The following is a 72,089-nucleotide window of genomic DNA, read 5'->3' on the forward strand; positions in this document are numbered from 1 at the left end:
ATGGTAAAAGAGAAAATTCAAAAAAATTTAAAACTGAGGAAGTCAGTGTAAGAGCACTAGGTCCACAAAGACCGAGAAAGTTGACTCAATAACACATTTCATTTTCATTAGGAGTTCCACTATAGAATTCAGGCCTAATCATTAATTGCGAAGCGATGATTCCAATATGTAAGGTCTCTAAGCGATCTTATAAAGGATAGCGTAACAAAGCATCAATACTAATTTGATTGATCTATAATTTGAAGAATTTGTTCATAGAACAAAAAATTTAAGAAAGATGAGTTGCTTATTCCATACTAGAAGGAAGGTAAGTGTAATGGATTAGACTAAGCATATTAAATTTGTGAGTTGTTTTAAGCAGTCTAGTTTTTTTACAGTTTACTATTACTATACCACGTTAGATTTTTGTAAATATAAAAATAAAACTAATAATGCACACAAATGCACAATCACACTTTTATTAAAATTCTATAAAATTAATATAATCAACAATTAAACATCATATAGTTAGAAATTTAAAACTCAAACTTGTCGTACAAATTAAAAGTTAAAACCAAATAAACTTAAAGATGTTGCAAGAGACACTGATAATAGCTTAATTTTGCATATTTATATCATTATTAGAAAGCATTATTATATTTATTTTAAGTTAATTCATGCATTTTATATTTGGTTTTGGAATAATGTTAAATAATTAATTTTGTGCTTAATTGAATTTTAATGCGTGAATTTGTCTTTTGTAAGATAATAAAATTAAATAAATAGATTTATGCAAAGAAGAAAGCTAATGGACTTTACTTTTACAAGGGCCATGATGAAGTTAAAGAAGACCAATCCAATTAAATTCGAGTCCAATTGGAATAAGGAATCAAAGAAAATTTGCACCAAATCTAAGTCTAATTCGAATTAAGATTCTAACCTGGACACCAGTTAGTATTTTAGGCATAACTTTCGGCTCAGATATCCAATCAAGATGATTTAAGTTGGGCTGGAAGTTAACTTAAAGGGCTACAACTTTGTAGCTACCATAAGTCTGAATTCTAACGTTAAATAGGCCAAAAATGTCAATTAAGTGAAGCCTGAAAACCTAGGATTTTCCTCAAACGGGAATTCAATTTGTAATAGGATTTCTTGACCTATTTAAAGGTTCTTTAGGGCAAAATTCAAAGGGGAGCTGCTATAAAATATAATTTAGGTTTTCTTAAAGTTTTTTTTATAGTTTTTAGAGTTTTATTTGTCTTATAACTTGCTAGAAGTTTTGCTAAGGTAAGGGGTGAAACCCAATCGTATATTGGTATATTCTTAACAATTATTTTATGGTTTTAATGCTTATGTTATTATGTTTTTAATTGATTCACTCATCTAGAAAAATGTTTAATTCTATATAATTCTTTGATTTATTGTAAACTGCGAGCACGTTAAATGCTTAGTATTCCCTGCGAATTAATTCATTAGTTTTGTTTTGCCTAAAATCAATCAATTTCCTGAAACTACCTTAAACAATTAATTCTTAAGTTCTTATTGCTAAATCATCTGACTAAGATCATCCTTCGTATGAATTTTATTTGAGTTATAAAATAAATATTGTTAAGACTACCAATAGATGTGTTGTGTGAATCACTAAACCTTAGTGCTTTAATATATTGTTATTTTCTTTTAATTTAAATTACCTTTACTAAACCATCAAAATCTCTTCAATTAAACTTTATTATTTTAGTTTTATTCTCTTTTGATTTGCTAATCAATTCCCTTTTTCCTGTGGATTCGACCTCAGACTTACCGAGATTATTATTTCGCGACAATCCTGCACTTGGGTGCATTATTTAAGTCGTAGCAAACACCACTAAAGTATCAAAAATTTTACCAGTTAAGTTAACTAAAACTCATTATGTTTTATTTTTTTTGCTTATATAATTTTGCGCAATAATTGATTGTGAATCGAAAATTGTTATTAGTATGAATCTTGAATGTACTATTTCCTATTGCACAAAATGACTATAAAAATTTTTAAATCAATGAAAAGACAAAAGTTTTGGGGGTTTACTTATTTCCAATTGATTGTTCTAAGCATGTGAAATTTGGAAGTTGATTTGAGTAATCAATAATTGTGGGATGTTTAAATGAGAAAGCAGGGACAAAGTTCCCATATTAATTATTGGCATCATAACCCATGTTCGAGTTGCAGGAATGGAGATAATTGCCTAAGTGCACAGTTTCTCTGAAGTTTGTGATTTCACTCCATTTTCTATGCAAAAATTTTTTGTTTGTGGCTAAATATATGAACAATTTTATTAGAGAAGACAAAAGAGAACAGCCTTTGGATCCTTCCATTGCCATTTGCCAATTGCCTTGCAAGGATAAGCAATAATTGCTGCAAAAGGGTTCATTACTGAGCATTCTTTAAATTGGGTTGAGACATAAGGGGTCCCATCCCAAGCAGCTTCATAATAAGGTTCTTCTTTTTCTTTTCTTTTTCTTTTTTAAGTGTCCTTCAACAATGAAGCATAATATTAAGTGCACTTCAAGCCTACGTAATCCAGTGACTTAGACCACTTTCAAAATGGAGCAATTAAGCCTCATGACATCTTGAGGTGGTTTTACCTTTAGCACCGGATTGCTCTCGAAGAAATTTGCTGGCCTCAGCTCAAAACCACTGCTCAGCGTAGGCATCAATGGAAAATCTTCTTGGTAAGGTGCATGATGAAACCCCAACGTGTACCATACCACAATGTCCTTATTTTCTATCTCCCTATTCCTGCATTCACAATATATAACAATAAGAATTTTTAGGATAAATAGAGGATGATTAACGCATAAATCCCTACTATCAATATGATTAGTTGGCTAAGTTTCCAATTAGCTCAAATGGTCATAATAAGATATTTTCTATCTCCCTATTCCTGCATTCACAATATATAACAATAAGAATTTTTAGGATAAATAGAGGATGATTAACGCATAAATCCCTACTATCAATATGATTAGTTGGCTAAGTTTCCAATTAGCTCAAATGGTCATAATAAGATATTTGAATTTGAATCTTACTTACATCAAAAATCAATTAGTATCTTGACATGATGATAAAAAACAATCACCATAGAACAGATACTATAAATTCAAATCTTATTGTATCTATATATATATATATATATATATATAAATGATCAGTGGAATGATCACAATTATAACTTATTGAAGGGTACCTTTGGCTCCACGTGGCTAAAGTGTCATCCCCTCGGCTTTGATCAACATAGAGTCCCCCAGCCCATTTTTCTGACTTGTTATACGGAGTGACCCACACATTGTACTTAGTGAAGGCTGCTCTGGTTTGGGAATAATCATCGTCTGATAGAAGTGAACCTGCCCCTGATTTGGGGATCAGACGATAGCCAACATGATTGCCCATCTTAGTCATCTTGTTCGGATTCACAACTAGTAACTCAGTTGCCTTTGAGCCGAGTTTTATTTTTGCATCTGATTCAGTTTTAGCTGTCTCACTAACAACCCTCCAATAACTCTTCCTAGGTGAGCCGTGGTCAGGCACTTGGGTTGTTTTCAAATTGGACTTGACAAAAGAATTGGAATCACCATCCACATCAAGATCAAGGTGGTAAATTAGGAAGTGATCATGGTTTACACCTATGGTATTTTGTGCTAATAGTGTACCATAGACTTCCTCCTCTATTTGGTCTTTGTGAGTGTACTTTGATCCCCTCACTTCTAGCAAACCAGTTAGCCCAACCTGTAATAAAAGAGTATTGATTTTTAATAATGGAGTTTTTACCCTAAGATGTTACGAATTTCACAATCAAAGTAATAAATTCTAATTAATACGATATCACTTGTACATAGAACCATCATTAAATCATTGTTATTACTTTTATTATACATTAATCCACATTTACCACCTTAGTAATTGTGAAATTTGTTATAGTATTAGACTTAATAAACAAAGAATTAATGTCCTCTAATTTATAGATGTGGTTCTCTATTGGAAGAGTGTAAATTACCTTCAACAATGCATTTTGGCTAGAGACTTTGTTAGATGATTGAATAGCAAATTCTATTTCAAACTAAATATTCGAGTGTGTTGTATTATAAGCATGTGACTTTGGATATAATAAAATGACAGAAAAAATTATATGTTATTTGTGTCGATTAATTTGTTGAGAATGAATCTAACATATTGGAATTAAGCTTAATTATTGTTATATTGTAAAGATACAAAGGATCTTATATATTTCAATACAATATCACTTGTACATGGAACCATCATTGAATCATTAATATTACTTTTATTATACATTAATCCACAAAGAATTATACAACCTTAATTAGTAATTGTGAAATTTGTTATAGTATTAGACTTAATAAACAAAGAATTAATGACCTCTAATTTATAAGGTGTGGTTCTCTGTTGGAAGAGTGTAAATTCCCTTCAACAATGCATTTTGGCTAGAGACTTTGTTAGATGATTGAATAGCAAATTCTATTTCAAACTAAATATTCGAGGGTGTTGTATTATAAGCATGTGACTTTGGATATAATAAAATGAAAGAAAAAATATATGTTACTAGTGTCAATTAATAATCTGTTGAGAATGAATCTAAAATTTTGGGATTAAGCTTAATTATTATTATATTGTAAAGATATAAAGGACCTTATATATTTCAATACAATATCACTTATACATGGGACCATCATTGATATTATTTTTATTATACATTAATCCACAAAGAATTATACGACCTTAGTAATTGTGAAATTTGTTATAGTATTAGACTTAATAAACAAAGAATTAATGACCTCTAATTCATAAGGTGTGGTTCTCTGTTGGAAGAGTGTAAATTCGCTTCAACAATGCCTTTTGGTTAGAGACTTTGTTAGATGATTGAATAGCAAATTCTATTTCAAACTAAATATTCAAGTGTGTCGTACTATAAGCATGTGACTTTGGATATAATAAAATGATGGGAAAAATATATATTACTAGTGTCAATTAATTTGTTGAGAATAAATCTAAAATTTTGGAACTAAGCTTAATTATTGTTATATTGTAAAGATATAAAGGACCTGATATGGTTCAATAACACTAGAACTTAATTGAATCAAGGGAATAAAAATGATGATTTACCGTAGCAATAATTGAGCCACTTTGCTTGAATTCCCAATCTATTATGTAGTCATAGTTGCCCACAGTTGACACCATCCTGACCACTAAACTCACCTCTGGCCTAACCTCCCTTACCTGCAATCCATTTAGCTAAGCATGAGGTTTAAAATTTCAACTTTACCCAACAAAGAACCTTAAAATAAAAAATGAAAAAACTGTATTTGGAAAAATAATAATAATAATAATAAAATTTGACGTACTTTTTAAAAAGTGCAGTTTCAAAACGGGTACTTGTCATCAACCCAATCTTCTTTTTTTTTTTTTTTTTTTTTTTGATGAACATCATCAACCTAATCTCATTATCACATAAACCACCAGAAATATCATCGGCAAACATTTAAAACCTATTAAAGTTTTACTTAGTTTTTTTTTTTAATTTGAGAAACAAATAAACCCACATAGTTTTACAAAATTTTACTTACTATTGTTCTTGGAATAGCAGTCTCTGTGTGACGCCACATTATATCTCCAGCATGTCGTTCAAATATGCAAAAAATTTGTGACATCTTTACTGGTTTCCCATTTTGGCCAACAACATAGGCATCCATGAACACTGCATTTTCTGGGCAATCTCTCATTGGTTCGAGTGACACTGCACACAAACCTAACCCATATTCACCAGCATCAAAAAATGTCCTATAGTACCATTCCTCGTCTAGATCCATATATGGAACGAAGAGCTCTGACACAAACCCTTTATACAACACAGGTCTAAATATTTGCTTCTCCAAGTCGTAAATTGATGCCAAAGAAATTATTGGACCTGCTCGCATGTCAAAACTTAAGTGAAAATCCCAGTTCGCCCACCTAATTTAAGAATGACATATGTGAATTATTTGGTCATAAAAACTACATAAATTTTAAGTTAAGCGTTGACTACAACGTAATGCATGTTATAAATTGATATCTTATACAAGGAAAAACAATAGCAACTGTATAAAATGTCTAATATATTTTTGGTGAAGTTTAATTGGTCCTTTAACTATTAGTTATATCAATTTGATCCATCAATTATTACTTGTGTCAATTTAATCTTCTAAATTTCAAAATAAGTAAAATTCATCATCAAATTTCCTCTCCAATTAAATTTTAAATTTAACGAAGTTAGCTAACATGTCAAATGGAGAACACATTATAAGTTTATTATGGAAGTGTAAAGATTTTAAAATCAAATCAATTTCAATTATAAATTAAGCTAAAATTAATTTAAACGAAAAGAGGAAAATCATGAATTACATTGAAATTTGAAGGTTTTAATTGACATAATTAATTAATAATTTACTATGTATTTTTCTTTCATTCCCATCTTACAAAATATTCATCTTTTGTTAATTATAAGTCTACGTATCCATTTTAGATGTCTTTAAAATATGTCCTCATTTAAAAATACAAAAAAAAAAAAAAAAAATCAATTTCTCCATGTTTTTGTGTAAGTTTACAAAATCTTTTCTTTTATATAAATGGATAGTAGGAGATGAGGACGTGGAGTTCCTACCACAAATATAAAGCATCACAAAATATGTCATTACTCATTACCACCTAGCTAACGATCATTTGAAACACAAACATCTAAAATACTTACCAAATGCCTTTATTTCATCTTTACAAGTTTGGAGCATTAAATAGGAGTTAATATTACTCTAACTACCATTACAATGTAATCAATATTTATGTTATTAAAAATAAATTTTGGTTCACTTTTCAACTTAAAACAAAAACAAGTGAGTTTCTTAAAGTTCTGTTTTTGGACAATGCTAAGCCACAACTGCTTCCCTTTTTTTTGTCAATTTATTAAAGATTGTAATTAAGTCGGTAAATTAATTATGATTGGTGCAGTGTCATTTCACATTAACCTATCATAACTCTATTTTTATATTATAAACTCACTGCCAGATGACATATTAAGCTATCATAAGTCATAACTCTACTTTTATACTGCATTAATTACAAGATGTCACACTAACAATTGTGAAATAAATTATATAAAAAAAAAATGGGTCAATAAAGTTATTCTTATCGTTAATGTTTAGGGGATAATCTCTTCTTATCTCACATGTTAATTACATTAAGTCATTAAAGGTGTTGTGGTTATCACTATCAGCCGGCAACTACAACGCAAATTTCCAATTACAAAATTAACACCTTTGCCAACAACCAGAGATCAACGTCTTAAAAGGGAAAACATAAAGTAAGACATTTGTGAGCGAACCTAATCCATGTAGGCCCAAAAATTTTGTGGATCATCACCCGAATCCTTTCTTTTATATAAATACTAGTCAAGGCAGCACGTGCTAGCCATGGAAAAAAAAAAGTAGTGATTAGGATCAATTTTAGATTTTATTTGTATCACAAAATAAAGATATAAATCATTTGATTTTTAAAATACATAGAGATTTACATTAATCAAAAGAGACATTAATTTTAAGAATTTTGATAATTATGTCATAAAAAGTTAATCTCAATCGTATAAGACCGTGACAAATCTCAATCCAATATTTTATTATTTTATTTTGATCCACAACTTACACTTCAATAGTTGTAAATATATTGTAATAACAACAAAATGTCACGACATTTTTAGTTGTACTAGATTTTGGTTATAATATTTTATTATTTTATTTTATTTTGACCCATAAGGAATTGACACGTGCGTCACAACATTTCATAATATCTCTATGTATACATTGTACTTAATTACAATGTAAATTTATATTGTAGACACAAAAAAATTGGCAAATTTTGTACACATTTACAAAATGTGTACAATATTTACTATTTTTTGTGCAAATGTGTATAATATTAACCACTTTTATGTATTTACAATGTAAACTTGCATTGCAAGTACAAAGTAAACATATAAAAATCTTAAAAAAACAAAAAACAAAAACAAAGTTCAAACCAATTGGCATACTTGAAGGGAAAAAAAAAAAAAAAAAAAAAAAAAAGAGAAAGTGCACCTCACTAATTGAATAAACCAAAAAAACACTATTCATAAGCCTTTGGCTCTTTTTATAGTTAACAGATATGCTAGCTTACATAAATATTAAAAATAAAACGCAAATCGATAACTGAAAAAAAAAAAACAAAAACAAAAAAACAAAAACAAAAACAAAAACAAAAAAAAAACAAAAAACAAAAAAAAAAAAAAAAAAAAAAAAAAAAAGCAAAAAACTTTAGGCACCGTATAAATTAATGTTAAAATGTTATGAACTTAGCATTTTTTTTATTTGATCTATAAGAAACTAAGATCTCAACAATTGTGAAAATATTGTAATAACAATAAGTGTTGTAACATTTTCTTAAAACATTTATTTTTAGTTGTGATTGGTCACAATCCCATATTTTATTATTTTATTTTGACTGGTAAGAAATTTACATGTCAATAATTGTGAAAATATTGTGAAATTTATTGTATCAGTATAACAATATATATACCAGTTTACATAAATATTTAAAAGAAAAAAAAAACTTTAGGCACTGTAGCTACAGTGCTAGTTGAATAAACCAAAAACACTACACAATAAGTGTTGTAACATTTTCTCAAAACATTTATTTTTAGTTGTGGTTGGTCACAGTCTCATATTTTATTATTTTATTTCGGCTTGTAAGAAATCGACACGTCAATAATTGTGAAATTTGTTGTGTCAGTATAACAATATATATACCAACTTACATAAATATTTAAAAGAAAAAAAAAAAAAAAAAAAAAAAAACACACACACACACACACACACACACACACACAAACACAAACACAAACCGATTACTAAAAAAAAAAACTTTAGGCACTGTAGCTACCGTGCCAATTGAATAAACCAAAAGTACTACACAATAAGTGTTGTAACATTTTCTCAAAACATTTATTTTTAGTTATGGCTGGTCACAGTCTCATATTTTATTATTTTATTTCGACTTGTAAGAAATTAACACGTCAATAATTATGAAAATATTGTGAAATTTGTTGTGTCAGTATAACAATATATATACCAGCTTACATAAATATTAAAAAAAGAAGACATAAAGTGGCTCACCAAAATGACACTGTAGATGAACAACGCAAAAACACTTAATGAACATTGCTAAAATACTGTAGTGGCATTGCCGCTTTTCACAAAACATTTTTTTTGTTGGGTAAGTATAACAATATATAGAAAAAAAAAAAAAAAAATAGAAGAAGAAGTTGTAGCTACAGTGCCGCTTGGAACTGTAACTACTGTTTGAAACTTAAAAATAAAAAAAGCCTTGAGAAAATTTCACTGTAGATGAACAGTGAAAACCACTGAATAAACAGTACCGAATTACTGTAGCGGCATTAATTGCCGCTTTTATATATATAAAAGATATATATAGTATTTACTATTTAGCGAGAAATACAAAAACCAAAAACAAACAAATTTATAATAATTTCATTATTGTAATAAATTAAACTTCATACTCTCGTGTCATTACTTTGGAATCCAAACTTTCATTATTGCACCGAACAAAATATGATCTCTCATTATTATTATTATTATTATTATTATTATTATTATTATTATTATTTTGAACTTGATCTCTCATTATTTTCAAATAATTAGTACAATAATATAAGTCTACAATAAGCTAGCTAGTCACTAAAGATATAAATAAATCACAACTTTCAGCTATAACATGTTATCAATAAGTAAATTGTGATTTAAGAAATAGACCAAATGAGAACAAATTATTAAAAAATTTTATCTCAATTCACGTGAAAATTGTCATGCTTGTGATTTGACTCATCACAAACGTGGGGATTGAAGTGAAATTTAACAAGAAAAGAGTAGGTTTTTTTCATGGCTCTCTTGTTATAAATTGTAGGATCCCTGTCAACCAAATTCTTGTAACGAGGATGAAACATTACTATTGTGAACCTAACAAATGTGCAGAAGTTCTAACAAGGATGAGAGCCAATTCAAACCAAAAATTTTTGTTATTTGATGGCCCACCTGTGAACCTTTATGTGTTATTGTTTTATGACACTACTGGCATGTATCATGAGAGGCCACTGTCTCTCTATGTTGACTCTATTTAGTTTTCTTTAATGAATGTCATTTTCTACCAAAAATAAAATATAAAAAAGTAGGTTCTTTTCAGACTTTCCTCGTGTGTGTTATTAATTTCAGCTATAACATATAGAACTCATAAACGTTCTTACCTAACTCTGTGTCCATCTATCATGAAGCTTGGTCCGTCCAGTTGCACAACAGTGATCTTCTTCAACGGCGGCAAAAATGGTGGTTTCTGCTCCGATTCTCTATAGTCTGTCCCCTCGGCTTTCGGCATTGGAACCGTTAATCTATCCCAAAACCCAATGATCTTCATCTCTTCAAGATCAACGGTCACCGTTACTCCCTCCAACGGTCTCATGTACATATTAACAGTCCCGTCTAAGTAAAAACACGTAACCTTCACAACCCTCTTATTGTTCCTAGTCTCACCGTACCATCCCACAGCGAAACTACCACAGACAACCTCGTTGATCTTCAAGCCTCGCTTACTAACTGAAGCAACAAAGGGAGCGTAGGCTAAGGTCAAAGCGTTTGCGGCTATTTGTTCATCGAAAGTGAGTAAAGGGAAGCCATGGCCTTTGTAAATTTGGTTGGAAATGATGAAGTGGTTGGACAAATCTACGATAAGTTCGTGTGTTTGATGGTTTATACGGGCTATGATAAAGGCTCTGCGTTGTGGGATTTTTGTGGTGGAGTGGCTGCTGAGCCATGAGAGGAGGGTTGGTTTATCTGGGTCGTCTAGGCCTACGTATTGGAAGGTTAAGTTGTTGTTGGAGGTGGGATAGGCGTGTGTGAGAATGGTTTGGACTAAGTTGAGCTCTGAGGGAGTTAAGGGGTCTAGAGGGTGTTGTTGTTGTTGTTGGGTTGGTCGGAGAATGGAGAAAATGATAAGGAGAAAGAAGAATATCAAAATCTGGATGTTGAAAATTGAAGCCATGGAGCTACGGCCTATGAGTAGTTAGCAAGAGGGCTTTTGTGTCTGCTTCAATTGGGAGAAAATAAAATCTGGCTGTTGTATATACATATGAGAAGTGTTCCTAATCTTTTTATTTTTTTTCTTTTTTTGGCAAAATCTAAACACAGTACTCTTTTTTTTTTTAATACTTGGGTCCGTTTGGATACAGCTGAAAACTGAAAACTGAAAACTGAAAAACACTGTAACAAAATAATTTTTAAATGTGTGAATAGTATCGTGAGGCCCATTTTTAATGAAAAAGTTGCTGAAAAGTGAAATTTGTGGATTCGTGAACAGAACACTATGTGTTGTGATTGGCTGAAAAAAATTAGAAAAGTCTAACTTTGTGGCTACTGTTCATTGAACAGTGAATGAACAGTAGCCGCAACTCTCAAAAAGGCTCAAAAACGCGTGAAAAAAAAAAAAAAAAAAAAAGGGGGAAAACGCAGATGCAAACGCGCTGGTTTTCAGCCCTATCAAAACTAAGCCATTCACTGTTCAATGAACAGTAGTCACAAAGTTGGATTTTTCTAATTTTTTTTCAGCTAATCACAACACATAGTGTACTATTCACGGACCCACAAACATACATATAGAAGAGAGAGGAGAAGGTCTTATAAATACTGTACCTAGTTTTATTGTACTCTTTTTTATCTATTTTACTCATGATTGTTGGGTAGGTCGTTTAGATGGTTCTATGATGGTCGTGGGTTTAGGGTCATGGTTTTTGGTTGTGGGTTTGAACAGATAGTTAGATTGGTGATGCTGGGTTTAAATTGGTGGTGCTAGGTGGTAGTGTGGGTTAGTTTCAATTTTGGTGATTGTTGGTTGGTTTCAGAGATTCGGGGGTCAGTGGTGCAGGCTTGGCTTTGGTGATTGCATTGGGTCTGAATCGGTGGTTGAGGCTTGGGTTTCCCTAGTAATGCTGGAGAGAGAAAGGGGCATAGAGAGGAGAGAAATTGGTGTTATTTTATGTAATATTTTATTAGGTAATTTATAACATTGTAATGGGTTGTATGGTAAAATAAGAAATGGGATGTGTGGTAAGTTATAAAATAATATGCTAAAATAGATAAAAATAACTTTTTAGAATGTAAAATAACAAATTTTTTTAATAAATAAGCCGCTAATGCTCTTATATAAAGATATGTGTATGGTGATATTTATGTCTTTCATGTACAATTTCATGTGAAGTAAATTTTCGTATTATATATGAATCAAGTTTTGTTTTTCTTTTGCAAAAACGTTTGAAACTAAAAGTACTCACATTCAACACAAAAATAAAAACAATCATGAGCTTATAATAAAATTTAAATTAAGCAATTCAAAATCAATTGTACTTTGGCAAGATAAGAAACCTCGCATTAGTGCTTGTATTAATAAAAACAAAGTACCACATTTTAACTAACCAAACTCAAAATTCACGCACATTAAATCATGTAAAGGCATGTATAAATATATAGTTGTTATAGTAACTGTGTAAATTTACTTTGGCATTATTCATTTTATATTTAATTTTTTATATTTTCTTTATGTATCTCGAGAATAAAAAAAGAGCATGGATAGTAATTGTTGGACATGAAAAAAAAAATTAAAAAAAATCAAGAAAATTTGATATTTTAATAAAATATAGAGTAAAATAAATAATCAAATATGAAGTGTTTTGAAAATTGAGTATGTAAAATAAAAAATAAAAAGTAATTTCTTATGCTAAAATAGATTAAAAAAAAAATTTGCACAAGTTGATGAGAAAATTCTTAATTAAGACTTATGGCATGCTTAAAAACTGAGTATAAAACTTGTTAAAAACATGCATGATGCGTTACTATAAAACAAATCAAAACAAAACAAAAGCTTAACATAAAAATTTTAAACACTCACTTATTCGTACAACCAGTTGCAGTTTTTTCTAAGATTATAACATTTCCTATCACAATTATGGCATTAACAGCCAGCTTCCCTCCTGCTAATAGAAACAAAACAGGGGGTATCAAAGGTTCCAAGATACTACAAAACAACACATTTTCCGTGCTCTCTGTAAAGGCGTGTTTAAACATCGTGAAAGATCGATGTAGTTCTAAAAGCTTGGAAGCCAGTATATCCACTTGAAGCCAAGCACCTAGACAAAAGCACCTTCATGTTTAGCTTTCACCACGAAGTTGACATCAATTAATAAGGTGTTCCAAAAAAGGCCTTGGTCCATTCGTGGAGATCATCTAGTTCTAAAAAAATGGAGACCCGAGCTAGATTGGAAAGAGGTTGACTTCTCTTTGTCAACCTTCTAGATCCAAATCCATAGTCTCCCCGCCCATTGGAAATCTGAAGACAACATCGGAAAGATTGGCTCTACCGCTGGAAATGTCCTCGATATAGACGTCGTCAACGAAGGAGGGCGGGTCTGGAGCAAGTTCATCCGTATAAAAGTCAACATCGCAAATCCTTTATGCCCACATATTTTTCTCCCACGAGCAAATTAATCTGGCTTGTGGATAAGTCTAAAATATGAGAGATTAGCAGATGTGTGTTGTAATTGTGGTCTTATTGGGCACAAAGAGAGAGACTGCCAATCTATGGATCCCCACTACCTCTGCAATCCCTTCGAGCATCGTTTCAAGGCTACGTGCCGATTGTGACGAGCTCGCTCCAAAAGTTTACGCCGGGTTCAACGACCATCCTCCCCAACCTTGTGACGCTCTGATAACCACGTCACCGGCCAGCACTGCGTGAAGCTGTCATACCCTCAGTACAGCCCAATCACGTGGGCCTGAAAAAGACAAATCTGCAAGTGATACACATGGATAGAGCGCACAACATTGTCCTTGAACTGTTGGACCAACCTATGCCAGCCGGCCCCACCTCACCAAGTGATACACATCCTGCTTTAATACCCAAACTAGATAATAGATATCTCCCTTGGGCCAATATTTAGGCCCATCACTATAGAATTAAGCCTTAGTCCACCAAGTTCAACCCACCGGCTCAGTTCAAATCCAAGTCACACAAACATAGAAAGCTTTACTACCCATTTAGTACATATGTTTAAAAGTTGAAAATTGTTATTTAAAAATATTTGTGGAAATACGTGTGGGTGAAAAAGTGTATGAAAATACGTGTAATATTGTTTAAAAACTGAGAATTGTTATTTGAAAACACAAAACAAACACCCCATTAACCTTTACACATCTAACCCATATACCCCAAACTCGTCCCCAACCATGGACAGCCCCGTCAACCATAACAATCTAGCCCCAAATTTCAGCTCTTCTTCATCTACCTTTAACCTCGGCACCCAAAAGTCAAACCCCCTCAAAAGAAAGGTCACCAAAGAAGAACTAGAAACCTTTGCCAAGCATTTGAATATCTCGATTGAGGGACCTGAAGTTGTCTACTTTGATCCAGAGACCAAGGTTTTCAAACCCAGACCGTTCATTGAACCGTAAAAAGGAGAGATTCAAAATTTTTAAGGTCGAACCGAGATTGAACCGGAATCAAACCGTGATGAAATCATAATTAATTTAATAATTATTTAAATATAAATAAATATATTAAATTAGTATAAATAGAAAAATTAAATTAAATGACCCAATTAAATATAGAAATCTATCTTTCAAATATATTTTTTTATATCATAACTTTCATAGAACAAATAAGAAATATCATATCCCAAGCATACATAGATATAATATTTCTTTATTTATTTATATATTAATTAGTTAAACTCGTGATAGTAATATTGTAATAATATAGGAATTTGAAGGATACTAAGTAATTTTAAATTAAAATAATTATTTAATAATTATTATATACTTAATTGTATCCATTGACTCACTATTTTTCCTCTACCATTCAAACTTTGCTACATTATAATTGTGACAAAAAAATTGTAAAATATTTTGTAACACTATATTTTTTCATTTAAAAAAAATTGTAAATATTAACTAAAAGTACTAATGGTTGAAACATTTTGCCAATTTCAAAAATTAAAAGTTTTCTTCTTTCCCAATGGCAAGTCATGTGAACCAATGCCAAGTCACATGAAGGGGCTTTGGAAACATAAAAAAGAATTCAAAACAAATCCAAACAGAGAGAAGGTGAGAAACCACAGCAGTGGAGACGAAAAGAAGAAAGAGAAGAAGGAGAAAAAGAAGAAGGAAGAAGAAATAGAAGCAGAAGATGAAGATGAAGGCTGTGATTGGCGATCTGTGCTGGGTTGCTAACTTGCTGTTTCAACTTCGCATAGCCCCTACTTTGTCATCTTCTTCTTCTCAGTTTGTTTTTTTTTTTTTTTTTTTTTTTTCCCTCACAAATCTTTTGGTTCCAGATTTGAAAAAAGTCCAATGCAAGCCAGCCAAGTGGTCAAATCATGGTTCCAGAATTTAAAGCTTGTTTTTTTTGTGTTTTTTTTTTTTTTTTTTTTTTAGGTTCAAATTCAAAAGGAAGTAGGGAATCATGAGAAGCGGTCTAATCACAGTTCTCAGAACCGTGAGGTCCAACCTCGATTCGCACGGGTCCCTACTTTTTTCCCATAGAGCGGTTCTTGAGGCTAAAAGAACCGCAAAAATGAGTGGTTCAAGGTTTTTCTGGTCGAACTTTACAGTCCGGTCTGGGTTTCAAAACCTTGCCGGAGACAGCCACGTTGATCCCACAATCCCAACTTGAGAATTTCATGCTCACTGAGAGAGAAAGACCCAACAATCCCTATCCCCCAAAAATTCGAGGTGAGTCCCTAAAATTTCGAGCTCGAAAAAACACATCTCAATCTACCACTTGCAATGTTTCTCCTAATTCTATATCTCATTCATCTATTGTTTTTATGGCTGAGGAGGCGGGCCTTACCATGCCCCCACTCCTCAATGAAAACATTAGGATGGAATTGTCGAGGCATCTATAACGCCTCGACAATTCGAGCCTTAAAGGCTCAAATAAAAGGGTCCAAACCTGATATAGTGTTCTTGTGTAAAACTAAAATTGATTTGGATCATATAGATTTCGTTTAAAGTTCTATTGGTTTTGATGAGAGCATTGTAGTTGAGTCTAAGGGCTCTGCTGGAGGTTTATGTATGATGTGGAAGGCAGGAATCATTGCCCAATGTGTTGAGTTCAACAAAAATCTTATTGTCATTAGAGTTTCTAACCCACTATGCGACTGGATATTGGTTGGTTTCTATAGCCCTCCCTACCCAGCCAAGAAAAAGAAAGCCTAGGAATATCTCTCTGCTCTCCTTAACTCCTTCCAAGGCCCTTGGATATGTCTGGGAGATTTCAATTTCATCACCAATGAGAATGAATCATCCAATAAAAAAAGCGATGAATCATCAGCTCCAAACTATCTTAAAGAGCTTATGCTGGAGTTTGGTGCAATTAACTTAGGCTTTATAGGAAGTTCACTTGGGCAAAAGGCCAATGGGGAAATTCAGCAGTCAAAAGAAGGCTTGATAGAGGTATATCCAGCATTTCATGGAAACTAGCCTTCCCAAATGCATCTATTGCTCATCTAGGAGCCATTAGTTTAGATCATGCTCTTATTCTCCTAGAAACAAATCCAAAAGACACCTTTGCCCATAGACCTTTCAGATTTGAAGCAGTGTGGATCAGAGATGATAGATGCGCTGCAGTGATAGAAAAGGCTTGGAATGAAGAAGTCAGATGATCAAATTTTGTCAAGCTGTATAAAAAACAAGCTGTCACTAGAGACGCTCTCCGCAAGTGGAACAAAGAAGTTTTTGGCAACTACCAATCTAGAATTAACTCTCTGCTTCAAAAAAATCAAAGATATCCAAAATAATGATGACTCTGCGAATAATGACTTATTTGAAGCTACTTCGCAATCTAAGCTATTGAGTGGCTCCTTAGGAGCGAGATTTTATGGCGGCAAAAATCTAGGGAATTGAGGTTAAAAGAAGGAGACAAAAATTCAAAATTTTTCCACCTCTCAACCATAATCCACAGAAGACATAATCATATTGATGTAGTTAAAAGAGAAAATGGAAATTGGGTCACAAGGTCCAACAGAATCCGCAAGAGGTTTTTGCAGCATTTCAAGGAGTTATACAAAGAAGAAGAGGTCTCTTTCCCTGACCACCTAGACAACCTTATCAAGCCATGTATCACAAATGATGAGAATTCTAACCTATGTTGCACTCCTACATTGGCCATAACTCGCCCATATGGCGAGTTGTGGTTGGTGGAGGGGTGTCCCCACATGAACCCACCATCAACCACAACTCACCACATAAGCGAGTTATAGCCAATGTTGTCCCACTTTATGTGGCACAAGAATTTTTCTTCATGTTTAGGGAGTAATCTTCTTCTCCCACACATTAATTACATCAAAGAAGTCAGGGACTTTGGGGGTATCACCATCATCCCACCACTATCTCAAGTAAGACAATTCCAATTAAAAAAGCTTACCTTTACGAACAACCAAATCTCATAATCGGATTAGGATCTGGTGCAATTCACCTATTTTCTTCATAAATTTTTTTTTTTTTTTTTTACTTTAAGCTTTTACTTTTCTTAGCTTTTTTCTTAATTTTTTTTAATCAATGATTGAGATTGAAAATTACTTTTTACAACTATCAATCTCAACTTTTGATAGTAGTTGCTAGGTATTGCACTTGATCTCAATCATCTCACAATCTTGAAAGAGAAACCCAAAAATATTATATAATTCCTCCCTAGGACCTAAGAGCTAAGACCTAATGTGGGAAAAATTATACTCCATATCAGGAATACATAACATCTCTTGCTCCCACACATTCATGGGACCCACCTACTATAAGAGAGATGTTATATATACCTGATACAAACGTGGGCCATTGTATGCCCCAAAATTTAGGTGCTCCACACACACACATATATATCACTTAATATTTTATCTTAGGATGAAAATTTTGACAGATTTATCATTAAAATATATTTTCAGCTAATATTCTTTGTGCTTACAAATTTTTAAAATAATCAAAGATCAATAACTATGTTTTCAGTTAATATTTATATTTCAAGTTTTTGTAGTTTGAAATTATGCATAAAAAATTATTTTATGGATTGAATTGTAGATAACATCCAATCAGCACAAAATTTGAAATTTATATTAACAACATATAAAACATTTAGTGTTCGTTTTGGAATAGCTAATCTTGTTTTTTGTTGAAAGTGTGCTAATATATACCTGTACATTGAAATTTTTTTGAAAATGTGAGAAAATGCAAGAAAAAATGAGGTTTTAAAAAGCTGGAAAAAAAAATTAAAAGCTAAAAGTTAAAAGTTGAAACTAATGCCAAACATGCTCCTAATCTAACGGATGGATTTCAAAATATGAATTCAATAAAAAGTTATTAGGTAATATAACATTACTTAAAATTATACAAAGTGTAGTTTGAACTCATCCTCAAATTTATTATGCTATTAATTCATTTAATCATCTATGAGCATCATTTAAATAAGTTAAATAACACATTGAATAGATCATAGTAGATAGTTTTATCAATCACCACTTATTTGGTAGGAGGAATTTTCCTCCGGACCTATTTAAAAATAAACTCTTTTTCATATTACTAATATTTAACCTAAATTCATCAGTAATTGACAAATTAAACGTCATTACTTCTAGCCAGTCATTTCAAAAGTCGAACTTTAACTATTGTTTTACCCAAAAAAAAAAACTTCAATTATTGTACTACAAAACAAAATCCTCTTATAAATTCCAATTCTTTCCTTACAAGTTACAATTATAGAATAAATTCCTTAAAAAAAAAAAAAAAAAAAAAAAAAAAAAAAAAGCTTACCGTTGGTTGGAAGAAATTCTTTCCTTAATGAGTTGATATTTAATTTAATGTACTTATTTATTCTTATCAATAAAAGTTAATTAATCTTATTTTAGTACCTTTTTAAGAGGTATGTCTTAGTATTTTTTTTAATAGAATCTTTTCAGTAGATTTAATTGTTCAATTTGATAGTTTGTAATAATATATAATTATAATTTTTTTGGTTAAATTTGTATAACCCCATTGAAGACCTGTTAAAAATGCCCATGGGTAGCCCATTAAACCCACCTCACTAGCCCAGCCTGCTAAAACCCAAATGGGCATTGCCCATGGATAAGGCCATGGGCTAGGGTTTTTCCATCCAACCCGGCCCGACCCAGCCCATTGACTAGTCAACAGCCCATTAAGCCCAGCCCATTAGACCCATGGGCCAAGTAAAAACGGGTCGGCCCGGCCCATTGACGAGGCCTACTCCGGACCTATTTAAAAATAAACTCTTTTTCATATTACTAATATTTAACCTAAATTCATCAGTAATTGACAAATTAAACGTCATTACTTCTAGCCAGTCATTTCAAAAGTCGAACTTTTTTTTTTCTTTTTTTTTTTGAGAAAGTCAAAAGTCGAACTTTAACTATTGTTTTACCCAAAAAAAACTTCAATTATTGTACTACAAAACAAAACCCTCTTATCGTCTCAAAGTGTTTAATAATTTCGTAACATTGAGCACAGTAATTAAAAGTATGGGGTTTGAACAATTGAAATTTTCAAGTCGACATGACATATAGTGTGTGTTTGGATAGAACTTATTTTGCTGAAACTGAAAACTGAAAACTGAAAACACTGTAGCAAAATAATTTTTAAATGTGTGAATAGTGCTGTGGGACCCATTTTTAATGAAAAAATTGATAAAAAAATGAAATTTGTGGGTCCGTAAACAGTGCATATGTGCACTGTTCACTGCAGAAAGTCATAATTTACGGTTACTGTTCAATGAACAGTAACCGCAATACTCCAAAAACGCGTGAAAACCAAAAAAAAAAAAAAAAAAAAAGAACAAAAACGCAGATTTTAAAACGCAGCCGTGGATCCAAACACACCCATAGTAGTCAAATAGAACTCATTAACGTTCTTACCTAATTCCGTGTCCGTCTATCTTGAAGCTTGGTCCGTCCGGTTGCTCAACAGTGATCTTCTTCAAAGGCAGCAAAAATGGTGGTTTCAGCTCCGATTCTCTATAGTCCGTCCCCTCTGCTTTCGGCATCGGAACCCTTAATCTATCCCAAAACCCAATGATCTTCATCTCTTCAAGATCAACTGTCACCGTTACTCCCTCCAACGGTCTCATGTACATATTAACAGTCCCATCTAAGTAAAAACACATAACCTTCACAACCCTCTTGTTGTTCCTAGTCTCTCCGTACCATCCCACGGTGAAACTACCACAGACAACCTCGTTGATCTTCAACCCTCTCTTACTAACTGAAGCAACAAAGGGAGCGTAGGCTAAGGTCAAAGCGTTTGCGGCTCTTTGTTCATCGAAAGTGAGTAAAGGGAATCCATGGCCTTGGTAAATTTGGTTGGAAATGATGGAGTGGTTGGAGAAATCTACGATGAGTTCGTGGGTTTGATGATTTATACGGGCTATGATAAAGGCTCTGCGTTGTGGGATTTTGGTGGTGGAGTGGTTGCTGAGCCATGAGAGGAGGGTTGGTTTGTCTGGGTCTTCTAGGCCAACGTATTGAAAGGTTAGGTTGTAGTGGGAGTTGGGATAGGCATGTGTGAGTATGGTTTGGACTAGGTTGAGCTCTGAGGGATTTAAGGGGTCTAGAGGGTGTTGTTGTTGGGCTGGTCGGACTATGAAGAAAGTGATAAGGAGAAAGAAGAATGTCTGTCTGTTGAAAATTGAAGCCATGGAGCTATGGCCCATGAGTAGTTTAAGTTAGCAAGATGCGTCATGCGTCTGCTTCTATTGGGAGTAATAAAGGTCTGGTTGTTGTCAATATATGCAAAAGTCCTGTACGGTGTGGGAGCACACCTCTCAATGAGACATATATCTCATGTGCCGGACCCATGAGATACTGTCCCCTATGATATATTTGGCCTACGATTAGAATCCTTTAAACTTGCTTGGGTTATGATATTTTTATATCTTGAGAGTGTTTAAACATTAAACTCACTAAATTTAAAAGGGTTTTTAAACATAACATTTATGTTATTTAATTAAGCATGTCTCAAATTTATATTTATACTACATTATATACAACAGTACCATATAAAGTATAAATTTTTGTTGTTTAAAATAACCCTCTATATATTATTTTAGTAATATTTGTGCATCAGCATGTGCTTTCTTACCATCAACCAAACATTCAATGTGTGAAGCTTTATCTTAAAATTGTAAATTACTTTTTCAAAAGTTTTTTTTTTTTTATATGAACTTTTTCAAAAGTTAACGGATGTCCTAGGAGTATTAATTTAGGAAATATTTTTGACGGTCGAATAGGTCAACATCAGGGATTTGGAAAATAGTGAAGATCTAGTGAGATAAAGATGAAAAAATGTGAAAATCTAGTGAAATCTCACCATATTTAGTGAAAATCTCACCAAATTCATTGAGATCTTGCCAGAAAATGCTTTGTTTGTCATTCAAATCAAGACTAGTACGTTTTATGGGGAGAAAAATCGTCACTTGATAGTGGAGACTCATCGCTGACCACCACAGCACTGATTCAAGTCTCGAGTGGGTCGAGTCTAGCGTGTTGATAGACAACCCTAGCCTTACCTTTCATTTGATTATCAAAAACAATAAAATCTAAAATACTATTTTTGGTCCTTATATTTTACTAAAAGATTATTTTTAGCCCCTAAACTTTAAAATTTTAATTTTTTTCATCCTTAAAATTTGTGAAGATTTTTCTAAAAATTTAGAGACAAAAACAGGAATTAAAAAAAAAAAAAAAAAAACTTTTTCAATAGTTTATGGGTTTTATAAAACAAAATTAATTTAACGAAAAAAAGTAAAATATTTTCAATAATTTAAAATGAAAGACATTTTTCGATAATTTAGAGATAAATAATTAAAAGTTTAAAAACCAATTTAGAGATAATTTTTCGATAATTAAAAACCAATTAAGCCCAATCCTTGGGCCCAAGACTGCTAGACAACCCCCCCCCCCCCCCCCCCATATAATAGTTCACACCTTCGTCTTGGGCTGCGCAGGTCTTTAAACTTAAACCCATGCCCAACCTTGTCTCACCTTTGTGGCAATATGTGATCTGGGCTTTCTGAAAATCAGCTCAGTTACAAAGAAACCCTGTCACTGTCAGCATATAGCTTCTTCGCCAGTCCACGAACGTCCGCAGTTGTGCGTTTTCTCTGGACGCTTCTCGCGAGCGAGCACCGAACAAACTGTGCAAACCGTGTGCGCACATTTATCCTCAAAAATCACAATGCCCCAGACGTGTCTTGAATCAATTGGTGCTCAACGCCTTTGAATTCAATCTTCTAATGTTGGAAGTGACAAAAATGCATGTAGTATATGTGATCTGCGTCTGAGTGCTCACATTTTAGAGTTTCCATTTCACAAAAATAAAAAAAATAAAAAGAACCAAAATTTTCCACTTTGTCTCTTTCCCTCTCTCTCTCTCTCTCTCTCTCTCTAGGAAACTCTAGAACTTGAGCTTAAGAGTTAAGAGCACCTTTTGTATTGTTTATCAGCAACCTAAAGCTGTGTCTTCTCAACACAAAAGTGGTGCCCCAACTTCCTATCCATTTCTCTATCTGCTCTCGTGATCTTCTCTAAGCAGTAAGTCCCTCATTTCCCACAATTTGTTTTTTCATTAAGGGTCTACACTGCATGGCTTTTTTCTTTTTCTTTTTTTTATTAACACTCTGTTTTATTGACGTACTTTTACTTCATTAGATATCATTTTCTAGTCGCCCATGTTGCTATAGATTCATTGTTTTTCGGCTCTTTGGCATACTCAGTTTGATACCCAACAAGGATATACCATCGTTTTAGGAAATGGGTCGGTTTTGTTTTAGTGCAATACTTTGTTGTGTGGTTGGGTTTTATGTCAACTTTTTAGGAACCAAAAGACCTTAAAGGTGTTTGTAGGAAGACCTGAAAGAACTGTGTTTTCAAAGTTCTTTACTTTGGATGCCTTTTAGAATTGGAGGTTTTAATAGTGTAGAAGGACTGTGGCATATGCTGAACTAGAAATTACCCTGAAGGCTAATTCATCTAACAATGTAAAAACAGCAATTTTATGTCCAAATATAAATAGTGATGCCTTTAGAATTCAGATTATAGCTCCACATTAGTAATTGAATTTATTCACATGGTTGTATTGACTAATGCAGCAAAAACGGTGTTAATTTTTGAAAGGACAATTAACTTCAACCATGTAATTAATTGGTCAATGCCACCACGTGATTCAATTTAGGAACAACAAGGTAGAACTCTTTAAAAAATTAGGAAGATGATGCATGTTGAGTGTACTGGTCTAATTTAAGGAAGACACAACCAATGGGCCAATGGTATAACCGTATGTACACATTCTCACTCTCTCTAGGTGCCATCTATTGCATTTCATTTTAAGGTTTTTAAGTTTTGAAAATTCTTGTTAATTGACATCACTGAAAAATTAACCGGTCTCTTGAGGAGTTGATCATCAATACTTTAATGGCACTTAGAGGAGTCAAATTAGGGATTTTAGGCAACCAAATTGTTTTATAAAAGCATCACCACTGTTTACTGAATTTGAATTGAGTTTGTATGCATTTAGTTAAGATTAAGAAAGACTTGGTTGTTCCTCATTTCATGATTTTATTTGAGATTGTTGTGGTGCATTGAGAAATAAGATGGATGGTTAGTGGTTCCCTCTAAACAAAAGGCAAGAGTCAATAATTCAACTAGTATTGGTTGCGTTAATAATCAAACTAAATTTTTATGAGCCTTTGCTTCCAGAGAACCATACTTCATTAGAGAATTCATAATCTTGGATTAGAAAGCCTGGCAGCTTCAATTTGTCCATGTGTTTTGTCCTCCTGTCTAAACAAAATGTAAGGTCGACAAAGTTGTTTTTGTGAGTTGAAGTCATACATGATTCTTTTGTGCTTGTTACATCAGATGAATAATCTGATTTCTCTTGGTATGGCATTTAGAGTCCTATATAACTATGTCTAATAAGGTTGTTTCCTGTGCCCTGCTTTGTATTATATGTTGTAAATGGTTGTGAGCTACCTCTTGGATCGTTCAATGTTAAGAAAATTCTTCATCCTTTTTTTAATTTTTCTAAATTTAGGAATGGCTGAACCAGCATACACTGTCGCATCTGATAGTGAAACCACAGGAGAGGAGAAATCATCTTCTGCTTTTCCGGAAATTGCAATTGGAATTGATGTTGGCACTTCAAAATGCAGTGTTGCAGTTTGGAATGGCTCCGAAGTGGAGCTCCTTAAAAATACTAGAAACCAAAAGATGATGCGATCATATGTTAACTTCAAAGATGATATCCCTTCAGGGGGAGTCAGCAATCAACTCTCCCATGAGCATGAAATGTTATCTGGTGCTGCAATCTTCAATATGAAACGCTTAATTGGCAGAGTTGACACTGATCCAGTTGTTCATTCAAGCAAAAGCCTTCCATTTTTGGTACAAACATTGGATATTGGTGTCCGCCCATTTATTGCAGCCTTGGTTAACAATGTCTGGAGATCCACCACTCCTGAAGAAGTCCTGGCAATATTTTTAGTGGAGTTAAAAGCAATGGCTGAAGTTCAGTTAAAGCGGGCCATAAGAAATGTTGTTCTGACCATTCCAGTTTCATTTAGCCGCTTCCAGGTGACGCGGATTGAACGAGCTTGTGCCATGGCTGGCCTTCATGTCCTAAGACTGATGCCTGAACCAACAGCTGTGGCACTGTTGTATGCACAGCAGCAGCAACAGGCTGTACATGAGAATATAGGCGGTGGAAGCGAGAAGATTGCACTCATTTTTAATATGGGTGCTGGCTACTGTGATGTAGCTGTTACTGCTACAGCTGGAGGAGTTTCACAGATAAAAGCCCTGGCAGGAAGTACCATAGGAGGAGAAGACATACTTCAGAATATGATGCGTCATCTGTTGCCTGATTCAGAGATTCTCTTCTCAAATCATGGAATCAATGAGATCAAATCAATGGGATTGCTCCGAGTAGCAACTCAGGATGCAATCTACAAGCTCTCCTCCCAGAACAGTGTACAAATCGATGTTGACTTAGGAAATGAGTTAAAAATTTGTAAGGTTGTTGATCGGGAGGAATTCGAGGAAGTCAACAGGAAGGTGTTTGAGAAGTGTGAGAGCCTTATCATCCAGTGCTTGCATGATGCCAAGGTAGAAACTAAGGATGTCACTGACATAATTGCTGTAGGTGGATGTTCATACATTCCGAAGATTAGGAATCTTGTTATGAGTATATGTAAAAGACAAGAGCTTTACAAAGGAATGAACCCATTGGAAGCTCCTGTTTGTGGAGCAGCACTGGAAGGAGCAGTGGCTTCAGGTATCAGTGATCCATTTGGGAGTTTGGACCTGTTAACCATTCAAGTCACACCTCTTGCCATTGGGATTCAAGTGGAAGAAAACAATTTTGTACCCATTATACCTAGAAACACTACGATGCCAACGCGGAAAGAGTTAGCTTTTACAACTGTTCGTGATAATCAAACTGAGGTGCTGATTGTTGTCTATGAAGGTGAAGGGGAGAAGGTGGGAAAGAATCATCTGCTGGGCTATTTCAAGATCATGGGTATTCCTCCAGCTCCCAAGGGAGTTCCAGAGATAAATGTGTGCATGGACATTGATGCTTCAAATGTGCTTAGAGTTCTGGCTGGTGTTGTACTGCCAGGATCTCGACATCCTGCAATCCCTGTCATGGAAGTTAGGATGCCAACAGTCGATGATGGGCATGGCTGGTGTGCTGAAGCTCTAGACAGAACTTATGGGTCTGCTCTGGACTTGGTTACAGTTCAGAAGAAAATATAGTGGTGAGATGTATATATATTTAGTCTCATTGTATGTTTGGTTACTGTGGTTTTTATGTTTTGTTGATCCTGGACACAATCAATTTTCATGAAAGTTGTATGGTGATGCTTTGTTATATGCTTCAATAAATGTGGACTTCGTGTAGATAAGTTGAAGCTTGTTTATGTTGTGATTTTCAGTGTCATTTTAAATTGTGTAATATGATTGACAGACTCGTGGTTGGCATTTTGTTCTTTCTTTATGATTTGGTTGCCATTTTTTCTTTCTTTATGATTTACTGGTCTGGTAGAGGAAGGGGATTTGAACTTTGGTTTTTCTCATCCTCTAAGACATGTTAAATTATCGATTTTCCCAAAAGCTTAAGCCGTTAAAAAATGGTGAATTTAATCACTTAATCATAATTCTAATAGAATTGAAGTTTATAGCATATTAAATAATTGGACATTGTCACTAATATGTCATCTCCAGTATTCATAAAAACACAAAGATGAATGTTACCAAGATGAATGTTAATTGATGACTGGAAATGCAATTAATGCAGAGATTTTGAGGATTAATATGTTATTAAAAAAATAATAACAAAGATTGGGCTTTAAAGTGGATCTCAATTTTTATGAAGTGCTATATTATAGTGATGTAACTACGACACATATGATCAATACATGTCTCATTTTGTTTGCCTATCCAAGACAAAAAAAATTCTCATTTAGTTTGCAAAGATAAAAGAAAATACACCAATTTAAGGACACAATATTTTACACAATTATTGAATTGATATATTGTGATTAGTATTAAGAAAAGTGGTATTATTGACCGGTCTAATGAAAGTAATATTTCTCTAGTCACAAATTATTACTCAACCATTATAGGACTTTACTTTTAAAAAATCAAATACAGACTAAATTTTTTTTTCACTTTTTTTTTCTTTTATAAATTTTATATTATTAAGAGGATTATAAATATTTAAGATAGTAATTAGTATTTAGATTGTGGACAGTGGAGTGATTTTTTTTTTTTTTAATGATACTTTACTTTTAAGAAATCAAATACTGGATAAATTTTTTTTTTCACTTGTTTATTTCTTTTGTAAATTTTATATTATTAAGTGGATTATAAATATTTAAGATAGTAATTAGTATTTATAGTGTGGAATGTAGAGTGATTTATCTTTATCATTTTTTTTTCTTTTTGTATGGTAATTTAGTTTCCAGAAATCATATACTGAGTAAAAAAAATTTCACTTTTTTTTTTCTTTTGTAAATTTTATATTATTAAGTGAATTATAAATATTTAAGATAGTAATTAGTATTTAGATTGTGGACTATGGAGTGATTTATCTTTTTCTTTTCTTTTTTTCTTGTTTTGTATGGTACTTTACTTTCGAGAAATCAAGTACTGGGTAAATATTTTTTTTCACATTTTTTTCTTTTTTAAATTTTATATTATTAAGAGGATTTTAAATATTTAAGATAGGAATTAGTAACTAGGTTGTGGATTGTGGAATAATTTATCTTCTTTTTTTTTCTTTTTATATGGTATATACTTTACTTTTAAGAAATCAAGTACTAGATAATTTTTTTTTTCTTTTGTAAATTTTATATTATTATTTAAAAGAGTAGTTAGTATTTAGAGTATGAACTGCAAAGTGATTTTTCTTTTTCTTTTTCTTTTTCTTTTTATATGGTACTTTATTTTAAAGAAATCAAGTACTGAGTAATTTTTTTTCACTTTTTTTTTTATTTTGCAAATTTTATATTATTAAGTGGATTATAAATATTTGAGATAATAATTAATATTTAAATTGTGAACTGTGGAGTGATTTATCTTTTTTTCTTTCTTTTTATATGGTACTTTATTTTCAAAAAATCCCTGTCATGGAAGTTAGGATGCCAATAATCGATGATGGGCATGGCTGGTGTGCTGAAGCTTTAGACAAAACTTATGGGTCTGCTCTGGACTTGGTTACAGTTCAGAAGAAAATATAGTGGTGAGATGTGTATATATTTACTATTTAGGCTGTGTTTGGTTGCCGTAAAACGTTTTCCGGAAAATACATATTTTCCGAAAATGCTAATTTCTGGAAAAGGAAAATATTTCTGTGTGTTTGGTTGCATTTCAAAAAATTTTCCGGAAAATATTTTCTAGTGTTTGGAAAATAAGAAAGGAAAACACAAATCAGAAAACACAACCCAGAAAACACATCCAGAAAACCCGCCGGCACGAAGGCGATCTCGCCGGCGCGATCGCGTTCGCGAGATCGCGATCTCGCCGGCGCGATCTCGCAAAGGCGAGATCGCGATCAACGTCGCGATCTCGCGACGACGCGATCTCGCGTTCGCGAGATCGCGGTCGACGCTTCGCAAGATCGCGCCGTCGATCGCGATCTCGATTTGACGCGATCTCACGAATGCGAGATCGCGATCAACGCTTCGCGAGATCGCGATCGACGGCGCGATCTCGCGAAGCGTCGATCGCCGTCGTCGGACTGCTCTTATCCTCTCGCGCGCGTGGACTGGAGCTCGGACTGGAGATCGGCGCGGACTGGAGCTCGAACTGGTCTTCTCCTCTCGCGCGCGCGCGCTCTCTCTCTCTCTCTCTTTTTCCGGAAATCCTTTGAAGTGAAAATGAAGGCAGAAATTCATTTCCGTGGTCAAAGCTGAAAATTTCGGTCAAACGGAAAATATTTTCCGGAAAATAATATTTTCCGTGACAACCAAACGCCCTCTTTTCCGGAAATTGATTTCTAGAATGCGTTTGAAGCCGATTCAAACGCACCCTTAGTCTCATTGTATGTTTGGTTACTGTGGTTTTTATGTTTTGTTGATCCTGGACAGAATCAATTTTCATGAAAGTTGTATGGTGATGCTTTATTATATGCTTCAATAAATGTGGACTTCGTGTAGATAAGTTGAAGCTTGTTCATGTTGTGATTTTCAGTGTCATTTTAAATTGTGTAATATGATTGACAGACTCGTGGTTGGCATTTTGTTTTTTCTTTATGATTTGGTTGCCATTTTGTTCTTTCTTTTACTGATCTGGTAGAGGAGGGGGATTTAAACTTTGGTTTTCCTAAGCTACAATTATCTTGAATAATTGAATATGCTAAATTCCCAAAGGTTTAAGCAGCTAAAAATTGGTAAATTTAATCACTTAATCAATTCTAATAGAATTAAAGTTTATAGCATATTAAATAATTGGACATCATCACTAATATGTTATCTCCACTATACTTAAAAACACAAATATGAATGTTAATTGATGACTAGAAATGCAATTAATGTAGAGATTTTGAGGATTCGTTTGTTATCTACAGTATACTTAAAAATACAAAGATGAATGTTAATCGATGACTAGAAATGCAATTAATTTATAAATTTTGAGGATTTACTTGCTTGCAAGAGCAGTGTGATAAGTTATGGTTTGTTAATGGCAGAAAATTTGCTTTATTCATGGTTTAAAAAAGAGGAAATATATTCAATGAGCTAAGATGGCAAAATAGTGAATCATTGTCCTCCGAACCTCCTTGGTTGTATATAAGAAACAGTACTACTGGTATTGGAAGCACTAAAGGAATCTTTAACAGAAAGAAAAGGTTCATCACTAACTAAATTGTATTCTTATTGATAACTTGTTTTATTAGGCAATAGCAGTATAGGTTAGAGGCGGGGTTTCTCTCTCACAATTCTTTTTCATCACTGTTTGTTCTTAGGTGTTAAACATAAAGATTAAGTAATGATTAATGACCTCCAATCAAATACATTTTGGTAACTTGTAGTGGTCACAGGCCAAGGATGAGCAAAACTTAGGTAATGTTACACAGTTGGTCTCCTAGCTTCTCCTAACCTTTTTTATGCTTGATCAAAACTTGCTTTGGTCTTAGACTGTAGATGGAGACCAAATAGCCCATGGGTTTAGCCTGTTTTCAGGACTTACAGGCTGCAAAGCCCATGCCTCATGCAAAGTAACTATAGCCTATATTAATTTTTGGGTTTAGCAATGCAAATTTTTTATAAAAGAAATAATAACAAAGATTGAGCTTTATTGAATTCCATACAAGCTTCGAAGATACATCAATGGTGGAATGAAAACTCAGAGAGAGAAAGAATGATGTGAAACTTGTATATTGAATTTATTGAATAAGTTTACAATGCTCTGTTCTTTATATAGTGAGAACAAAGACGGGAAAGATGAAACAGAAAACTAACTGCCTAACCAATCCAAACTATACACGTGGAATAAGAGGTAACAAACTCATTAACCTGTATATACAAAACGGCAATCGTTTATGGCTATCTAAACTAAGCTACTGTAGTTTAGCTCTATATTTACAAAACTACAATGCTCTAATACAAACACTGATATCTACATCCTATAACAAACTCAATAAGCTTTAAAGTGGATCTCAATTTTTATGAAGTGCTATTATAGTCATATAACTACAACACATATGATCAATACATGTCTCATTTTGTTCGCCTATCCAAGACCAAAAAACAAATCTCATTTAGTTTTGCAAAGATCAAAGAAAATACACAAGTTTAAGGACACAGTATTTTTTACAATATTTTTTACACAATTATGGAATTGATATATTGTGATTAGTGTTAATAAAAGTGATATTATTGAGTCATTGACCAGTCTAATAAAAGTAAGATTTTTCTAATCACAACTTATTACTCAACCATTATGAAAAAGATGGTAAAAAAATCTGCGTACTAGATTTACTCGATAAAAGAAAAGATGAAAGCCAAATTGTTTTAGCATAGTTTATTTTTTAATTAGGAATTATAAGTTGCTAAGCTTCCACTCAATATAATAGCTGATATATTGACATTTTAGTGCGTTCAAACATAGTAAAACATGATCTACCCATTACATTACCAAATTAAATCAGAACTTAAATTTTCTCACGAAAAAAATTAGAACTTAAATAGCGTGTGCATTTGTGTAACTATTGCTTGGCATTTTTGTAATATTCAAATGCAGAAATCTAACTTAGAATAATGTGACAAAAGAAATTGAAATTAAAAGAGTGTCTCAACCATTCTTTATAACTAGTTGATAATTTGCATTAATGTAATAATACATATACATTATAACTAAATAACATTTCTCTACTGTCCAAAAGATTGGAAATTCAAAAAATGCAATGAATGAATACAAATAAGGTCTATTATTATTACAAGTTAAAAATCCATTTATAACGTGACAGTATGACGTACACCAAATTTTCTCTAGAGCATTTTTTTTAAATCCATACCACAGATCTCAAATCTATTCATAAAGTAAACTCAATGATTAGCTCTCAATGTGAGCATATCTGATGATTTCTAAAATCATTTTTTAGAAATCTAAAATTACTATTTGTCTCTAGCTACTATATTTTTCATCACTTAAAAAAGTGTCAATTTTCTTGCTATGAATGGTGAATCCATTCTTGGCAAAAGGTAATGTCTTAGACAGAGAATTTTTTATTAGGAAACAACCAAGTAGACCAAATAAATCAAAGTGGACCAAAATAGACCGAATAAATCGAAATGGATCGAAGTTGACCGAATTGGCTCGAATTTAACTAAAATGTAGTAACAATAAATACTAATTTTAGATATTATATAGGTAATCCTTCTTAACTTTTAAAATATACCCCAAAAAAAATTATACTACTCTCCTCCCCTACTTAACTTCAAAAACATCTAAATAAAATTAAGAAATGACTAATGAGCAACTATTTCCTTCGATCATTTCCATTCGTACCCCTACTCACTTATCCCTCTAAACTTTCAAATTGGCTGTTAGACTATATAACTTATGATAGAGCCAATTAATCTTCATAAGGTAATCTGATAGTTGATATTTCAGGTTTTAACAACATTCATTTTTTCCCCCAAATTGGATTTTGTAAGATCTGAATGAACAAGATCAATAACCTTGCCATCCATTGATTAGTCCACAATGATGCCATACATTGGATATGCATCATACTGTTCCAAAAAAAAAAAAAAATCAATTGTAAAGTTTATGGCGAATTCATAGTATTGCCATCACAACCTCTTGTCCATATTCATCAGAGGAACTCAAAAAACAAACGAAAGGGACACTCAACAACATAATAAATTCCAAACACTAACAGTAGCAGTACAAAACACAGTCCCTTGTCCACATTGAAACCCACTAGCAAGCTAAAATACAAAGCCAAATTAGGGAGAAGTGAAGGCAACACTGTTGTCCAAATGGAAAAACACCAAAATTTCTAACATCACTTCTTGAGTAATAGGAACCTTGATACCTCAAAGACACCAAGTTCACGACAAAAACACCATACCCAAAAATCAAAAAAACGTATAATTATTACAATCCAGTACATACATTTGTCAATTTCAATTCCCAATGCTTGCAATATTGCAGATACTCTTTCTTATCAGACACACCATTTATAATATACTCTCTGAGTTTCATTTTTATTATATATATGTTATTATAAAAATATAAAATATAAAAAACTCCATTTTGACTTCTCAAACAATAAAACCCGACACATATTCCTACCATCTCTGCCTTAACATCGAAACCAACATATAAAAATATATGAGCAGCAAACCAACTTGAGTAATACAAGAAGAACATTACAAGATGAAAGTTTTCAAATGTTGTCATTAAAATTTCCTTTTTATTATAAACAAAGTCCAACCAAGTCGGTCCAAAAGATTCTATCATCTCCAAATATAAAAACTCTCATCTTCACAAACAACAAAAAATAAAATTTATATATATCAACTTTGAATTGAAACATAGATTTTTTTTTTTTTTTTTTCAACGCTTAGAACAGTTCTATTTCCCACCATATGATTTCCAAAGCAAAATATTGTTCAATGTTCGCCGTTTCGACCACGCTACCTTCTTCCCATGCATGCTTTTTTTTTGCCTTTCCTCCAAACCCCAAAACGTAGACTTTAAACTTTGTAAATTGTAGTAAACGCCACAAAGCTCAAAATTGGACATGGTGCACACCATCTCATACCCCACCTAGCACGTCGTTGTATAATTTTTTCTTTCTTTTCGTCTTCTTGGTGTTGATGATCAACGCACGAGGAAACTTGAAATTGAGAAATAATTAATCAATTATTAGCAGTAATGTCATCGATCTCTTTTTTTGTTAATTCAATATGTACTACATCTCTCTCTCTCTTTAGGATTGCCCAGTTCGTCTACGACCACCAAATTTGTCACAACTTAATGACAATTGCAATTGTGATCAGTGAATCATTATACGCATGCCAAAGTTGTAGCAAAAGTTGTGTTCATAGACACTCAGACTCAAAACCGTTGCGATACGGACACGTGGCGGCGTCTGAGGTGGGGAGACACGATTGAGATTAGACCACCAAGTGGGGGCCTCATCTTTGACCTATAAATCATCTCATCATACGGCCTCCGGTAAAACTTCAAAAACGGAATGAACGATTCACGAGACTTGTCGGTCCTGCTGATGTGGCCCTCCTTGCGAAAAAACATGGCCGGTGATTGGAGGAACGAGGGGCGTGGGGTCCGCGGGTGAGAGATCCTGCTAGAGTCACTGCCCGTGGTACGCTGTGGCAATGGGGTTGAAGGAAAAAGTGATTTCCTTGTGTGCCTCGTACTGTTACCTCCACCATTGATGCTTCCACGTGGCGTTCTGGCAGCCGGTGATGCGAATGAGAATGACCGAGCATTGAGTGGGGAAATCAGTGCGGGGCCCAGTGGAGATGGGCTGGTGGGCCCAACTTTTGATGCTGACGTGTCGGTTAAGCTGAGGTACCAAGGTTTGAGTGAGTCAAAGTGGTGGGACACGGTGAAGGAAAAGCGGGAAGAAGAGCATGATCCAATCTTGGCCGTTGATTTCAATGACGAAGGGTCAAATCGTAGGGACGAGGTTCGTGGGTAGTTTGAGAAATCGTTGAACTCCAATGATTCTTCGAAATCTAGTGATGATACCATCATCGTGACCGTTGATAACTCAACGAACGGTCTCACACCCTGCAACCATGAAACAAAATTTACACACTCAAAATTTGATTTTCAATATACAAAAAGATCAGCCATATTTTTCTGACATCTAGAAGCTCAAAACAAATCTGTCAGAAGTTCACGTTTCTATACTTGACTTTTGATTAAAGTACCTAGCTAGAACTTCAACTAGTTTCGAATATTTGTAAACTTTTTTTGACAAAATTAAACAAACAAGCAAAGAAGTCCAATTCACTAAGACTCAAAGAAAGTGATATATTTTACATTCTCCTATTGAATTTAATCACATGATTAGCTTAAGCAATGAGTTGCATAGTTAGTATAAACGTATAATGACAAATCTATATGAAAATAATGTTACACTTATTTGGGTGTCCTTATTTGTCACATGATTCACAAAACACAACAATGAGATATTGAAGCAAAAACCAAGAATCCCCCCACCAAAAGAATAGAAATTTGGGAATGGTGTTTTTCTTGAATTGACTAGAGGCTGATAGCCTACCTAGAAAGGTCTAAGACTGCATATAAAGGTAGTCCATTATTGGTGGTCAAAACAGTATCAAAAACACACTGCAGGATCAAGATTCAACAGTATAATAAGACCATTTTTTTTTTTTTTTGTGTGTAGGCTGGGGACACTGTCAGTAAGTTATGCTTGGCAGTAGAGTACAAGTGATACTACCAAACAAGGCATGGTTTTGAATTTTTCTTACCTTCCACAGATAAGCGAACAGAGATGGAGGGTCTATCACAAAAGCCTTGTATAGCCTTCCTGGGTAGTACTCCGCTACAATTTTCAGTGTTGCCAGTAATAAATTCATAAAAGCCGAGGCTGACCTGAAAAAGCCTGCATTTCCCACGCATTTCATATTAGCTCCACAGTATTCATTTCTTTTTCATAAATTAGACTATCTTATTATAATTACTTTTAATTATATCTCAACATTGATTAATTTAGTGACTTTTAATTAACTCGACTAATAAATTGTTTATAATCAAATAAGAAATCAAAGATTCGATCCAATCTTATCTACTGACAAGTTACGAGACTAATATGTAACCAATTTTATACATGTGTTGCATTTCTTTTTCATAAATTAGAGTCTTCTATTATAATTTCTCTTAATCAAATCAAAACATTTATTAATTTAATGAATTTTAATCAATTCAACTAATAAATTTTTTATAATCGAATAAAAGATATAGGTTTAAACTCCACTTATTTAAGAGTAACAAGCTTGATATGTGATCAATTTTATACATGTTTTGCTTTCAAGCCAAACCTAAGTAGGTGATCTACATGAACCCAACACAATAATTAAAATTTTAACACAAAATCCCCATGTAATAATCAATTAATTAATGGTGGTTGGAAGAATATAAAAAGCTGAGCAAAGCGGCTAATTAAGTAATTATGATTTATCTGTACTGGCAAAGCAAAAAGGAGAATCCTGGGTACTTCTGCTGAGGATCGAATATTTAAGGATGCCACAGGCTTTGAAATTGACTAATTCTAGGAGCATAAGCTCCAATTCCCGATAATACCCCCGAACAACCAGACCATAAATTTGGTTTTAGACCACGACACATCAGGGGCACTCCGGACACTTTCTGAGAATACCTCAGACATTGCCGGTGCTACTACAGAATTGGCGTGCCTCAGTCTCATTCGTTAACTAGGCAGACGCTGATACACTAGGGTACAGATTTAAGGTCAATAATACAACATGACCAAACTAGACCCACACCCACACTAATTTCAAACCTATATATGAATATGTGAAAGGGTAATATAGTAAACTTACTTGCGTCGAAAAGAAGAACCAATTGCTCTACAGATTTTGGCATGGTTTGAATTGCCACTTCCAGTGTAAACACCAGCAAACGAGTAAACCTTCAATATTCAAAAAAATAATAAATATTAGAATATCGTATTTATGAAATATATATGGTTTGTTACAATTTTAATTAAAATATATATATGGTTTGTGTTTGGTTACTCACAGTTTCTGGGAATGGAATTTCTGGTAATCTTGCTTGATCCGGAAAATCTGTAACAATGGTGAAATATATTTTCTCGGTTACTATACTCACTTTCATGCATTTTTGAAGAGAAACTTAGAGAGAAAAGGGTTTACCAAAACGGGTCTGGATTCTTCATCGTGACCAGCCACAAAAGCAACACCTTCAACTAGCTCAGCCGAGAACTCATCAGCTATCAAATTATCTATATCCAAAAAAGAAAAGAAAAAGCAAAGAGATAATTAAATTTAATAACCAAAGACATAAAAATTTGATTTTTGTTTTTTCACTTTCTGGGGTATTGTGGAGTAGTGGCTTTAATCTTTTTTTTTTTTTTTGGTAAGCTGTAGTGGCTTTAATCATTACTTGGATTTTTAACTTTAACGCTTAATTCAAAGTGAAAAAGCAAGATTCTTTGCATAGAGAAACAAAAAGATAAAGTCGGTATAGCAGCCAAAAGAAAAGTTGCAGAGAACAAATAGGAAAAGTTTTTGAGAATAAGAAGAAGAAGAAGATCAAAGATGATGAAAAATATTGCAAACGTGTGTATATATATGTATGAAATATATGTATCATGTACCAGTGCCAATACTGTCTCTCCAAGAAAGACAGGCTCTCAAGTGCTTCGCAGCCTTCTTCACATTATCCCCTTTTGCTTGTAGAAACCGTTCTACACAAGCTTTGTTGCAGAACTTCTCCTATATTCATGAACAAAAATGGCCCACAAAACAAGTTTATAACCCAAAGTTTCAGAAAAATGAGCTAACTTTACTGTACATGGTGCAACATAATAATGAAAGCAAAGAACAGAAATCAGACTATTTGGGTTACATAATAATATACTTTACCATACTATACTATACTATGCTATGCTATATTAAGAAGCCGAACAGAAACCAAGTGAGCTAAAAACCCACCTGTTTTACTGTAAGTGGGGTTTGTTTTCTGAGAAGTTCAAGAACAGCTTCAACTTTGGCATCATCATTCTGATCTCCCTGCAGATCTTTCTTCCCCATTTCAAGAAAACACTAATATACCAAACTTATGCTTCACGCAACCATTAAAAACTTGCACCTTGCAGTTTGCACTCAGAGAGTCTGTGAGAGAGAGAGTGTGTGTGTGCTGGAACTGAGATTTGGTTGAATGAATAAAAAGTGAGGGCTGAGTGGGTGTATTTATAGCAAACGACGGCTAATAACGCCGTTATGTACACAAATACGCATGCTCTAATAAACAAGCAAAGCTTTTTCAGTTTAAAACGTCAACACTCACTGCATTGGTCAATGCCAAAATATTGTAGTTTCATCGTAATGATGGTTTTGAGAGTGATTAGTAACGGAAAACGTCAGTTGGCTTAACCCCACTGAGACTACCCGTTGGAACTCTCATTATTAGCTTCCACTTTTGCCCCTCATCCCTTTTATTGTTCTTGTGCTTTTTAGTGCTTGCGTTTAATTTCACTCCTTTCCATTTTGAGAAATTAATGGTGTATTTGGATACCACTTATTTTATTAAAAATTAAAAATTAAAATGTAAAAATTGAAAATAATAAAAAAGTTACTCTTCACTCTGCAATTAATGTTCATATGCCTAGGTGCACTATTCATGGGACATGAACAGTGCACCAAGCACTAGTCCAAAAAAAAAAGCTGAAAATGCAAAAAACGCCAGACACAAGGAGTATCCAAATGCATACTAACAGAATTTCCTAATTTAGCCAACTGAAGTTTCATGATAAAATTTAGGTTGGTGTAATGTTTATTACAAAAGTTCAAATTTGTAGAGTATTGTTAACGGATGCCCTCAATCTTTGCGATTACTGTTCATATGCCTTGGTGCACTGATCCAAAAAAAATAACTGAAAATGCAAAAAATGCCAAACACAAGGAGTATCCAAATGCATACTAACAAAATTTCCAAATTTAGCCAACTAAAGATTTTATTGAAAATTAAAAATTAAAATGTAAAAATTGAAAATAATAAAAAAGTTACTCTTCACTCTACAATTAATGTTCATATGCCTAGGTGCACTATTCATGGGACATGAACAGTGCACCAAGCACTGGTCCAAAAAAAAAGCTGAAAATGCAAAAAACGCCAGACACAAGGAGTATCCAAATGCATACTAATAGAATTTCCTAATTTAGCCAACTGAAGTTTCATGATAAAATTTAGGTTGGTGTAATGTTTATTACAAAAGTTCAAATTTGTAGAGTATTGTTAACGGATGCCCTCAATCTTTGCGATTACTGTTCATATGCCTTGGTGCACTGATCCAAAAAAAATAACTGAAAATGCAAAAAATGCCAAACACAAGGAGTATCCAAATGCATACTAACAAAATTTCCAAATTTAGCCAACTAAAGATTCATGATAAAATTTAGGTTAGTGTAATGTTTATTAGGTTTTTCATTAAATTCAAATTTGTAGAGTATTGTTAACGGGTACTCTCAAAGCAATTGTTAACAAACTATTTTTAAAAAAATGTGACACTACTTTTATGAAAAATTAAAAAAGCTGTCAAATTATTAATTGTTTTTTTATTTTTTCCGTAAAAGCTTTCCTAGGGACATTTGTTAACATTTCTCATAATTATATTGATTTTTTTTTTTGCATAATTGTATAGTTGGTAAAGGGGGAATTGAATTATGAATATCTGCGTTAAAAAAACTATAAAGAGTACTAGATGAATTACAAGACTATAGCATGAGTATGTTGAATTCAATTGTTCCTAACAAAGATAATATTATTTTTGTTTCATAAGTCAATATGATTGTGTATTTGGATTTAACTGAGAAACCTAATATACAACACATAAAGAACTTTAACTAATTTCTACACAAGTTTCAAGTTTTTATATGTGGTGGAGGTTATTGCACAATTAATTTGTTATAAATCTAGACAAACAACATTTTTATTTTATTTTTTGGTTAACTATTGAATTGATAAGCTGTGATTAATATACAACAAAAATGATAATAATAATAATTACATATAAAAGTGATGTTGCACAACTTATATATCACAAATTGACTCCTTAAATATTGTGAAATTTATTGTGTCTTCAACTTCAACACTATTGTTGTACAGTACTAACTCATTTCTCGAAGGGAAAGTGAAAGTGAGGGCTATGTGAATGTAAGTGAAACGGCTGCAGTGGCATTTGGATGTAATTACAAAAAAGAGTACAATTTGTCTTGGTAAGGACCACATGTGTGTGATGATGCATGAAGCCAAAAAAATAAAAATAAACTTGAACACATGAACGAATATCGCGGGATAATCAGATGTATGAGTGAAAGTTAAATAGTGTTTACAGGTACTTCAGTTTGGCCAGAATTTTGTTGGAATTTAATTACTAGTCGTTAGGTACTACTTGTTGGCTTCTTTTTTTTTTTGAAAATACTTGTTGACTTTTATCATCTCACATTTCCTTTGGTGTCAATAAAACCGTTATGATGTTACATGACATGTTTTATTTGGATTATCACATAGACACGGATTCAGAAAATTTAGTACTACCTTGACAAATTGTTTTGCTTTTATTTGATGTAACAATTAACACAAAGACATAGATTCAGAAATTTAGTACTACGTTGAGACATTATTTTTCTTTTACTGATGTAACAATTTAACACATAGATATAGATTTAGAAATTTAGTACTACATTGACACATTGTTTTGCTTTTCTTTGATGTAACAAGTTAACATATAGACATAGATTTAGAAATTCAGTACTACATTGACACATTATTTTGCTTTTCCTTATTGTTAGGGTCATATTTTTATATAATTAACATATCCTTTATCAAAATGCACTTACTTGTATATAATTTGATCTAATTAATCAATGAGTAATTAAATTAATTAAATGTGGTCAATCTATAACCCAACACTAATGTAACAATTTAAAACATAGACATAGATTTAGAAGTAAGTTCCAGTTAACTCAACTGGTAAAATTTCTAATGATTGAATAAGAGATTTGAGATTCAATTCCCGCCTATACAAAAAACTGATCGGTGTCTTAATTTAATGATAAAGAGCTATTATCAGGGGCAATCGGACACCAAAAATTTTGAATCTCTTAAAAAAATAAATAAAAAAAACATAGATTTAGAAATTTAGTATTACATTGACACATTGATTTCGCTTTTCAGACCCAAAAAGAGGGGATTAATGTGTCCAACGAGTACTACTACTTAGGCATTAACTATTGCATCACATGTTGGAGGATTAATGGGTGTGAAAACACAAGAGACATTGAACATTAAACACTTCACATAGTCCCATAAGTCAAAACATTGATATTTGTCGTCCATTGTTTTCTAAATTAAGAGTCTAAGTCCGTTGTTGCTACGGCGGAGACCTTTAATTTTCTACACTTAGCAAAGTCCCACATAGTCCAGGACATTCTCCACGTGTCATATACATTATTTAGCAATGTCTCATTGTCTCTCTCTCTCTTTCTCAAATCTTAATTTTAACTTGAGCTATATTTGGATAATAAAAATATTAATTTAATTGTCTAGAATTGGCCGCTTGCTCAATTTCGAAATCTTAAGTCAAAATAAAACCCCAAATTAAAAGCAAATACTCGTCGCTTAACTAAATAAAGAGGGGTTTTGTGCCTTTTGTGGGGGCTTAGGATAAACAAGGTTTAAGCATAGCCAAAGCGTAGTTTAGGCTAAGTAAAGTTGGGCTTCCCAAAGCTAAAGCTTGTATAGCTTTATCGTGATAATTAAAATAATAACACAAAGGGTGGTATTTAGTGATAGATTTGTTTCATTTGTCCCCATTCAAATGTGTGAGAGATTCTTCTCTTTACCTAAGCTTCTTACTTTTCTTGTTTTTGTATGAAAAAGAACTCTCTCTCTCTCTCTCTCTCTTGGAATATACAAATATTTGACAACTATTTGTGTACCAATTAGGTTGACAATATTGGACATAATAAGATGACTTTGGGGGATATGATGTTGTTGCTTCACAACCCTCTCACGTGGCCCAAGTGTACTCTAAAGGTTCTACCTTAGTCTCATTCACCTACCCTTAAAAATCCTTTTTTTATTGATTTCAAATTTTGAAACATAAACCCTCCCTCCTTTACTCTCTTCCCTCTTTTCCTTGATCATGTGCTTATCACACCCCACACATCACCCATATTCCAAACTTAAATCAATATCATGGTTGAATCATTACCATTTAAATTCAAAAACATCGTATTGCTTTTCCTCTCTGGCTTCTATTCTCTCTCCCTTTCTCTCACTTTCACTATCGCTATCCCCATTAAAAACAAATTAAGGTTAAAAGGATAACAGTGAATAAAAGAAAAGTACTATATAAAACTACTAATTTGCCGTGTTGATTTGGTAGCTTTCTGTCTGTTGCTACAACTTTATTTGGATGGAATACAAGCAATAGGGGATCTTGTCAATTTAGGACTTCTGGGCACCATATGGTATTTTCCTTCATTGACTAGAGGTATGGACTATGGAGTATAATATATGAAAAATTAAAAATTATGGTTCCTCGTTTTTCGCTTCTGGAAATTTCTGTGAAACTTCTAGGAAAAATTTTAGGAAATACCACTTCCAAGACAATATGATGAATTCTTGGCATTTATTACCATGAAATTATTATGCCCTGTTTTCTGTATAATTGTCAACTAAAATGGCCTTATGAAAAATTAAAAAATTAAAAACTTTGATGAGGAAAAGTACAAAGTTTCTAAACCCTCAGAGTTTTAAATCTTTTGTGATTTTATACAAGAAACCTATTTCAATATTGGGCAAAACTTAGATGGTGCAATTTATATGCTATATATTAAGTTTTGGGATTAAATTCAAAAACATATTTTATTTTATTTTATTATCCTTAGAAATACATATTATTCGTAATGTATTGGTTAATGCAAACTATATATACATGTGAATTTAATTAGCAAACCTAATGTACAATATCTAGGGAGTATATTCAAAAAATTTCCCTTTTAACTTTTTTCTCAATTAAGAAAACCAACTCTAAATTTTTAAAAAAAAAAATTAGCAAAAATTAGGTATAATTTTTTAGATGCAATATATTAAATTCTCTAATTAAATTGAAACATATTATTGTATAGATCAATAAAGCACACATAATTTTTTTTTTTTTTTAATAATGATTAAATTCAATACAACCATATATATTTAAAGATACAATTATATGTGAGTTGCAGTTAGCTCAATTAGTTAAATATTTGATGGTTGAATAAGAGATTTGGGGTTTAATCTCCGTCCCCCTCAAAATTAAATCGATTGATGTTTTGATCTAATGATAAAAAGCCATTATCAAAAGCGGACGTCATAAATTGAAGCTCTTTCAAAAAAAAAAAAAATACAATTACATGTTTGAATGTCTTGAATTTAATGGACACCATAATGTACTATACTCAAGGAATTTACCAAAGCTTTACCCTTTGTTTTTTGCATGTGCAGATTTTAAATAGATCAGCCTTAAGGAAATTATCGTACCTGCAGTGACCTAAATTCATAATGATACTTATTTTTTCAGGTTGAAACAGATTGTAAACCATATGTTACGACAAATCTTAAATCATTTTCACGCACAAAGCAGCTAAGGCCCACTTTTCCACTCTCGCCCTGAGTCCTGGACCAAATGTAACCATATGATTATGTTTTCAGACTTCACTCTTCAGAACCTCATTGCCATTGGAGTTTTCTATAATGTGTCTCCACATGTTCACCTCTATTGGATTTGGATGGTATTTTATGTTTTTTTTTTTTTTTTTTTTGGTGCCTCATTTCCCTTCTCAAAACGTGAGTGAATATTATCCTCTAGTAAAATCTCAAAATAATATCTTCACAAATAATATTGAAAAACTTTTCAAATTTTCAAACCATATTATAATTATGAAATATGATCTATTTTTCTCATAATATTGCCATTTTCCATAATTATTTTACAATATGTTCATCAAAACCAAAGAAGAAAACTGCGACCAGTATTATCCCTGATTTCAGGTTAACTTAATTTTAGATTGATTTTGAACTCTCTTTTTAATAGAAGGAAGCATTTTCTAAGTATGATAATCGTATATTTTAATTACAATTGGTTTGATGCTTTACTTCAAACTTTGAAATTGTGCTTCAATGGAGAATTTGACTGAGTGGATTGCGTATGAATGGATTACGTATGGGGTTCAAAAACACCTCATTGAAGAAGACTTTTTTTGTAGAAAGTGCAAGTAATAACAATAAAAAATGAAAACAAGTAAATAAATATTCTAAGTTATCAACTACCAAGATTAAATTCTACGCAAATTAGTTGGATTGCAAATAAGTCAAATTAAAGCCTAATTCATCTAACATATATAAAATGTGAGCTCTACTATGAGACTCACACATCATGTAAGAGAAGGAAGGCTTCCTCTTATAGAAGTGAATAAATTATTATGGCGTCTTTCTCTTTGAACCAAGTCTCTTATTTATATTTGAGACTTAAGCGTTTATTGTTAGTTACTTCTTTCAAATATTTATTTCTCGTCGGGGTTAAAGTACACTTGTTGAATTAATAATAAGTGTTTGTAACTTTACCTAATTGCTTTGAAATATTTTTGGTTAACACCATTTTTCTTCATTCTTGGTTTTAAAATCTTTCACAAGAGCTGTTACATCAGTTTTGCACTTGGCAAAACACTCTCAAAAGTCTAAACGATAGAATTAATGAGATATTACTATATGATTAAAGAAAATCTTAAAACACATGATTTAATTCCAACACTTGATGGATTTTGAGTCAAAGAATGCTTTTTTTTTGGGGGGTGGGGGGGGGGGGGGGGGGGGGAAGAAGTTTTGGGCTCAACCACGTATGTAGGTTGGTTAGAGCTATAGAAGATGTGTTACATTGATTTCTAGGTTAAGTTAACAAAAAAACAAGATTTTTGTATCACAGTTTGACTTTAATTTTTACTTTAATCAAAATAGGGTCTGGTTAGGGCATACATTAACCATTCATAACAGGAGAAATTATACAGTCTTCTAGTGGACTATGTCACTTATCCACCATTCCACTAAAATACTCTCATTTGTTTAAAATTGTTGAATCAGTAATTAATTTCTCTTTTTTTTTAAAAAAAAAAAATTAACTCAACAATTTTAAATAAGTTGGAAATTTTTTAGTGAAATGACGAACTACGTCACTTATCCACCATGAATACCTTATCATTTCTTCCATAATAGAAAATTTTTTATAAAAAATTGAAAAAACTGTCAAATTAGTTCTTTTTTTTTTACATTTTTTTACAACAAATTTTCTAAAATTATTTACCAACATATACCCTTAAGACATTCGATAGCGAAACCCATCAAAATATTAGTCTTTTCATTGTAAAATTAAACGAATCTGGTTTGTTCAACTTTAACCCTTTTCTCGTTGGAAAAGAAGGGATCTGACGTAGGCCTGTATCCGTTGTGAAAAGGTCGCTAACGTGTTTAGTTGTGAATGGAACCAACGATCATTGCAGATTTGGACTTTGGTGTCGGTACAGCTGAACAACTTTTTTTACCTTTAAGGTACCGTTACAAACACAAATATATAAGTAATGGTAATTGTTGACCACAGCCTTCATGGATTCTGATCACATCATGCTACTTGCTAGCTAGAGGACCCATTACCTTTGTGGCTGCAACCATGGCCCCGCCATTGAAGAAAAAATGTTTAGTGCTCCGACAACCCCTCACTCACCTCTTTTTTTAATTCATAATTCATATTACATAACTTTGGGGTGCCAACTTGCTACCTACTTTGTACTTAATCTCATTTTTCTAATTAAAGAAAGTTTTCTAGAAGATCAATTTGTTTATCCAATGAATTAGGGCTAAGCAAATAAGAGAGTTGCGTTTTCAAAATTGGTTTTTTTTTTTTTTTTTTTTTTTTAAAAGATAATATTAACCTATGACGTTTGTTCTTGATAATAACTCTTTATCATCAGATTAAAACACCGATCAATTTTTTATGTAGGCGGGAATTGAACCTTGAAACTCTTATTCAATCATCAAAGACTTTACTAGTTGAGAAATTGCACTTAAAACTAGTTTATACGTTGTTATTAGCTATTACTAGTGAATAAAAATGTAATTTTAGTTATGAGTCTAAATTGGAACTAATGGCAATGTACTATTTAAGATTTGTTTTTGAAAATATTGTGAATATAGAATTTCTCAATATATTAGTCTAAAAATCTGTTTGGTGCTTGTTTTCTGTTTCTAGCCCCACTTGTCAATCATGATTCACCACCACGACCTACCCAAGCAAATCAAAGACCTACTCACAGTTGAAATTCAGTCAAGAAGATGGAGAGATGGGGTCTGAGATTTGGGTGAATAATGGTAAAAATTGTTCTCAAATATTACAAAAATGTTTTCAAATTATGCGTAAGTAACACCCAAAGTATATATCTAAGAAAAAAGATGTGAAAAAAGGTCTCGGTTGTTTTCAAAAAACTGTTCTCCATAGTGAAAATTAGAACATTTTTCTGAAAACGATTTTCAAAGAATAACTGACCAAACAAATGTAAAATTAGTGGAACCCACACTTGTTGTTTTTCAAAAAAACTGTTTTATTATCTACGTTAGTTGTTATTGAAAATATAACAATTTCAAACTTTTTCTGATAAAAGGGGAGAAAGAGAGATGCGATGCTACAATTTTCTTTCTTACAATAAGTAGAGTTGAGCGTGACAATGTCATTCATAGCCTGTTTGAATAAACTATTTCAAAATGTGCGTTTTAAAAACTAGCATTTTTAAAATGTGTATTTTGAAAACACCATTTTAAGAGTCATGACCAATTGACAAAGGCCAACCTGCTCTCCCAACTTTCAATTCGAAATTATGTGACAAACCAAATGGCTATTATAGTTATAAGCATGTGTTGCATAAGTTGAGCCTAGCAATAAAAAAATTGATGGTCATGTTCCAGTTTGACATGTGGGTGAATTTTATTGTTTAGGACTTTAGGATAGGTTAGGTATCTAATTGACACTCCACCTCATCAACACTCTCTCTCCTATAACAGGAATAAATTTATTTATTTCTGTCTTCTCCATGATTTTGTAATAGGAATATACAAGTTAATTCCATAAAGGTGAAAGTTAAGTGACAAACAATTTGTATGACCATTACCACATATCTGATTTAATTTCAAGCTATTATAAACTGGTCATTATCGCAGGGAATGCTAATTAATAAACGCAAAATATATATATTCCCTACTTCCTAGGCAGCTTTGAAAAAATCAATACCACTAAAGGCCATTTGAGTCTTTGATTTTGACACAAATTCTATCCTAGAGTTTATTAGGTTGCAGACTTCTTCAATTCTGTTAATATAATTTTTTCTGTGACATGTTTGAATAAGCTTGTTTTATATGGACTATAAACGTGGAGATTAATTTAAGAATCTTTGTTTAAGTCTGCTTTTATGTTTAAACCAAGATTCTTGTCCCTCAAAAACAAAAAACGAAAAGAGAATAAAGTATAAAAAAACAAAGAGTGATAGAGAAAACCAGAGAGGAATTTTTTTTCTTTTGACAGAATAGTGGAACTTACCTGGCCATCAAATAGAAAAATGCACTAGTTTTCTTTTCTTTTCTTTGCTAAGCTAGTTCCAAGTAAAAGTATAGCTTATATTTGAATTTCTCTTTAGGCTAAATCATTTATATGATGGGAATTGACAGCATGATTAGACAAAAAGTAATTGAACATAACATATCTCTTTTCTTTCTTTTTTTTTCTCTCTCTCTCTCTCAGAAAAGCATAATCACAAAATCTCACATGCTACAAACAGTAAAAATAAGATTAAGCATATGACTACGAGTCCCTCTCTAGTCTCTCTAACAATAAAGTTACGAGTTTTCTCCTGCATTATTTTGTAGATAAGACGTATCGGATCAATAACTTTACTTGACAGACATGTTTGATAGAATAGGTAGCCTGTCTTTGGAGTTATAGGACATGAATGGGAAGCTCTTTTATTTGTATAGGATCAACATGATTGACATCATTCATCAAAAAAACATGACTGACATGATGGATCAAGTGTCAATTAGTCTTTCCTGTTAATCTTTCATGAAATATGGGTCGGAATTGGGAAGGATTATTGGTATCTTGTTTTTGTCTCATACTCTCGTCTCATTTTCAGGATAGGAAAAAATCTACGCGGGGAAAGAGTGAGATGGGGCGGGAATAGTAGGGTTGTGTACGTATATGTAGATACTGAAAATATTTGAATCTATAACATCCACTACAAGATGATTCCTCTTACCATCATAACAAGATGCTAATAAATTTTGTTTTGGTGTAAACAATATTCAATCTAGTATCTTAAGATTTTACTAGTTAAGCTAATTAAGATTTACAAGTACAGTTTTTTAAAAATAGAGAATTAATTAAACAAACAAGTTAGGAACTTGGAATTATTTAATTTTATTGTCAATCATTTGGTAAAGTATACAAGTTGTTAGTCATAAATAAAAAAAGAAGAGAATAGTACAAGTTGTTTATTATGAACTACTCCATTTTATTAAGAAAAATAAGCTAGTTTGCTACCATTCTACCAACAAGGGGGTATCTCATGAGATGGTTTCTTGAGAGTTAAGATCACCTCTCGAAACATTTGGAATTCACACATCTTCTGAGAGCCTTATAGTTTAGTGTGGCACTGATGAATCTACTGATCATAGGTTCTCCCATGGAGAAAAACCTAAATTCAAATTGCACTCCCACTTGTTGTAACTTGTAAGCACACAAAAAAGAAGAAGAAAGATAGTTTGTTGATTATGAGTATCGTTAATTGTTATTACATTTTAAAAAACTAATTAATTATAAAAACCTACTTAAAAACGCAAGTGATTTTTAAACAAATATATTATCAATACAATTTTAATTAAAGTTTATATTAACGCCATGTTTGTTTTGATGAAAAACATTTTTTGCATTTTCTGGTGTTTTTCTACGATAAAAAAATGCAAGTTAATGGAAAATATTTTCAATGGTCAACAAAAAATGAGCCCAATGTATATATAGGGACACACACATACAAATTGGTTGTTAGCCAACTTTTGATTGACATGGTTCATAAAAAACAAGACTAAAATGATAGATCAAGTGTCAATTAGTCTTCTTGTTAAACTTTCATGTGAAGATACCAGTCGGAATAGGGTAGGATTATTGGTGTCTTGTTTTTGTCTCATGCTCTCATTTCATTTTCAGCGTAGGAAACAAATCTATGCAGGGAAAGAGTGGGAAGGGGTAGGAATTGTAGGGTGGGGCTAGTTGTATATATGCATATACATTTGTTGCAAGATGATTCCTCTTGCCATCATACTAAGTGAAAGTTTAAATATGTGTAAAAACACCCTTCAACGTTTAGACCCCCAAATTACAAATTAACCAATTCAAGCATTATGTCAAACAACAAGTGTGCGGAAACTTAACATAAGCTAATATATGGAATTGGTAAAACTATCTATGCCAAAATATAAAAGACATTCACAGCAGAAAATAAGGCAAAGATAAAAGGGAAGGAAGATGCAAACACAAAGACAACACGCGATGTGTTATCGAAGAGGAAATCGAAGCCCTCGGCGTAAAACCTCTCTACCGCCCTCCAAGCGGTCAATAATCCACTAGAAAATGTAGTTGGGATACATAAACAGCAATAGACCCTCCAAGCCTAATCTACCCGATGTACCTAAGCCCTCCAAGTTTCTTGCTCCAACGAGGTTGCGCCGAACCTTTTTCTTTTCTAGCTTACCGGATTCCGCTACTAAACCATAGCATCCGCCATCCTTGGCATCTTCCAATGCTTCCCAAACCTCCAAGAACACTCAACACTCTAAATGGGTGTGGGTAGTGTTTGGATAGAAATCTCCTCTCAATAGGTATGACAATGAGAGAGGGAATGAGAAGAGACTACAAAGATTTCTCTCTAAGAATGAGTAGCTCTCTCTAATTGGGTGGGTGTTTTGAAGAAACCTCTCTTAGGGTTTTTCTTTCTGAATAGCCACACATATTTTGTGGGAATGAGGGATATTTATACTGGTGTGAGAAAAGAATGCAAGGAGTCAGTTTTTCCAAAAACAGGGTTGGCTAGCAACTTGACCTCGCGACTTAACTGAGTCGCGAGTTCAAGTCGTGAGCTAGCTAAATGGCCAGTCTGGATTTTTGTCCTGTAATGCACCAGTTGGCATGACTGTTCAGCTCCCCTGCATGCTCTGCACGTGTGCAACTTTTGGCGGCTTGCAAGCCGCGAGCTTCCCGCGAGATCAAACCGCGAGTCTCTACATCACTTCATAGTCTTGACCATTTCTTCACACTCTCTCACATACTACCCTTACATGATTCCCACCTAAATACAAGGTTTATAAGTGCTATATTACAAGCAAATTTGTCATGGAATAAAGCCAACACATGGTTGATTAAATTCAACCTTACAATCTCCCCCTTTGGCTATTCCGTGACAAAACACCCTAAAACAGACTCTAGGCTTAAACGTGAGTTTGGGAACAATGGCAAAACTCACTCACACCTAAATCTAGAAGCTGTAAAGCACTTGAATCATATGAACATGAGTCTCCTGAAACACAACAATACACCATGATCATTGTATGCAGAAAAGCATGAAATGCATATGAAGCAAGTTATATGTGATCAAGCAAAAATGGAGTTAAGAAATAAACCATGGCTAGATCGAATAAGCAATCACTACAAGGTAGTGACCACAATGCTCATTCACACTTGGAATGAACACTTGAACAAACAAGTAAACAAGCTCAATGCAAGTCACTTACATGTTCTACACTCAACCAATGCACAATACACTAAGTATATGCATCTAGGAACAATCCTACAAGGGCACAAGAGTGACAGTACATAAATCAAAATGCAAGAAATTTTGATAGAAGTACTGATTTCAACATAGCATAAAAGGCTGCATTAAGCAAGGTACAAACCATAAAGCCTACAGAATATGCATAAAAACATTAACCCTAAAAGCTTACATAAGCACATGGGTACAAAAACAAAATTACTGAATAAAAACTTAAACAATATAAGCTAAAAGTGCATAAAGGTTCTCCCCTTCAAAGTGATGAGAAGCTGTGATGCACTTGGAACATATATACTTGTAACCTGAAACACTTTCACAAAACACATTAGACCCTCAAGGTAAAGCAAGTAATAAAAGGACAAGTATAATGTAACAAATAAATTGCGATCAAGTAAACATGATGTGAAACATGTGAGCAACTTGATCATACACCAAAACAGTCATATAGAAATGACTACAATGATCACATAGCAAAGCAAATAATCATCTGAACATGCATTCAAAGAAGCACAATAGCATAGGGATATATGCATGTCCAAAGCACAAACATGATGCAATGAGAACAATAAAGTATAACTCAAAGCACCATAAAGCCAACAAGAAAACAAACAGAACAAAGTTTTCTTATGATCTCAATGCCTTCTCCCCCTTGGTATATGCATTTCCCCTATGGAAAATCTCTCCCCCTACAAATGTGCATGAGAAATAGAATTTCTCCCCTAAAGGATGTGCACAAGAGTCATATAGAAATGACAAAACACTCCGGTATACTCTCTAGAGTATACTCTCCCCCTTTTTGTCAGGAATAGACAAAGGGTCAAGAAGAAACGAGGGCAAGAGATGAAGGTACGAACAATGCTAATGATGCATGAGGGGTGCAAGATGAATGAGAAAATGAAGCTCAAACCTAAGACAATGTAAAATGTTACAGAGCATAAGGTAGACATGACATGCTAGGATGAAGAGGCAAGGTCTAGACCAATGCATGACAAGGGTAGCAAAAGTGTGTGCAAGAGGTGGCTAAGTGCAATGCATAAACAATGCATGAAAAATGCACATGTGGGGTAAGGTGTGTTAAATACACAACCAATGAACCAAACATGTTCCTAATGAGGAAACATGAGAAACCCCAAAGTTTGGTACTCATCGGAGTCCAAACAAGCGAGAAAATGTCTAAAAGGCATTTTATCAAACACCTAGTATGCACACTATGAACAATAATGTGAAACAATGCATGAACATCATGAAATTCACCCTTAATACATGTTCTTTCTGCCACAAGGGACCAACATTCAATGCAAAATAACAAAAAAAACCAATTCCATGAAGAAATTTGACAAAAATTAAGTTTTCTCAACCCCTATGATAAAAATCCCAACCAAGAGCACAAAACTCTCCAAAACATAATCTAAGGATCAAAATTAATGAAAAGAGTTTATAAATACCTTAGAAATGTTAATGGAATGAAAAATCATTCAAATTGGTTGGGTTTTGTTGTAAAAATATTGAAAGATGGGTTTTAGAGAAGATGGAAGAGGTTTAAAACAAGTTTCCCACAAAAAGCCCTTTAAAAAGCTGTTTCTGGGCGTTTCGCGACTGGGCGAGTCACGAGGTTCAGTCGCGAAAATTTTCGCGAGTCGCGAGTGAGTCGCGAGCAAGCCGCGAATGAGTCGCCAAAAGTTTCTGGATGAGCTCGCGACTAGGGTTTCGCGACTGGCGAGTCGCCAACTGAGCCGCGAAAAACTCTGACACCAGTTTTTCAATACAGAACATGGTTAATCAATGAAAAACAAAATAAACACTAAACATGAACACAAAGAGTGATAAAAATCACTTCCAAAAACATATAAAATGATCAAAAATCTTTTTGAATTGAACCATATATGATTGAGCACACACACATCACATTTAGACAAGTACAATCTAACAAATGAATAAAACATTCATTAAACATTAGGCATGTGTGTTGTGTGTGTGTATCAAATGTGGAATAGTCCTTAGTCTAGAGTGAAGCTTCAATGATCAATTCAATCAAGTCATACACAACTAGTGCTAAGTCAAGTGGTCTATCTCAATTATAGAAATGAACATATATGACCTCCCACAAGAAAATGATTACATATGATGAAGCTTTTCATTTGGCTTCTATACAATTCATAACATTTGATCATTTTGAATCAAAACATCTCATTTTGAGATCGATGCCTGAAATTTGTGATATTTCAATTTAATGAACAAGCCTTTGGCTTTTTGGGCATCATACAATTTCATTTAAGTCGCTTTCCCTTTTTCCTAGTCAAATACTAGTATATGCGACGGTTTTTGCAGCTCATTATCTCTTTTCATTTTGAGATTTACATTTATTGAGCTCTTTAAGCAATAAAAATAAAAGAGTGGGAAGAGACATAAGCACAAGTCTACGCATGTATCAAAACCAACATGACTATTGACAAATCATTCATGACAAGCTTGAAGATCGATTTACAACAATCACACAAAGATGTCAAGATTTTTCCCACAAAGATATAAGTGCAAAAATAACAAGCTAAGCTCGTAAATGCACAAAGCCATTTGTACAAAGGTACAAGCAGGGACGGAACCAGGATTCGAAGTTGAGGGGGGCAAAGTATAAACACAAAAAAGTTTATGAAAATCAAAACTAACATCTACTCAAGCTTTGTTGAATTCCATCCCATTTATTAACATTATAATCTCATATTTTCACAATTTGGATTGATACTAATTTAATTGGTGTTAATTTTTTGGAATTTTGTTTGAAATTTTCATGAATTGGGACATCAACACTAGAGGCAATGCTACATTATCAACTTCAAATTATTTGTAATTTTTTCTCTTTAAAAAAATCAAATATTATAGATAATTTTCCCATCATCAACCATTCAAATAAAAGTTTCATTATTTCCATATTATATAGCTCTATAGTTTCAAATTTTAGTCCAAAAAATAAACCAAACAAACATACCTCGCTACAACAACAACATTAATGTTAATAAATTATTTTCTAAAAATAGTTAATAATTTATAAAATAAATCAACAAACAAGCGTTATCAATTAATAACATTTATTACTAACCACTACACACATTTGATTCATAGTTCCCAGTCCCACAGGCTTTCCTTTTTTATTGTCATTTTCTAGTTTTTTTATTCTTTTTATTTTTATATTTATTTTTTTATCTCATTTGTCCTTATTTGACCATCTTTTTTTTCAAATTCAAGAGTCAAGGATGACTTCTTAAATCAAGTACACAGGGCTATATTTTTTTCAAAAGGGGAGGGGGGGGGGGGGGGCAATGGCCCCCCTCTGCCCCAACGTGGGTCCGTCCCTGGGTACAAGGCCAAACTCACATGTGATATGTGCTCAAACATATACGATCAAACTTTTTGAATTTTTCACTTTTTATGTGGTTTTAGATTTTTTACTCACACAAAACTGAAACATAAAAGTAAGATCAAAAACAAAATAATGCATACAAATAAATGCAAGATGCACAAAATGCATGAAGATATGACATTTAATGCATGAAGGGTCCTACAAAGATTGAAAGAATTAGATCAAGGACCAAAAGAGCAAAAACTCAACCATAGGAACCCTTCCTTATCCAAACGGAATGATTGTTTGGAATGAGTGTCTCATGGGAAGTGAGACGAAGGTTGGAAGAATGAAAACCGGAGATGCACATAGACAAGGAGGTAAGAGCATTAACCACTTTCTTCAACAACTTACCATTTTCCATCCAATCCGGTTTAGCTTTCAAAGCACAACTTCCAAAAAGCTCCAGTTTCTCTTTTCTTTTGATTCTTTTAAAAGCATGAAACTTAGAGCATTGAGGTCTTAAATGACCAAAGGCACCACAATGGTGACAAACAATGTGTTTAGGTCCACTAGGCATTTTGGGAAGGGATCTAGCAACATGGTTTTGTTCCCTCTTCAACTTATGACATTGAGGTCTTAAATGACCAATCACACCGCAATAGTGGCAAGTTGGAACAAACTTAAATCCATTCAAAGTCTTAGGTTGAGACCTAAACGAAGGCTTTGACTTAACAGCCTTTCTCTCCACCTTTTGATTTCTTTTATGTGGATGTGGAGGAATGTACACCGATTTGTCCTTTAAGGTAGAACACACACTAGGCACAAAATCGGGTACCACAACATGATTGCAACAAATATTTTCATCCTTTTTAACAATAGGTTCAGCAATCAAACACTTGGCATGCATCTTAAGAGATTCATTTTCACATTTAAGATCATCAACAAGTTTGTTAGACAAAACAAGTTTAGCATCCAAGTCCATATTCAAACATTCAAACTCTTTCAGCTTTTCAAGAGAAATTTCAGCAAGTTTTTTATATTTCTCAACCAATTTGTTGGATTCATTGAGCTTAGCAATCAAATCATCCTTTTCACAAAACAACTTGCTCAAATTCTTTTGAAACTTCTTAGCATTTTTCTTCAAGAGTTTGTCAACAACACGCATAGATTCAAATAACATGTCATCACACTTATGAGGATTAACACTCATAGAGGCATTTTCACAAACACGTGGCATGTTACATTCATCACCAACCAAATCATGCAAAAAGGCATACAAAGCACAATCCATGGCAAATAAACACAAGGGGTCAAGGATCACACTTAGGTATTTAAACCACAACAAGTGTACCCGCTCTGATACCAATTGAAAGTTCAAATATGTGTAAAAACACCCTTGAACGTTTAGACCCCCAAATTACAAATTAACCAATTCAAGTATTATGTCAAACAACAAGTGTGCGGAAACTTAACATAAGCTAATATATGGAATTGGTAAAACTATCTATGCCAAAATCTAAAAGACATCCACAGCAGAAAATAAGGCAAAGATAAAAGGGAAGGAAGATGCAAACACAAAGACAACACGCGATGTGTTATCGAAGAGGAAACCGAAGCCCTCGGCGTAAAACCTCTCCGCCGCCCTCCAAGCAGTCAATAATCCACTAGAAAATGTAGTTGGGATACATGAACAACAATAGACCCTCCAAGCCTAATCTACCCGATGTACCTAAGCCCTCCAAGCCTCTTGCTCCAACGAGGTTGCGTCGAACCTTTTTCTTTTCTAGCTTACCGGATTCCGCTACTAAACCATAGCATCCACCATCCTTGGCATCTTCCAATGCTTCCCAAAACTCCAAGAACACTCAACACTCTAAATGGGTGTGGGTAGTGTTTGGATAGAAATCTCCTCTCAATAGGTATGACAATGAGAGAGGGAATGAGAAGAGACTACAAAGATTTCTCTCTAAGAATGAGTAGCTCTCTCTAAGAATGAGTAGCTCTCTCTAATTGGGTGGGTGTTTTGAAGAAACCTCTCTTAGGGTTTTTCTTTCTGAATAGCCACACATATTTTGTGGGAATGAGGGATATTTATACTGGTGTGAGAAAAGAATGCAAAGAGTCAGTTTTTCCAAAAACAGGGTTGGCTGGCAACTTGACCTCGCGACTTAACTGAGTCGCGAGTTCAAGTCGCGAGCTAGCTAAATGGCCAGTCTGGATTTTTGTCCTGTAGTGCTCCAGCTGGCATGACTATTCAGCTCCCCTGCATGCTCTGCACGTGTGCAACTTTTGGCGGCTTGCAAGTCGCGAGCTTCCCGCGAGATCAAGCCGCAAGTCTCTGCATCACTGCATAGTCTTGACCATTTCTTCACACTCTCTCACACACTACCCTTACATGATTCTCACCTAAATACAAGGTTTCTAAGTGCTATATTACAAGCAAATTTGTCATGGAATAAAGCCAATACATGGTTGATTAAATTCAACCTTACACTAAGATACCAATAAATTTTGTTTTGGTGTAGGTGAGAATCGAGAATCAATATAGTCTCTTAAGACTTTATTAGTTAAGTTAACTAAGATCTACAAATATAATTTTTTTTTTTTTTAAATAAAGGATTAAGTAAATGAACAATTTAGGAACGTGGAACTTTTTAATTTTGTTGTCAATCATTTGGTAAAGCATAAAAGTTGTTAATTATAAATAATAATAATAAAAAGTACTAAGTTGTTTATTATGAATTGCTCCATTTTATTAAGAAAAAGAAGCTAATTTGCTACCATTCTACAAATAATGGGGTATCTCATGAGATAGTCTCTTGTCTTGAGACTACCCTCTCAAAACATTTGGAACTCACACATCTTCTGAGAGCTTATAGTTTAGTGGTATTAATGAATCTAATTATCATAATTTCTCCCATGGAAGAAAACCTAAATTCAAATTGCCCTCCCACTTGTTGTATCTTGTAAGCACACACAAAAATGAAGATAGGTATTTTTTTTTTTTTTTTTTTTTTTTTAGAAGGAAGATAGGTAGTTTGTTGATCAAAAATTTTATTACATTTAAAAAAAAAAAACTAATATATTGATTATAAAAACCTACTTAAAAACACAAGTGATTTTAATTTAAACAATAAACTATCAATAAAATTTTAATTGAAGCTTATATCAACGCTATGTTTGTTTCGATAAAAAACTTTTTCTTCATTCTTTTTGTGTTGTATGACAAAAAACGCAAGTTAATGGAAAATATTTTCTATGGTCAACAAAAGAATGAGCTCAATCTAGTGAAAAAATGGTTTTTAAATTTTAAAGAGTATAAGATGTTTTAAAAAATGTTACCCACTCAAAAAGCCACTTCAAATAAACTTAACACCATTAAAAAAAATATCTCACAGTCTTAGCTCTCTCTCTCTCTCTCTCCAAATTGATTGTTAGCCAACTATTGATCAAATGTTTACTTTTTCCCAATTGATTTTTTTCTCAAGCCAAGTGCACTGCCACTTAATTTTTCTTGTAAATTTCGAAATTAGGGTTTGTTTTTCAATTTGAGACTCTTAAATATTATAGAAATAGAAGGAAAAAAATCCTCTTTAAGCCCTATTTTTGTGAATCAAAGTTAAACATTCATGATTTTCTATGCAAGCCGAGAAAAAAAAATTCTAGCTCATTTTCAGGATCACAACCAACATAAGAAAATGAGTTATTTTCAATTGAAACAAACACATTGTTAATGATAATTGAATTTCAGAATTATAAGAGAATTTATTATAGGTTTGCATGGATTGCAAACAATTCTAAGTGCATGAAGATTAATTCAAATGGATTGAAAGTAGTTTTTAATTTCATTGGACACTTAGTACAAAATTAAAATAAATTTGAAGTTTAATTTGACTGACATGAAATTATAGTGGATTAACTTTATTATTATTATTTTTTTAGTATAAACAATTCCCATGACTGAATATGTTTTACAATATCAATAACAAGGTAATTGTTAGTTCAATTCAAAAATGTTATCATATACTATGGCTCTCTCTTGACTACTTGAGTGGCAAATTGAAACAATACTCTTGACTACGTGAAAGGTAATTATTTGTTTATTTAAACTATAAATTAGATTAAAAAAAATACAAACACATCTTAAAAACATAAATTTTTATTTTAGCTGAAAATTTAACACAAAATAGGTAACATGATAGCATGAATAAAATGACAAAAAAAGGTAACATGATAGCATAAACAGTAGAGGCGTCAACTTTGGGACAAGGGAGTATCTTTGTTTCCGGACATCCGGATTTGGAGGCATTATGTGATGTAAAATGCTCTGCATCTCACTGCAGGCTCAGGCTCCATTGGACTTGTTTTTGTCTGGGACATGTTGTTGGACCAGGCTCCAATCCAAAGCTATGGTCACATTTCATGGGCCATCCTATATTACTACTATTAAAGCCTTCTGCCCTACCGTACTGTTCGTCCTAGTCACCAATATCAAATACAATTAGCAAATTTTAAACAATAATTTAATTATTAGGAAACGAGAATTTGAACCTTAATTATCTTCGTTCGAAATATTATAGAATATCAATTGAGTTGCAAGACTCTTGACACAATTGATAATTATAAAGGGTCATTCATTGTGATTTCTAAATTAGGTTTGACTTATGTTCAGTACTTTAGAGTATTGGATGGAACGCGTTATATGAGTCAAAATGACCACATGTCAAGATCATGTCTCATATAGTGCTCTAGCTTCTAATACATTGAAAAGAAGCATTGTCCTTCTAAATTCTAAGTTGTCAAATAATAATATTTTGAGAGAAAAAAAATTTCATCAAGAGTTTTATAACTTAATTGGTTGGTACTTCTTTGTGTTTCCAAAATACACATCCATGATTTCAAATCCCCCCACCCCCACCAAAAAAAATTATAACTTTCAAATATTTTTCTCTTCTTTTAAAAGGTTTTTGGAAGTTTATTAATTAAAATTATTTGAGGTCAGCTTGGAAAAAAAAAATAGATGAATGAGGAACAATAGTGAATTAGTATTTTGAAGAGCCAACATCAAGTTGAATTCAAAACCCCAATAGCTAAATTCAATGCATATATAGCACTTGAATTATAAAGTTGGAATTCGGCTTTTGAAAACCGAATTTCATTTGAACTAATATGAAATGAAACTCGAATTCAAATTATTATTATTGTTATTATTACAGCTATTTTTAGGTTGTATAATTGAAAATTCATAGAATATAGAGTTAGAAATGGAAATTTTCACTTGTAGAGATGTCTCTTATTAATGAAAAGATTGGGAAGGTCATTAGAGATGGTTTGGTCATATTTGGTCATTTGAGATTATTTGGTTGTATTTAGAGAGTGATTAATGCATCAGTAAGAAAGAGGGAATATTTCAAGTAGATAGAGCAAGCCCCTCGTAGATGGAGCAAAAAAATGATAATGAAAGACAAAAAATAACATCGGTAAAGGTAGTTAAAAATGACATATCAATTAAGTAACATAGACTAGATTTCCTATAGAATAGATGGGAGGTTGAATTGTGGGCATGAGAGATGGTTTGAAGATCCGCATTGCAAAGAATTTCCAAGCTGTAGAAGAAGAGTTGGATGCTATAGTGATTAATAGTGGCTGGTTGGGCAATACAGCATGAACATTACTCACTCTCTCTTCATATCTGATTGCAGGTACCTTTTGGGTTTAATTCCAAGGGAGAAGGTTAATCATTGTTTCCAAAAAGCTAACCAGTGTGCAAACAGATTGGCTAAGAATGAGGCAAATAAACAAGAAGATTTTACTAGCTTTGATTGTCCGCCTTCGGACATTGTTATGCTTTTATATTTTGATGCCATTGACATGTATTTTGAGAGGCTCTACCCAAACTTTATTTCTTTAAATTAATATAATCTTAGTTTACCAAAAAAGAAAAAAGATTGGAGGAAAATAATAAATGTGGCCAATCTTGACTAATTTATTAAGAATTCATAGCCAATTTCAAAAAAAAAAAAAAATAGAGGAAACGATAGTAGACTTTATTAATCGAGAATCATGATATACAATGGGGAAAAGAAAGAGGGACATTCTATTAACTAAATAGTGACCCCCTCATTCTCTTTTGTAACACTAGCATACGCTAGAGTAGTACGATTACATCGTAAAGAAAAGAAAAAAAGAACAAAGAAAAAAAGAAAATCTTCAAAATCCAAACTACTGTAAGAAAAGTAAATCTTCACTTCAAAGTCTCCGAATGCCCAGAAAACTAGAAAAGTGCCAAACGACACCTTCTTGATTTACAAGGACATCAAAATGATGAGTTTTTCTTCTTCTTCTTCTTCTTTTTTGTTTCCAACTTAGGAGTGTCATTATGCCCGGCAAGGTTGCCCTGCAACCTCTGCCAATCCCATAGTTGATACAACACCTTGCTCATTTTCCACAGTTTTATGTTTCTTTTCTCCCTTAACAATCGTAGCCTCCTTATTCACATTTTCTGCTTGATTCCTTTTTTTCCCAGGTTTCACGTCAACAATTGAAGAACTAATAAAAGTCTGAGGTCTTGGGGGTAAGCCTCTTCCAATTTATCATTGCTTTCGAATTTTCAATTGTAGACTTTCCCACGGACTCAACTACTTTTGGGCTATGCATGGATTGACTCACACCCTTAACTTTATTACCATTTCTTTTGGGCCAGCCCTTACTAGTACCCTTGCTACCTTGCCCATTACCACAGCCAACCTTAAAACATATCTCTAATTCCTTAAAACCCGGTGGAGATATTTGCTCACCTTGTTTCCCCATTAAGTCACAATTGTGGTTGACTATATCCTCATCCATGACTACCACCTCAATTAAATCTAAGGAAATTTTTCTATTATCTGGCACCCAATCAGTTGGAGTTGCTGGGGATAACTCCGAGATTCTCTAGCAACCCGAGATTCCAGTAGATTCATCCAACGAAATATCTGTTGTAGTTTCTCCAGGAGGTTTTCTGATAGGCGATTACATCAACAAGAACAAATGCACTATCCACAAAATTTTTATAATTTATTAATTAAAAACCAAAATCACTTCCTCAAAAAAAAAATGTTATTATTTTTTCTCTTCTTAATAATTATTTCTCTATTCCAATAAACACTAATAATTCAAACAAATCTAGCTAATAATATTGGAGGAAAATAAAATTACTTAAACAATGGTATGGAAATTAAATATATAAAAAAAATTCTTTTATTTGTTAACTTCAGCGATTTGTTAAGAACATCAGAGCATCTCCAGCAGATTCATCAAATTTTTGTACTATTTGGAGAATGAACAATGATTTTTACCTTTATCTACCCATTTTTTCAAATACACCTTCCAACAGATTCACTATCTCATTTAAATATTATTTTTTCATTCATTATTTATTCTTTTTTTAACAACTACACATCTTCCAACATTTTTTTATTCAACACATAATTATTATAATAGAAAAAATGTATTTGAAGAATGAACAGTAGCCCATCAGACTTGATGGGCTACTGTTCATTAGCCAAAAAAAAATCCAGTTATACCGAAACTGCTGGAGCATATACAGTACACAAAATCTCCAAATTTTAGCTAATAAAACCGGATACCGATGCTCTTGGAGATGCTCTCACTACTATTTGTAGACCTTTTACATGGCTATCATTCCCTCCTTGGCTTTTAACGGACATATACAAAAAGAAGAGGTTGAAAGTGTGATATAATGTTAGGGACAAAATTCCAAAAATTAAATAAAATAAAGAAATAAAATAAAATGATCCGAACTTTAGAATGTGTAACTTGCATTTATAATCTTGTTTGGGCTCCGCTTTATTTAGTTTCACAATATATAAACTTCATTATGTGTTGGGCCTACCCATTCAATTGGGCTCACTTATACTAATCTGACAAAGGTGGGCGGGACCGGCTGGTTGAGGGTCGGCTGGGCTAGACCTTGTTCTAAATTTCTAATAAGTGGGTTGATCGCTTGACCCAATTCACCTGCCCAAAACCGCATGAACCTTGGACCAATTCTTGTTTTGGCAGTTTTGCAGAACCACATTGTCGCCCAAAACAAATCCACCGATCAAAAGGAGTTTAATAAATTTTTTTTTTTTTTTTCAATAAGAGATTTGGTGTTAGAACTCGCTTATACTAAATGAAACATTTTGAAAAAATATTACTCTTAATTAAATGAAACATTTTGAAAATTTAAGATTATTTTGTTTGAACCGTATGGTTTCATATAGTTATATTCAAACCATATAAATAAAATATTTTGAAAGTTCATGGTTTAAATGAAACATTCCTTAAGGTTTAAAAATTAATTTAACCAAAAAAAAAAAAAAAACACTTTTGCCTGGTTGATTGCTAATGAAGCGTTAGCATTCCCATCAGCGGTAGTTTCAAGATAATTTTAGTCAAATCTAGTCTAAAAATCACACTTTTACTACTCTAGCTAAGGTACTATTCACAGAGAATTACATCAATTTCAATCCTCTATCATTTTTTTTTATTTAATTATTAATTTTTGAGGAGAGGGCTCTACAAGAATGAAAGAAAGAGAGTGGCAGAGGGAGAGAGAATTTAATATTAAAATTTTTGTAGAAGAATAGTGGCTCAATATTTGTATTGAGACTACTGTACATAAATTAGTTTGGTGGAGGGTTTATTTAGGCTAATGCAATATTGATTATGTGAGTTTAGTTATTTTTTTGGCTAAACATTTGATGTATTGAGTTTAATGTGAGTGTTCTTAGAGCATCCTCATCAACTCAGGTAAAGTCTTCTAAAATAGAAAAAGGTACAAGTTTTACACATTTTGAGCAAAAAAACACCCACATTAGTGAGTGTAAAGATGTGTAAAAATGCGTATATATTTTTATGAGCTACAGTAACCGTGTATATTTACACGGTTACTGTAGCATGTGTATTTATTATTTTATTAATTTCTGTTCGCACCAATTTTTCTCTCTCTTCTCCGTGCACAACGACCTCAACTCCTCATCTTCTTTTCCTCAGATGCACACAAACACATCCACACAGACAAATCAACACAGAAACACACCCACACACAAACAAACCCACACAGACAAACCAACAGAGAGATAGATCGGTGCTTGTGGAGTTTGGTTCGTGGATCGACCGGTGAAGAAGTGATCTGGGTTGTGGAGCTTGGTTCGTGGATCGGCCGGTGAAGAAAGGATCTGAGTCGTGGAGCTTGGTTCGTGAATCGGCCGGTGAAGAAAGGACCCGATGAAGAAGTGATCTGGGTTGGTAGTTTTTATGAGAGAGAGAGAGAGGTGATCTGTTCATAAAAAATGAGTAGAGAGAGAGAGAGAGAGAGCGCACGCGTATGTAGGTAAAGGGCAGTTAAGAGAAATAAAAAAAAAATTTTGAGAAGAATGAATATTTTATTGAAATATCTTGTAAAATAAATAAACTGGTGTGGGTGTTTTATAGAAGTGATAGTGTAAAATAGAAAAAGTAGGTTTTTTCGTGTAAAATAAACAGAAAATTTAAAAGAACTGATGTGGATGCTCTAGAAGAAGGTCTTGTATAAGTGGTGGGACTAGAGATACATTATAATCACGTGTCAGCATACTAACATAGAAAAGGCATGGCTAACCCTCATATAAAATTTTAACCAAGAAAATACTTGATAGTACTATAAAATTAAAAAAACAAAGTTTCAACTGGTCAACAGAGTGGTAGATTTGTGAATGGGATGGATAGTTTGATCTAACCATCTTTGATTGGGATGTTAAAGATTTAATCTTATCAAATCCTCCTCTTAAGTTTATGCTTCATTAAAGGCATAGATTTTCCATATACAATTTGCCCCTTTCATGAACTTTTCTGTGATATAATTCAAATTTTCATCACCTAGTATTACATTATGATTGTTTTGTTAAAAAAAAAAAAGGGAAAAGTACTGAGATCAAGTAGTTAATTCATCATGGAATATCTGTGCAAAATATTGACAATAATACTATAAATTCCTCGATGAATTAGAGTGGTCACGGAAGATTTTCCTTGATTTTTCTTGTGGAACTTGCTTCCAAAATCTTATATTCATAATTCATTCTAGCACCAAGTAGTTTCAAGTGTTTAAACAAATCTAATTGTTTTGTGAGACCCACCATTGTCTTTAAAATCACACAAATGTTTAGAAGTGATGAAAAATAATGGAAGAATAAAAACATTATTAATCTAAAATTAATAGAATTGCAAATGAAGCAGCAAAGGGAATAACTGGTAACAATCTTTAGGTTTGCCAATTTTTATTTTTTTTTCGTTTGTTTTAATTTGTAGTGTAGTATGAGGGTTAATATATGCTCCATTCAATATAAATATATAATACACTTTATTTATGTGTAATGCCCACCAAAAGAAAAAAGAAAAATAATATATAAGACATAATTCCTCAGGGAAAATTCTATATTTTGGTCTTGTTATATTAGTTCACCAACATTTCTCCGCACTTTTTCAATTTTGAAATCATGGCAAATACTCCAATTTGTTCAAGAAAACAGGCAATACCTTGCAATTCGTTACTTTAAAAAAAAGGTAGCAAAAAAAATGGAATTCACTTCCGAGCTCAAAAACTTAAATAAAAAATTGATTAGAAAAGACATGACACACCAATTCATGCGTGAACCAATGCTTGAGTCAGCAAGCTAAATCTGACAGTAACACTTTTAAGGCACACAAATGGGACAGGTGGACTAAGAGGAATGAGATACTTGTAGGAGACTCCTGTATCCTATTGAAGACCCAAAATATAAAAAAGAAAGAACCCCACGAGTGTTGCCCGTCAAAAAACATATATTAATAATGGTCAAAATCACCAAAACGTGGCTTGAGAAATAAGGTATTTGAAGTGAAAAATTGGGATACTACTATACAACAAGGGCATTGCCGCATTGTAGTGTAGAAGTGTAAAAAGTACTGCTGATTGGTGGGGTGGCTTCTTCTGCTACAAGGCAAAAAGGGCTTGACAAAGACATTGCACCAAAGACCAAAATGTGATAGGAATGATAGGTTTGTAAGGGAATGTAAAATGTCTTTAATAGTAAACTGTGACCTATAAACTTCAACCTTGTCTAAGCAAAAACTGAAGTTACCCCATGTCTTAAATTCCTCCCATTACTTCACCTACATGAGAGTGAGGCACCCATTTCTCCTAAATGGGTTGGCTACAATCCCTCATCTCTCCATTGAAGAAGCTGTGGTTTCGCATGCACTCTGCTCAAAGAAAGAGTAAGTCATACTAATTTCTTTTCATTTGAATTCATGCTTATATTTACAAGTCTATTTTCCTCTCCATGGCTTGAAAGTTCAAACCATCACAGGGTTTCAATGCTGTTCTCATCTATGCATTCATTAGCCATTTGCACCCACTTCAAACTGCTTCTTTATATACATTAGTTGCCATTGAATTTCCTAGAACACATGAACTACATCTTTCAACTCTCTATCTCTTCCTCTCTAATGCACAAAGCACACACAGGTACTAAGCTTTCTGTAGTTTACTTGATCTTTTTGTGAAACATTTACCTGTTTGGTAATGTGGTTTCAAACCATACTTTCTCAAACTACAGTTTGTTTAATCTTCACTTTTTCTTCGTTATAGCCTTTTTAAACAATCCCATTTTTGGATATTTTTCCTAAATTTCTTCATTTATTCCCCCCTAGATTTAACATTATTTCGCTTTGGGTTTTCAGGAAGAGGTATATACATTTTGTATGAGGATGTCAAATCCTGCCCCTATGAAGATGTGCATGTCTTATGGTCAATACTAGTGGAGTCAAATACTTCTTTGCCATCAAAAAATGGTGCTCATATGCAACCAGTTGACAGAATATGAGAAAGTTCCAGTTATTTACATTTTCCTTTTCTGTCAAGTCCAGCTATGTACATAAACATATTTGATATTTATGAGTTTTATACTCGTATAAAAGAGTTGTCTTTTCTTTTTTTGTTCTTCTGGGTTTCTTCAATTTCTCTCCTGTCATCTGAGGTACGCATTTGTATATTATGGTACTCTCAAGTTTCAATATTTATAGAAACGTTTTATTTGGCTCTTAATTTGAAACAGCCTTTTCTTTTACATGTTCTATATACCTAACTCTAATTCTAGATGCATTTGGCAAAAGGGGTAGTTTGTTTCTACTTCTACATGGTTTCTTATTGTTGCTTCGTCTGTTTTCAGTGGTTGTGGTGGCAGTTTGCTTCTTCTTTTAATATATTATAGGAGACTTTCTTGAAGATGACAGGTGAAAACTACAAAAATGGATGGGACAACTAACAAGATTTTCTCATTTAAAAAAATAATTTCATGTCGTATTATGTTAGTGAGTTTTCAACATTTTCATTGCATAAAGTAGAAAGCAATAAAGAACTTTGTGTAATATAGTCCTTAATGAGAAATGTGGATCTCTTGAATATACCTTTCAAATAAACAGAAAGACACTAGAAACATAATCTTTAGACAAATATAAAAGACAAATAAAAGACCAAAAAAAAAAAAAAAAAGAGCAAATTTAATTTTGTTTTTGTCTACTAGAGTACTACTAAAAAAATTTCATATGATTAACTAGTTGACAACTCCAAGTGTTTTCAATGAAAATATCCGGGATTCAATTCCCCTCTTCCCCAATGTAACTATCGAATTATCAAAAAAATGAAAATACAAAATCCTCTCTTAATCAAATTTTGATCTATACTTGAAGAAATATTAGGTCTTGATAACGTTATGAAATCCCTGGCTATAAGAGGGAGAATATACCATATAATAATGCTATAATGTATGAACTTACAAATTACAATATCCTGTAGCAATAGTATAACACATGAAATTATAAAGATTTAAAAGATATATTTGACCTTAAAAACGTCGGTGATGCTGATGTTGGCCTAGCTACAACTTTTCAAAATTGTATAAAACCCCACAAGTAATCCCTGCTTGGGTCACTTCTGACGAAAGGAACCGAATATGTTTTAATTGTTTTATGCTTTATGAAAATCCATGCCATTCTCACTCGCTTCAAAATGCTTTGCAAAATGTACTACTCTTTATGGTCTATTATTGTAAGGACCAGTTTTTAGCAACTTTTTGGAATCACCAAAGAGTTAGTAACTCACATTTTATTGAAATGTTTTTCTTTAAACCATTTCTTTGTGCTATAAGCAAATTCAACCTACAAGCCCTCAAAAGTCATTACGTGCCATTCTAGAAACTGTATACTTGGATAACTAAATTTCATATAGTTGATGACAGATTCAATTTTTGACTCTTGGCAATTCCAATCTTTCATTATGTGGTCAAGCTGGGTTAGGTAAAAGTCTGTCATGCTCACAATCTCATGTGCTCATCTTATGGCATAGAGAATTAAACACAGAACTGTATTACTTTGGTGAACCCTATCCTGAACTAGCAGAGAGATCGTTCTTATATTCTAGCATAGCGTATTCTGGTTCCTCCTAGTCCTAAACCTTAACCTGCCACAACCACATGTACACAAATTCTCCAATTTGTCCTACGTCTATAAATTTCGTACTACGAACACCAATCTCAAAGATATGCCGCACTTATAACTTTTTGTTTTTTTATAGGACCGCTCTCATAACTTTATATCACTATCAGGCAGATATCATGGCTATATCACAATCAAATTGTCATCCAAGTCTCTAGGAAATTTAAATAAATCAAAGTTAAGACCATAGTTGCTATCAAACTAATCACTAGGAAAATAATAGCTTACAGAAGAGCTTTTGCCACTTAATCATACAAAGCTGGGTTCAAAATAACTTTCAGATGTTCTCAGTAGGGACATATGTGGCAAGTACAAGCAAAACCTGGCAATAATGGCAATCTTCAGGAAGAAGAATCCAAAGGAGTTATTTGAGCAATAATTTTACCTTGCCCTTTCAAAATTCTGCATTTTTATCCAAAGAAAGAAAGATATTAGCAGATGTCCATTGCCCTCTAGATAATTCATAATTTTTGGTCTATATCTATTATGATTATTATTATTAATAAAAACTAATCAGTGCATATCTTAACATTTGGTAACCCAGCAAAATATTTGCAAACAGCTATGCTGTATTAGCTATGGAGTATTATCTTTTAATTTCAAGTGCTAACACAGCATTCCTGATAGCCATATACGGTTTTAATCAGCACAAAGTGATTGAGCTTAATGGGACAAGTATGTCTGGGTGCTGCTATCAATATGTTGTAAATTAAGCTATCAAATAAATAGCAAACATGAAAGCTACATAACCATACAATGACTGAAGTGTTATGGAGTTTGACAAGCAAACATGTGTTAATGTGATAATGTTATTCACTCAATTTTAAGGAAAATTTAAAGAGGCTGTGGTGAATTACTACAAGGCAGACCTTAATGGCATCACAAGGATGATGTAGAAGCATGTTCAGCCACACTCGGTAGCCAATTTTGAAAGAAGGCATAGGAATCGCTGTCTGCACGTGACAGGGCAGCAAGAGGAGTGACAGTAATCTGAAATAAAATCATGATAACAAGTTAGTGATGGCCCGCATAGAGATTTTAATCGAACAAAATAATGTGGGGGAGATAAAATCACACAAATAAATTTCATAAATCAAATCTACGCACATATCCTTCTTGAACATATTGGTAGTCTGTATCAACCTCCTTATCAATGTAGGGATCCTTTACCTACAACAATTGAAAAGTAGAGTCATCCATTTAAAATTTAACTAGAAAAAAAGTGACATAATCAAGTTTCCTTCATGTTTATAATTACTATGTTACAATCAAGTTTTCTTCTCTAATTTGTTAAAATTAAGAGTTTCAATCATATTGTACTCAAAAGCATCAGTCATTAGATGAAATGATTATGTCTATTTTACTATAAACAAGGTGTCCAATTTGGGTAGGCTTTTGCTTTCCCAGTACACCCCCTGTGTACCAAGGAAGTTGTTTTCTCCTTCTTGTATTTTTTTTTTTTTTTTTTTCAATAAAGTTTTTATTTACCAATCAAAAAAAAAGGTATATTGCTATTATGGCATCCAACATAATCTCATTCACTTCTTTCAAAGAAATCAAATCCTCTGGAATATAATGGATTGGAGGCATCTTAAGGGTTCTATTTCTGAAGTGGCTTCCTCCTTTCTTTGTGGTGCCCCATAACTGTGGTTCGACTCCCACATTCCCACCTCCCCAACTATCTATCTATTAAAAAATATAAATATATAAATAATTTGCTAAACAAAATCTATCGAAACGGAATCAAATGTGAAATAACACAATTCAACACCAATTAAAGAAAAAACATAAGCTGCTTATAAGTTTTTGTCATCCTTTATAAAGCAGGTAAGAAGATATAATTTAGAAAGTCGGAAGGCCTCAGGGGATGGAGGAATTTGGGCAGGATCTATTAGCAGCAAATTCCGTATAAGATCCACTTTAAGAACTGCTCTGGAACATAGAATATGAATTTAAGATCATTTAAGCTTAAACAAATTTTAAAAGCAGTAACCCTCATTAAAAAAACTTGGTTACAAACTCAATTGTTTACTAAAAGTTTCCAATTTTAGACGGTAAAAATTATATTTTAAATTATTTACAAATCATATATTTTTACAACATTGACATCTAAGAACCCAAGGAGAAAATTTTGTGTATATCATGCATAATTATTTATTGTTCACAAAACCTCTACAAAATAGAACCTTGAGCATTGTTGTCTATAGGGTTAAATTGGAAGCTAAGAACTTTAGACTTAAAAGAGTCCTTTAACACCCCAAAAACATACACATTAAAACTATCACATAACTATATTAAACAAAGGCTAAACTTAACACTGCAATTTATAAGACTTGAAATTCCTTGGCTAATTTCCAGCCAACTCTACTCCCCCTCCCCACCCCCCAATCCAAACGGACCATAACAATTACAGCATAACCGTCAAATTTTGCTTAAAAGTTAACACCCTTAAGGATGAGGAAGACTCATGATTTTCTCCAAAGTCTAAGTTCAACATGTGAACTTAACATAGCCAAAATTAAATGAAAAATTCAAATTATTTAAAATAATCAATGTAAGATCCTGATCAATTCATTTAGGGAAAGTGGTAATTACTAGAAGGGTCCAGTTAAGCCATCCATTTTTGAAAACATTTTCTTGAAAATTGAAAAAGCTGTTAATATTTTTTCAATTCTTGAAAAAAAAATTTCCAAAAATGAAAATTATTGTGTGCCCTTAGGGCACACATTAGCAAAATCCTTACTAGAAATATCCAGATGAAGTCAACCTTTGCAGGTCTATAAGGCTCAGTCTATTGAGGTAGGCTATGTTGGTGAAATAGGTAACCATCTTGATTAATTTTTGTTTTAAGTAAAATAGGTTCGGATATTGAGGCTAAATTGAGATTAATTTATTATAGCATGGGTTGCTTGTCTTTTGTACTTTGAATTTTGTTCAGGATGTTAATAACGAAGTGATTCTAAGCAACATGGAAATGGGAAAAGCTATACATGTTTGCCTTCAAGCAGTAAATGGCAAGCACATGCAAATGCAAAAGAGTTCAGTGAATATTGTGACTATCAGAGTATTATCAACTTAGAAAAATAATTAAACAATGAGTCACAACATAAAGAGCGATGGATAAAGTGAGGGACATACTTCCCTCTTGAACAAAAGATTGTCTGGCAATGTAGCTGACGTTTCAGTTTCTGCTGATGCTTCTGAGTTAGCCTCCATGGTCATAGTTGATAACATTTTTCCTCCTTGCATGTCAGAAGTAACTTGCTTCCATCCCATTTTATATATACTTTTACCCTGCTTAGTCAGCCTGTACCCCTTTTTGAGGCACGTGAGACAAACATTACAACCACACATTACATAACTAAGATAATAGCATTCTTATCATGAAACAAGAAATTGCAGTTGAATCAGTTCCAAATTGATCACACAAAGCCAAATGACTTAACCACAAGCATATCTTCAAGCCAAATGACTTAACCATGAGCATAAATTCATTTAGAAGTTGCATCAGGAAATTAAAAGTAGGGTGATCACCTTATGAAGAATTTCAACTCATTTAAAATAATCAGACTGACTGAAGACATTCCAGGAGAGTGAATAATAAGATTACTCTTTTCTTCAACATTCTTGATATGCTACTATCTTGCATAATGTAAAAACTGACCTATCAGAAGGACAATGGCAATGAAAATGCTCTCCTAAACTTATCATTCAATAGTGAAACCTTCAAAAGTAGTTTGAGTTTACCTTATTATTCAACAGTGAAACCTTCAAAAATTCTCTTAAAATTTTTTTTTTTTGGATAAGTAAAAGTTCTCTTAAACTTATCATTCAATAGTGAAACTTTCAAAAGTAGTTTTGGGTTTACCTTATTATTAGCAACATCTGTTGGCAGATCTATGTTCAAAAAACATTTTTGAGGATAAGCCTGATTCCTGATCTCAGCCAGAATTGCACTTATGATTGGTAAACAAGCCTCAGCAGCAAGCGTATAGTCATCTACACTACTCTTACCTCCAACCCTGAAAATCAAGAACGCAAATCACTTGTAGGAGAAAAGGAACCTTATTATGATGGCAAGATAGATTTAAGGATGAAATGTAAAATAGCTGAAACATAACATGACATTGTTGTCACATTCATTTTAATCTGCCTCAACCACGGTAATATGCTATGACAAATTGTATAAAAATTTTACTTTGAACAAAATCTATATTATATGTGTTGCCATACATATATGTTAACATACCATTCATATGATATAGAGACAGAAGGCAAATCATTGAAAAAGGCCTCTCGAGCACCTGCTACTGTGCCAGAGTAAATGCTGCAATTCCAAACCAATCAAAAAAGAAATGAACATTAGCTGCCCAAAGAAAGAAAATTACAATGTAGTAAAAGAACTCCAGCAGGGATACTAACAATGTAAACAAGAAAGTGTCCCATAATGGGTGTACTAGTGATCTCATATTCTCATGAGACTAAAATCACTAAATTTCCTTAAATCAGTTTAGAAGGACATGTTTCCTTGTGATTTTTTTTATTCCCAAGGGGATTGATGGCACAGACACACACTGTTTGAAAGAACCTTCTTTTTTTTTTTTTTAACGTTCAGAAGTCATTGTTTGTAAGAACCTTGAAATAACAGTATGTGGTTCTAACAATTTTTTTTTTGATAAGTAAGTATGTAGTTCTAACAATATAAACCAACTTCTGTCACAAATCCTTTACAAGTCCAAAGCAGAAAATATTAAGAAAAAGAAAGGGCTGATTTTATTTTTAGATCCTTTTAGTTTCACTTTTTGGCCCTTTAAAGTAAGTGGAAGCTTCTTGTCCCCTCCTTTTCTTTCAATTTCTCTTCTTGACAAGGTATCCATTTTGAACAATAGAAAGGGGCATTAACACAGTCAGAATTTTGAAGAGAAGGCACAAAGGAAGACTAACATGTGATAACCACAGTTGCTACCCATGTTGATGCCACTAACTACCTGCATGCAGAAATGGGAAAAATATTAGCAAAAATTTCAAAGATCAAACAACTTTAATAACTGCAACTTCTAGTCAAATGCAACCTGCTCAAGTGATTGCACAAGACATTTGTTCAACTCAGAAGAGTTAGACAACAAAATGAAGTCAAATAAACTTTAAAGCAAAATAGCTGAATTGAGAGCAGTAATTCCAGTGTCATTACAAGTCATAACGGCTCCATATTGAGGTGTTCAAGAAATTAGAGAGAGAGGCCCACTATACAAAGAAATTAGCCAAATGGAAACTTTTTCTTTTATTGGTAAGCTGCACATGCAGGCCCAATGGTTTTTAAACCAA

At 33.0% G+C, this 72,089-nt stretch overlaps 4 protein-coding genes and 1 long non-coding RNA gene across 7 annotated transcripts in view; 2 read left to right on the top strand and 3 right to left on the bottom strand.

Annotated features, from left to right (window-relative positions):
- Nucleotides 1–2,303: 2,303 nt before the first annotated feature.
- LOC126689399 (amine oxidase [copper-containing] alpha 3, peroxisomal-like) lies at nt 2,304–20,931 on the bottom strand. Of its 3 annotated transcripts, XM_050384573.1 has the most exons (6): nt 20,378–20,930; nt 10,350–10,666; nt 5,596–5,980; nt 5,135–5,248; nt 3,204–3,742; nt 2,304–2,755 (listed from the first exon to the last, which is right to left on the bottom strand). In XM_050384573.1, exons 1-6 carry the CDS (start codon nt 20,852–20,854, stop codon nt 2,545–2,547), a joined length of 2,043 nt encoding a protein of 680 aa, XP_050240530.1. In that variant the 5' UTR covers nt 20,855–20,930; the 3' UTR covers nt 2,304–2,544. The 3 variants fall into 3 exon arrangements, with proteins under 3 accessions (XP_050240530.1, XP_050240529.1, XP_050240531.1); XM_050384572.1 differs by lacking the exon at nt 10,350–10,666 and having other exon boundaries at nt 20,061–20,931; XM_050384574.1 differs by lacking the exon at nt 20,378–20,930 and having other exon boundaries at nt 10,350–11,367.
- A 1,337-nt stretch (nt 20,932–22,268) lies between these two features.
- Nucleotides 22,269–26,183, top strand: LOC126689400 (heat shock 70 kDa protein 8). The gene is made up of 2 exons (XM_050384577.1): nt 22,269–22,733; nt 24,235–26,183. The coding sequence occupies exon 2, from the start codon at nt 24,237–24,239 to the stop codon at nt 25,953–25,955; it is 1,719 nt and encodes a 572-aa protein (XP_050240534.1). The 5' UTR covers nt 22,269–22,733; nt 24,235–24,236; the 3' UTR covers nt 25,956–26,183.
- A 6,509-nt stretch (nt 26,184–32,692) lies between these two features.
- On the bottom strand, nt 32,693–37,140 carry LOC126689401 (uncharacterized). Its single transcript, XM_050384578.1, has 7 exons — nt 36,902–37,140; nt 36,565–36,682; nt 36,101–36,189; nt 35,967–36,013; nt 35,768–35,856; nt 34,676–34,809; nt 32,693–33,968 (listed from the first exon to the last, which is right to left on the bottom strand). Exons 1-7 carry the CDS (start codon nt 36,998–37,000, stop codon nt 33,270–33,272), a joined length of 1,275 nt encoding a protein of 424 aa, XP_050240535.1. The 5' UTR covers nt 37,001–37,140; the 3' UTR covers nt 32,693–33,269.
- A 27,053-nt stretch (nt 37,141–64,193) lies between these two features.
- LOC126689402 (uncharacterized) lies at nt 64,194–65,338 on the top strand. Its single transcript, XR_007644514.1, has 2 exons — nt 64,194–64,487; nt 64,953–65,338. It is a non-coding gene; the product is annotated as an uncharacterized LOC126689402 (long non-coding RNA).
- A 1,565-nt stretch (nt 65,339–66,903) lies between these two features.
- LOC126689403 (uncharacterized) overlaps nt 66,904–72,089 on the bottom strand; it is a 7,651-nt gene continuing 2,465 nt past the window's right edge. Inside the window, exons 4-10 of the mRNA XM_050384579.1 lie at nt 71,709–71,752; nt 71,014–71,091; nt 70,633–70,786; nt 69,903–70,079; nt 67,872–67,934; nt 67,634–67,754; nt 66,904–67,166 (exon numbers count right to left, since the gene is read on the bottom strand). Of these exons, the coding sequence (XP_050240536.1) occupies nt 67,644–67,754; nt 67,872–67,934; nt 69,903–70,079; nt 70,633–70,786; nt 71,014–71,091; nt 71,709–71,752 (627 nt within the window). The 3' untranslated portion in view covers nt 66,904–67,166; nt 67,634–67,643. The remainder of the gene's footprint in view (nt 67,167–67,633; nt 67,755–67,871; nt 67,935–69,902; nt 70,080–70,632; nt 70,787–71,013; nt 71,092–71,708; nt 71,753–72,089) is intronic.

Source organism: Quercus robur, chromosome 6 (assembly GCF_932294415.1).
Source record: "Quercus robur chromosome 6, dhQueRobu3.1, whole genome shotgun sequence".
In the NCBI taxonomy this organism is placed as follows: Eukaryota; Viridiplantae; Streptophyta; class Magnoliopsida; order Fagales; family Fagaceae; genus Quercus; species Quercus robur.

Coding starts and splice junctions, on each gene's coding strand:
- LOC126689399 (XM_050384572.1), bottom strand. CDS start 20,854: ATGGGCCATAGCTCCATGGCTTCAATTTTCAACAGACAGACATTCTTC. Junction 5,981..20,060: donor ATAGACGGACACGGAATTAG/GTAAGAACGTTA, acceptor TTCTTAAATTAG/GTGGGCGAACTGGGATTTTC. Junction 5,249..5,595: donor CTGCTATTCCAAGAACAATA/GTAAGTAAAATT, acceptor AATGGATTGCAG/GTAAGGGAGGTTAGGCCAGA.
- LOC126689400 (XM_050384577.1), top strand. CDS start 24,237: ATGGCTGAACCAGCATACACTGTCGCATCTGATAGTGAAACCACAGGA.
- LOC126689401 (XM_050384578.1), bottom strand. CDS start 37,000: ATGGGGAAGAAAGATCTGCAGGGAGATCAGAATGATGATGCCAAAGTT. Junction 35,857..35,966: donor AAATTCCATTCCCAGAAACT/GTGAGTAACCAA, acceptor TGAATATTGAAG/GTTTACTCGTTTGCTGGTGT. Junction 33,969..34,675: donor TGTTCGCTTATCTGTGGAAG/GTAAGAAAAATT, acceptor TCATGGTTGCAG/GGTGTGAGACCGTTCGTTGA.